General features: G+C 46.4%; 2 protein-coding genes across 3 annotated transcripts; both read right to left on the bottom strand.

Moving 5' to 3' along the window:
* Nucleotides 1–353: 353 nt before the first annotated feature.
* On the bottom strand, nucleotides 354–3,181 carry Fam170b (family with sequence similarity 170, member B). Its single transcript, NM_001164485.1, has 2 exons — nucleotides 2,959–3,181; nucleotides 354–1,824 (listed from the first exon to the last, which is right to left on the bottom strand). The coding sequence occupies exons 1-2, from the start codon at nucleotides 3,065–3,067 to the stop codon at nucleotides 797–799; spliced, it is 1,137 nt and encodes a 378-aa protein (NP_001157957.1). The 5' UTR covers nucleotides 3,068–3,181; the 3' UTR covers nucleotides 354–796.
* Nucleotides 3,182–19,173: 15,992 nt separating this feature from the next.
* Nucleotides 19,174–51,249, bottom strand: Tmem273 (transmembrane protein 273). Of its 2 annotated transcripts, XR_383209.4 has the most exons (6): nucleotides 51,047–51,249; nucleotides 31,966–32,019; nucleotides 30,232–30,363; nucleotides 28,764–28,794; nucleotides 20,179–20,296; nucleotides 19,174–20,038 (listed from the first exon to the last, which is right to left on the bottom strand). XR_383209.4 is itself a non-coding variant. In NM_001163616.1 (5 exons), the coding sequence occupies exons 1-5, from the start codon at nucleotides 51,090–51,092 to the stop codon at nucleotides 20,272–20,274; spliced, it is 288 nt and encodes a 95-aa protein (NP_001157088.1). In that variant the 5' UTR covers nucleotides 51,093–51,180; the 3' UTR covers nucleotides 19,175–20,271. The 2 variants fall into 2 exon arrangements, 1 of the variants encoding a protein (NP_001157088.1); NM_001163616.1 differs by having other exon boundaries at nucleotides 19,175–20,296; nucleotides 51,047–51,180.
* Nucleotides 51,250–60,948: the final 9,699 nt, after the last annotated feature.

Below are 60,948 nucleotides of genomic sequence, written 5' to 3'. Positions count from 1 at the left end.
TCCCAAGATGTCTCATTATGCTTACACAAGAAGTCCAGCTTCTGGAAGAGTGTGAAGTGACTGGACTCCAGAAATACTCAGCTTACATGGGCTCCACCAGCCACATTCCTAAGCCAGTGGCCCTGGCTGATGTTTTTGTTTGCTCCCCTTGGCCCCCTGTACTGGTTAGGAAGAAGGTGTAGTCCGAATTGATGATAACATTTGAAATGTGTTTGAACTGAGAGGTAAGAAGGACTTCCCCAGCACCATCTTCTGTCAAGCCGCTCTCCACATCTGTCCGTTAGTCACCTACACAGCCACCCACTTACATACCCAACCTGGTAGCGTGGTTCACCCAAGACACTGGGTACCACTTTGGCTTATTCAAGTTTAATCCCAACAACATAGAATTAGGGCATATGACAGATTCCTAACAATGAAAAAAATAGGGCTGAAGCTTCATTTGCAGTTGGCTTGCCTGTGAGTCACATGTACTTGGATAGCAAGTGTGGACTACTGCTGATCCTTCCGCAAAAAATAGAAATCCCTGTGGCCACATGCTTGCTTGTTTCCCATCTTGCATCCACCATCAAGAACTCTTGAAGCCCTCTTCTTTGGATTCCGGTTTTGAAATGGACTCCGCCTTGGGGAAAGGTTCCCATTCCTCCCACCTTTGCTGCTCCACAGCCACATGGATGGCTCTTCTCCCCATCACCCTGGTCCTCTCCCCCTGCTCTGGTGGCTCTGGTTCGGCTGGCTGGAAAAGGAGCAGCAATTCAAAATGCTGGAGGGAGGGTGGGCAGCTCACCTCCGATCTCTACTTTCCCTGTTGCTGCAGTGGCTGTTGTTTCTGCTGCTGTCGCGGTGGCTGCTGCTGCCTCTGCTGCTGCCTTTGCTGCTGCTTCTGTGGCTGTGGCTGCGGCTGCGGCTGCAACGGCTGCAACGGCTGCTGCTTCAGTGGCTGCGGCTGCAATGGCTGCTGCTGCTGCTGCTGCTGCTGCTGCTTCAGTGGCTGCGGCTGCTGCTGCTGCTGTTGATGTTGCTGCTGCTCCTGCTGCCGCTGCTTCTGCTGTTGCTGCTGCTGCTGCTTCTGTTGCTCCTGCGGCTGCTGCTGCGGCTGCTGCTGCCAGGGAAGCACCTTGGTTAGGAGCCTGGTACATTCACTACTGTCCGAAAGGCTCTGCTCCTCTTCTACAGGCTGTTGGTCCTGCTTTTGATCCCGGGTCCGCTTCCTTTCCAGCATCTCCTCGAAGAATATTTGGCAGCTGAAGCCATCTTGGATGCCATGCTGGGCGTGGTCCAGCAGAGCCTCCAGCGTAGGGAAGACTCTGCAGCAGGCCACACAGCGCAAGCCATGGTTGGTGGTGACCAGCCAGTCTGGTGGTGCTCGTAGCTCCTGCATGCAGCAGTCCACAGGGTCCTCAGTCTGCGGGCAGTAGTGCTTGCAGTCTTCCAGCTCCCAGCGCAGGTCTGTGTTGGAGGCCATCTCAAAGGAGGAGCCTTTCCGCCGCTGACGCTTGATGAACTCAGCCTCCCGGATAAGGGGCTTCCTGGTGACTGGCTCAAAGCCATCATCAGTCTCCCAAGCCACTGCCACGCCGCGCACAGTCTGCACGTGGGTATACAGGGCGCACACGCTCTCAGGTGGAGTCTCCTGCTGCTCCTCAGATTTGCTGGAGTCCCAGGACTGGTACTGAGAGTAGGACTGATACTCGGAGGACGACTGGGATGATGGAGAGCTGCTCCAACCCAGCACCCCCTGTGCCCGGGCTGCCAAGTAGATGTCATCGTCAGGGAGGAAGGCAGGCCCTGGCCGCGGAGATGACTCATTCCTCCTCATGGCCCCTGAGAAGTGGAAGGACAGTTTCATCAGTGTGCTCAGAAAGGCTCCATGCGTAACTTCCCTGAGAAATCAGAAACAAAATCATACAGATTTTGGCGGCTTAGGGAAGGTGCTTGTTACTCACCAGTGATGACCATAAAACGATCTCACAGGGAGATAAGGATAAAAGAACGTGTCAAGGTTATCAAATGAGGTGTGAAAAGCCAGCACCTGGTAAACTGGAAAGTAAATTAAGATACGACCACAGAATGTAATTGTATTCTTGAATTAAAATAAACAAGCCAGGAAATGTGTGCAAAACAGACACAAGAAGTAATGTACCTGCTACCTGAAAGAAGCCATCCCATGATCTCACTTAGAAGACATTCTAGAGAAAGCAAATTGGTAGGGACAGAATAGTCACTAAGAGCTGGAGGGGTGAGCAGGACATAGAGGAGCCTTAGGGAACTCTTGGGGGTCGTGATAATTGTCTGCTTTGGCTGTGGTTGTCACACGAACAGTGTCACAGTTCCTTCCACTATACGCATCACATGCTGTGCAGACATCAGTTCAATAAAACCCACGTGGAAACCAAGAATGGAACAGGGATGTGGAGTAGTGAAGCCCCGGCTTCGCTGCCTCTGTCTGTGACTTATCTCTGTCTCGGGTGGCCTCTCATCCAATTGTGTCCCTGTCACCATGTAAGAGTGTACTATGCCGTCATTCCTTTAAGATTCACAACAAGCCTTAGAGATTTCGCTCTCCTGATTTTCATCCCACCCAGGAGACGGTGGCAGAGGATCTGCACACCAGACGGAGCCACTTGGCTCCAGAGGCAGATCTCCTCCTAAAGCGCTGCCTGCAGATACACCCTGGGATTCAATGAGTTGGCTTTCTAGATTAGCATGTACCCATGGACTATAAAGGAATGTTTATGTTGCTACAGGTCTTACACGATTAACATTATTTTTTTCTTCAAACACACATCAAAATCAATACATAAAGGTTTCATTATTGTCCACATAGCCCCTGAAATAGCCCCATAGATGCACAACAACATAAGAAGTACCAGCTTCCCCTAAAGACCACTTTTCTCATCTGCTTTGTGTGATCAACACACCCCTTTGATAACAACATCCCCTTCCCCATCTACTGACCACCTGGCCAGCACACTCCTGTGCTCTCCTCTGCGGCGTCTGGGCTGGCCATGCCCACGGCGGTCCCAGGTGTCTGTTCTCCCCTATGCTCAATGAGATGGTGTTTCATGACTTCAAACCGGCACCCAGAATCTCGTTGAGAGCTGGGGTTGGCTGTGCTGAAGCCCTCCAGCCAGCCCCAACCTGAGTGGCCACATGGTCTCTAGGAGCCTGGCTTTATTCTGTGATGTCATCAGTGACACGGGTCTGTTCTGTGACCCTTGGCAAGACTAAACGTCCCTGCCAGGTTACCAGGAAAGTATGAGGTTATTTCCCTCTGTGACCTTTTCTCCCCAGTTTCTTCTCAGGAACACAAACACAAACCCCAGACGCATGCTTTCAAGTATGTGTGCAGGCATAAAGACTTAAATGCAGGGATTGGAGAGATGGCTCAGAGGTTAATAGCCCTGACTATTCTCGCAGAGTTCACAGATTCGATTCCCATCACCCATATGGCACCACCTGAAATTCCAGTTTCAGGGAATTGGATGACTTCTTCTGGCCTCTGCAGGCACTGCCCTCATAAAGAGCAGAGATAAATGCAGGCAAAACAGCTATAAACATAAAATGAAAAAATTTCAGGCAAACACACAGGCACTTACACAAGTGTGAATGTTCACATACACAATCACTTAGATACACATGTTAAAACATACATAGACACATAGACATAGTACATTAGTATATGTTCACAGCATTCACACTGGCTGACACACAAGCATATGAAGTACATAACACTCAGCCGTACACACACATACACATACACGCACACGATCTCATATCATATGAACTGAGCCATGGATAGGCTCACAAATAAACAGCCAGCACCGAACATCAACACAGCCTAACTTCACACCATAGAAAGAGTTTTGTCAGAATGCTTGTCTCTGAGGTGCCCACCCAGCCTGCTTAGGCTCCCCAGAACTCTCTGCCACTCCCACAGAAAGGAAGCAGACTTCCCTTTCGGCATGCTTTGCCCAGCTTCTGTAGTATCACCTCCTCTTGGCTGTCCACACAGTGGACGCCTCCTCTCCCTAGGCTCAGGGGTCTTGACCTTGTTCTTCCTGTTTGTTCTGGGTCCCAGGTTCTTTGTTTTCCCTTAACCGCATCAGCCATACATATTCACACACAATTATCTTCCCTGTTTGTTTTTGGAGGCAGTATTTCCTCGTGTAGCTGAGGTCAACCTTGCACCAGCCCACGCTGGTCTCAAAGTACCCAACCTCCCAACTTTGTGTCCTGAGTGGTGGGATGGATACCACACCAGACAGATCCAGTCTCTCTTCAAATGCAATCTCTAAAAGAATAGTCGAGATGTCCTTCATCTTTCTCATTACATGGCCCATACTTAAGCATTATTCAACATGTTAACAAATGCTATAGAAGTCCTTGCCAAATCAGTGAATTAACAGTGACTACATTTGGCTGACAAGGCCATAACCTTCCTCCTGTGGCTGCCTGCTCTCTATACCCCAAAGCCCTGTAGCTCCCAGACATTGCTAGACCCTCTCACATAAGGACTTTGAGAACCACCTCCTTCTCAACTTATAAACTCAGCCTAGCACCAGTCTGGCTATCCTCCTCTTTCTCCTGTAGCACTTCCTATCATTTGCATACATTTTCATAGGTTTTTTTCACACACTTCCTGCATCAAGCTGACTGTTGCTCTGTCTCACCAGCTTTAGTCCCTTGAATTCTATATTCTCAACAGTTCTAAAAAGTGATGGATTTATCAGAACCCCAATGTTCCCAAAACAACCCTAACATCATCCAGGCAAACATCTATCTGGCAATACTCCACCCAGAAGGTAAAACCACTACACAAAGACCTTTACCAGGGAGTTCTACTGAGCCTTGGGAAGTCATACCTGCAGCAATAGAGAACCATTGTTCACAGCTGGAAGAAGAAACTGTGTGACCTTTCTTTCCAGATACATACAAAGGCATACCTTGTAAATAAAATAAAATAAAATAAAATAAAATAAAATAAAATAAAATAAAAAACCAAGGATACCAGCACAAAATGTGGATAGAGAAAATGACAATAGTCTTGGGGAAAAGAATACTCAGCCAGTAAATGACCTTGAACAGTTGTATTCAGTAGTATAAAAAGATGAACGCTGATCCCACCTCACGTGAGACAACTAGAATATTTTCTTATAGCTCTAGGTTATATTTTAACAATAAATGTGGCAATAAAATAACTTCTATGCAATTTTAGGGTGGCTTTACTAAATGGTATCCTTCCATGCAAGCACTAAGAGTCTTTTCACTTTAAATTTGTATTATGTTTTCTTTGTTTATTGCAAGTGGGGAGCATGGAAAGGGGCACACGTGTGGCATGATGTGTGTGGAAGTCGGAGGATAACTTAGAGAAACCAGCTCTCTCCTTCTACCTGGTGGGGCCTGGGGATTAGATGCAGCTTGTCAGACTTGGTACCAGTTGCCTTTATCCACCGAGCCGAAGGACCCTTTATCCACCGAGCCATCTGGATGGCTCCTTTCCGGGTCTTTGTTGTGTCAGTGTGTTATCAAATCTCACTTACCATTCACAGTGCGAGGTGGTACTACCTAGAGTCTCCACCCTGGAGAGAGATTGGTCAAATCTTGAATTGAAGACTATCCTGGCATACACTGTGAGATCCAGTCTCAAAAACAAAACAACAAAACATGAAAAAGAAAACAAACAAACAAACAAAAAACCCAAAGTTTTCATTTGTACTTGCATTTCTCTGTCTTAGTGAAATGAAACAAAGAAGTAAAGGAAATTAATATGCATTTCCCTCCAGAATTAGATAGCTGAGAGATGTCTGAGAAGCCATTCCTTGTAGCCATCATAAGGGAACTGCACCTGAAAAGCTCACTTGTTTGCTGCATCACAGTCTCCACTTATAAATGAGGCAAAAGTGAGAAAGACTGATGATAGCAAGTGCTGGTGAAGACTAGCGAATGACTTCCACACAGCCCTCTTAACAGAGAAACTTATGTAGCCATCCAGCACTCCATGGATGTCAGTGGGCATGCTCCATACTGCACATGTCACCATCATCTCTGTCCTGGGAAGGAAACACGCCAGCATTATATAAAATGGCACACACGGAGAAACACTGATTGCAGCTGTGACTAGTGGTAGAAAAAACAGGAAACAGTCAGATAGTCACCAAAAGAAAGAAATGGTCAAAGAAAATGCAATGCAACCAAACTATATAACACCATTCAATAGTGAGCACTGCATGCACTAACAATCAAATGTGGTGATGACCTCACCAGTATAGAAACTATTTGTGTGCCCCTCTCCATAAAAGTCCCAAATAGATCCTGCATCAAACATCTATAAAGGCCCAAAGAGAATTTGAGAACAGCATACCCAGGCATGAGCAGCCCTCCTCAGAAACGAATAATTAAGTTGAATCATGGGAGACTGACTTTCCCTCAGATGGTGCACTAGCTGACTTTTCTGTTGCTATGATAAAACAGCATGACCAAAAGCATGAGAAGAAAGAACAGGTTCTGGTGTATCATTCCAGAGTGTCAGAGTCCATAGAAGCTGGAGATGTGACAACAGGTATAGCTGGCTGATCACATTTTCATGCACACTGGGAAACAAAGATGGAGAACAGCAAATAGACCAATGCTGTAAGTGTCTCAGGCCTACTCTCTTCCTCCAATGAGGCTCCACCTCTTTGTTGGATAGGTTTCTATCAACTTGGTGAGGAAAAAAGAAAACCACAAGTGAGAAAATTCCTCCATAAGATGGGCCTGTAAGCAAGTCTGTGGGGTGTTGTCTTGATTGATGACAGACTAGAGATGTGGCAGGGACCATCCCACAGAGGGCAGTATTATCCCTGGACATGGTCCTGAGTTGTATAACAAAGCAGGATAATTAAACCATGAGGAGTGTCTTGGTTAGGGTTTTACTGCTTTGAACAGACACCATGACCAATGCAAGTCTTATACAGGGAAACATTTATTTGGGGATGGCTTACAGGTTCAGAGGTTCAGTCCATTGTCATCAAGCAGAAGCGTAGCAGCATCTAGGCAGCCATGGTGCAGGAAGAGCTGAGAGTTTTACATCTTCATCTAAAGGCTGCTAGTGGAAGTCTGACTTCCAGGAAGCTAAGAGGAGTTTCTTAAGCCCATGCCCACAGTGACACATCTACTCCAACAAGGCCACACCTCCAAATAGTACCACTCTCTGGGCCAAACATATACAAACCATGACAAGGAGCAAGCTAATAGGCAGTGTTTCTCCATGGTCCCTACTTCAATTCCTACCTCTAGGTCCAGGCCCTGAGTTCTTGCCCTAATGTGCCTTTATGATGGACTGTGATGTGGAAGTGTAAGCAAAATGAACGCTCCTCCCCAAGCTACTTATGGTCATGGTGTTTATCAGAGCACTAGAAACCCTAAAACAGCACCCAAAGGTTCCATCATCTCCCCAGAAGAGCCCTACCAACTGGGGCCAAGTGTTGGAATACATGAGACTACAGGAAATGTTTTCATTCCAAGTACCACAGAAGTCACATCAGTTTCATGTCCCCTCCCATGCTCTTCTTGCATAGTGTGACAGGGTCCTGCATCCTGGGCCAGGGCAGATTCTGTAATTGTCTCAAAGTCCAGTGTGGAGGACAGGTGCTTCCCAGCTGCCAGTGCTAGGCTAGCAAAGGTGACTGGATTCTCTCCACCCTCACCAGTCTCCGTTCCAGTTATCCGCCATGATTCAAGAGCATTCAGACCACATGGGAAGGCCAGATAGACATACCCCAGGCACCAGCCTCTGTGGATCTCTGTCATCCACTAGCTTCAAGAGTCAAGGTGTCTTCAGAAGACCTTGGTGCCCAGCTGTGGAGTGGTCCAGGTAGTGCTCTGCCTGAATTCTCCACCCTCAGAGAGAGGGCATATTTGTTGTGCCGCACATTAGAGGACAATCTGTCTGTTGCCCAGCTACACAGATTCAGTGGATGTTCATCTTTCCTGTAGTGTTTGATAATGTCTGAATGAGATGGTTCACAGTGGGCATCCCTAGCCCTATTAGGCAATTTCAGAATCAAGTGATCACATGGTTTTCCAGGACAGGCTGAAAGAACTTCTGCCACCCCAGCTGTGTGAGTTTTTTGTTTACCAACGTCAGCGCCATTAACCTCAGCTAGCAAACCACCAACTGGATGACATGATAGATGTCTGCCTTTGCCTTCAGCTGCCCAATTTCTAGTCAAAAGAATGGTTTTCAGACTTCCTAGTCAGATTCTCTCTCTTCCCAGAGTCTCCATAGGACCTTTGACCTTTGAGATCCTCCCTGGTCCCAGCACTGTTCACACTCCTTATTCACAGGGAGGTTGAGGCACAATGGGAAGGACTACAGAGGGGTTTCTATCCCCTGCGCATGAAAGGCAAGACTGCTCTGCTAGGTGGTCAGAATGTGGAGCGGGAGGTTGCTTCCTGTGTTGTTTAAACCCTACAACTAGCATGTGATTGCCCTTTGCCCTCACAGGGCCTCTGGACTGTTTCTGTCCTTGGGAAGGGCCTTCCACTTACTCCATGCAGAAACTGAGCAGAGAACACCCAAAAGGGCTTTGCTCAGCCCTCTGCAGCCCATCCCTCTCCCCCACCCCCTCAGCTCCACCGTTTTCCAGCTGGTTCTTTGGTGTTGCCAGGAACCTCCTTGCTTCTCTGAGGCAGCCAGCAGGGGTGGTGTGCAAAACCCCAAAAGGCCCAGCACAGCATTTTCTTGGAGCTCTGGCCGTCTCTTGGCCAACACGCTCTGCACACATCACATATGAGCCATAAGCCTTGTCCAGAAAGCCTGCAGTATTTTCCAAGCCTCCTTTCTTCCAAACTTTGCCCCTCCCTGCCTCCATTCTTTTCCACAGAGAAGGAAACAGGAAACAAAGCAGCCACAGCCGTGCAGGAAGCAGAGACGCCACACTTGCCTTGCCTTGGCTTCTAATTCCAGTGAGGCTTGTGCTATGAAATAGGCTACGGGAGTGTCAGATCACCCATCCCACACAGCCAGAGGCAGAAATAGCCTAGCCTAGCCTGGCATGGCCAGCCTGTGCTCAGGCTGTGTTTGGGGGACTTCTGTGGCCAAACCACAGTGTAGAGGTGTAGTGGTGATGAAGGGTCCTTTCTTCCCACTGGAAGGAAAAACACCTCCCCAACAGTGACATCTTCTGGGTCCCCTCCTCAAAAAGCAAGCAGAGCTAACACCTGAGGGAGCTGATCTCGTCAGGCCCCATTCCACCCTGCTTCATTTCTGGGGTTTGGGATTTTATGCTGGGAGATGGAATAGAGTTCTGGGACCCCCCCTCTCTCATCCATGAAGCATCTGCATCATCTCTCTGAAGATGGTGTGAGAATAGGTTGGTCTTCACACAGGTCTTTGAAAGCACTATTGAAGCCGAGGATTTGGCTCATGATTCTGATGGCTGGAGGTGCTAGGGCACTTATACCTTTGGGTCATTTTCCTGCAAAGCCACCCATTTGCCATGGGTGTGAGCCAAGGGCACAGCACCGTGCATGAGAGGTCGTGGAAGGAAGTTAACCAAGCCAGCCTTCGGGGCTGTCAAGTCCAAGTACGGGATCATTCCGGTTAATTTAGCAGTTGCAGCCTGGGAGTTGGGGGCCTGGCTGAGAGGGAAGACACAGTTCTATCCTAGAGCTTCCTGTGTGACTCTCTAAGAACACAGAGGGTGTGGTCAGCCTCCCGGTGCCAGCTCCTGGAGTCCAGCTGTTAGAGGGAGACTTTTCTGCACACAGCAGCCTCATTAAATGACCAGGAGGGAGGCAGGCTTTTGGCTGGACTTCTTGTGCCTGAGGCCTCAGCCCCTCCCTTATCCTAGACATAGAAAGCCTAGGCTGTTTGTTCAGGGGCTCAAAGGTGAAGGTCAAAATCTAAAGACAAACTGTTCAAGGAGCAGCCTGTTACAAAACCCGAAGGACAAGACCTAACCTCTGTGCCTTCTTCTTGCGCTTGCTTTGCTGAGGCCCAACTCTTGCTGCTGCATTGCTGAGTGACTGAGTTTTTCCATGTGGGTCTACTAAGTCATTTATTTTTAAAAAAATGACGAGAAGCAATAGATAACAACTCCAAGAGCAATATTTCTGCTGGACCCTCAACTTGTCTGATCACCCTGGCACATTCTTTGTTCACATAACACAAGAATGTGGCCGTTTTTAATCCCTTCACTGTAAGACACTGCTTCCCCAGCTTTGCCTCTGTTTATACCTGACCCATCTACTGAGGCTGCTGAGATCTCACATCTCAACAGCAACAGGGATGAGCAGCAGCGACCAGATCAGCTCCTCCCACCAACCTACCTGAGTCACTTGCACCAACTGGTACCATTAAACCCTTGCTGAGGCGGTGGAAATTCAGCTTAGTTCACATGGGAAAAGATAGCACTCAGTCCTTTCGTGTTGCTACAACAAAATGCCTGAAGCAGGACGCTTTATAAGCAAAAGAGGCTTATTTGACTCACGAGTCTGATACCTGGAATCTGAGCCTCACAGTGCTACCATTTGGTAAGGATGTTATAAGCGCATCTTAACATGGTAAAGAGGCAGGAGGAGAAACAGCTGCCCATGGGCCTCACTTTTTAAGAACTTACTCCTTTTTGTTATGCTTTGAGAACTCCATACATGCATATGGTGTTTTGATATGGTGTATTTTGGTGAAACCCACCTCATATTCTGCAATTCTCCTACTATGCCTCCCACCATATTTCCCCCTAACTACTTCATGTGCTTGCTTCCTGCCTTGCTTGCTTGCTTTCCCAACCTAGTCCACTTAATGCTGCCAGTGTATGCATGGGTGTGGGACCATCTACTGGAGCATGGGGTGTCTCTCTGTGGCTGTGTCCCTGAAGAAAACCAACTCTCCCTCTCCCAGCAAGCAGGGATTGCTGCTAGTCCCTGAGCTGGGGATGGCACTCCATTTGCATCCCCCACCTCAGCAATGCTGGGATTTTGGCTGACTTGGTCTTGGCAGGTCAGGGAACAATTTAGCTTCAGGCTGGGGACCCTGATGGTGACCGAACTCTCATCAGTAGCTGCATTTCCTTTTGGTTGTTTCTGTTTTCTGCTTGGTGTAGATGCCTCAGCCTAAACCATGGTTCTGTGTTGTAAATGTTTGTTTACATAAGAAAATAAACAATAAGTTACTTCTGCCTTATTTAAATGCTAATGAGATTGGAGGGAAGATACTCATTAGTAAGTACCGCTCATAAGTAAGACATGCAAAGCTTCTTTTGAGATCCTGGTCTACCTGAGGCTCTGCACCAGCCCCTCCTACAGGAACCTCCCAGCCCCGCTGGGATCAAGGACAGTGTCCCTGCTCACAGGTGCGGCTAATGGAGCTGGGCTGAGGAGACCTGCCCCAACTACAAAGGGTTAAAACCGAACAGGCAAAGTATAAGGCCTTATGGGAAAGCGATGGCATGCCTTTACCAGAAAACATAAACAAGGACAAATGAAGACAGTACATGCCGCTGGGGGCTGGGAAAAAGCCTGATGGAAGCCAGCTGGGCTGCAGGAAGAGCCACGCCCAGGGTGGGCGTGGCCAAGTAGGCTCTGGAGGCCGGAGCAGCCTCTCCAGCTGTGTAGACTGCAGAGCTCACCTCCTCAGAGGTTGGGTGTGATGAGCTCAGACCCTTGGGGGTTGGTTCATCTGGCTGCTGGACGGACAGCCCACCTAGACGTCTCCTCAGCCTCACCCCAACAAGGCAGCAAAGCTGCAGCACACGTCTATGCCCAGTGGGCCCTTGCTGAATCGGATGTGGGTGGCACCACTCCCTGAGTTTGGGTCCTGGACTGTGAAAGTGGAGATGGTGGGCTGAGTAGCAGGAGGCACAACCGTGCGTTCGGTTCTCTTTTCTCTGGCTGGGAGTTTGACTAGCTGCTTCAAGATCTTGCATTGACTTCCTGCAGTGATGGATTATAACCTGGGAGTGTGAGCTAAAAGAATCCTTTTCTTCCCTAGATTGCCCTTTCTAAAAGTGTTTTATCATAGCAACAGAAAGGAAAATAGGGCATGTGGCCTTGCACACATATGTAAGTCCCTGGGGACATGCACTTGCCTGCCCGCTCCCTGACCCTCAGTGTCTTGTTTTCCAAGCTCCTATAGCTGCTAAGTCGTGGAGCAGGCGTCATCACTAAAGGTCCCTGTGAGCACCGCAGCAAACTGTCTTGCTGCCAGGGGCTTTCCAGCACCTGCCTTTCCTCCCCCAGACACCTGCCCCCAAGGGCACTCTCCCACCCACTCCTGACCAATGGAGTCTCCAAAAGGGCTGTGCTGAAGCCGGACACTGGGCACTACTGTCAGCCCAGCCTGGGTGTTTAGATTTACACTGCTGTGACTTCACAATGGTGAAAAGCAACCCCTGGCCTGGGTCTCTGAAGCTGAGCAGCCAAGGGGAGTACACGCCTCTGAATCTCCACGGGTTACTAAGCTGGTGTGTGTCATGTTAGGTGCACTAAGCACACCTGTGACTTCACGGCATTTCCATTCACACTGTGTTTTATTGGATCATAGCCTCGCACAAGTGGAGAAATCTGTTTCCATCCTAAAATGCTAGAGCCATGTCCTGGCATTTATCTATAACTGTGCTAGACAGTGTTGTAAATTACTCTTAATGAGCTGATGTTTCCCGCTGGTAGATGAGTAACTCTGAATTTCTGGACAACAGCTGAAGTGCTCGCCTGTTTTCCCAGAAGCCTGGGCCCCACGTGCTCTTCCATGACCCCACTCGCTGCTGTCAGAGGCAATTCAGACACAGGTCCTCACACAGATCGAGAGGACTGCAGGGGTTCCTTTTAGCTCCAGAGGCCTCTGAAGATGTGACAGCCTTCTTAGGTGCCCCAAGTCTGCTATCTCCTGTGTCACCCTGAGATTGTTATGCCTTTCTTTCCCTTGCCCTCCCCACCCCCACCTCTCTTCCCTGCTTTCAGTTATTAACACACATTCATTTCAAATGGGATGTCTGAGGCTGCATGGTGCTCCTTTGCCTGGCATCCGTTTGTGTTTTGAAGGGACACTAAGAATTTAACATTGGGAAACTTCCTCTGTAGACATTATTTCCTCTCTAACATGTGCGGTCATGTCTCATACCTGCCCCCATCTGGGGAAGCGGTTAGCACCCCAGCTAGGACTTTACTACTTTCCATTTCACAAACTCAGTACAAACTCAGCTAGCTCTCCACCACTCAGGAGCATGAAGTGTTTACAGAGCTCTGCATAACTTGGATACTTTAAGGGTTGGGCTGGTGCAGATCTATGTCCACCAGGAAGATCAGAGCCTTCCCCCATTCAGTGCCCAGACTCTGAACCCAGAGATTCCTGAGTGGATATCAGCCGTCCTTGTGCTTGCTGATCTCAACAGGACGAAAGGCATCATCAAGTTAGCTGCTCTTGAGAAAAGAGAGCAAAGGATGAACTTCTGCTGTCCTTGGAGTCAAACCTGAGCCCTAAACTCAGAGGCGAGAGAGGAGGCTCCCTCTGTGTTAATGATGGTTGCCAAGGAACCCAGGCTCCCCATCACTAAGGAGAGGCACTGGTAAATCAATTAAAGATGGTGGATGGCTGAAAGCCAGACAACACCTGATGGCACGTGGGAAGGGTACCACGGGCATATTGTTCTGGAAAGAGGGGACAGGAGGGTGCAGACTCAGCCAAGAAGAGGAAAGCAATGGCTTCTTCATTTGACCTTCCATTCCCCTGTGGTAACTGTTTGGAACTTCTTTTTAAATCAAGTGCACTTGGGAGGCAGAGGCAGGAGGATTTCTGAGTTCGAGGCCAGCCTGGGCTAAACAGAGAAACCCTGTCTCAAAAAACAAAAACAAACAAACAAAAAAAATAATAAAAATAAAAAAATTCTTCCTGGGTCTTTTCACCAGTGTTCTGCGTACGGCACGATGTGTGCGTGACTCTAGTAGGCAATAATTCTTCGATGACATCAAACTCTGTAGAGTCACCCTGTCTGTCATCCTTGCCATGGGCCTGGCGAGATAAATCATTGGGAAATTGCCATGATTCTGGCCTTAGGCTTGTTGTTCTATTTCCATTTTGTTTCCATGCAGTTCCTGTTTTGAATAGGAAGCCACCCGTGCTTGTAAAATGTGTCAGGACTCAAAGGAACAGAAACACCAGGGTGGGTGCATAGAAAGAGAGGTGAGCTTGAACAAAATTTAGGGGTAAGCAAGTACTAAATCCACAGGGTGGCCTGGCCAACAGAAGAGCAGAGGAGCTAAAGTGAAGAGCATGGCCGTCTACTATGGAATTTCTTCTTGCTCAAGACAGGACATTCTTTTGCTGTATGCCAGCCATCAGCTTTCTAGATGAGGCCCCCACACACTAGGAGGGAATCTGCTCTATAAAAAGATCACAACTTAAAAGAAAAATGTACTCACTAACAAATCCACGGGATTATCCAAAGTAACTAAACCGTATATCTAGGTACTTTGATTTACACATGAAATTGCCTCTAACACTAAACCCCTCTAATTCAGCAGGACTTGAACTCATGTTCTCCTCTCAGCTGTAGGGCAGTCTCTGAGCTCTCTGCTCTGAGTCCTGGGTATTTCATATATATGCTGAGGCTGTGCATCAGCCAAGGACTGAAGGAGAATTTTAAAGCAGACTCACTCCATCCTTTAGTTGGCTTCCTTTCTGGATTTGTCCCCCAAATTCTAAGACCTGTGATGGCAGGACGTCAAGACCCACCTGTGTGTGCAGTGTAAGCTGGAGGACATAAGACCCTGGATACCGAGTGGCCCTTTGGTGCCTTTTAAAGGTGGTTTTACTGCTCTTTGTACAGACTATATTGTGAGCACTGGCAAAGGGATACATAAAGATGGGTAACTTGTTCATTCCAGTCATCCCCAGGGTTAGAATCCAAAGTATGATGGAGGTAAGAGAAGCATGTTATTCCATGCAGAGGAGGGCATCCTGGGGGATTCCATGGAACAAGTCCCCTTGGCAGGAACTTGCTGGCCGCAGTTGCAGAACAGGTGGCTGTAAACACCCATCAAGAAGCTCGAAGCTCTGGTCTCATTCCTTTCCTATTGTTGGACCTCCATGATAAACTCACAGCTTGCTGCCACCTCGTGATTTAAACACAATACTGTTGAGTGTAGCCTTTGCTACCCAACCCTTACTCTGGAGCTCTGGCTACCAGCCCCACCCAGAGAGTATTGCATCTGTGGATGAAAAATACAGACACACATGCCAGTTAATCGTAAAATGCCTTTGTTAACTCAATGCCTGGGCATTGCTAAACCTCTCCTGTCACCTTAGGCATAATCAGGTAGAGTAGCCTTTGGCCACTTAAAACCGAAAACCCACATGGCTGGTTGACTTGATCTCCTGTAGCTAACTCCTGGCTTCTTTCCAGCTCTCCTGATTCTGCTTGCATCCTCCCTCGCAACTCTAAGTGTCCCGTCCCATCCTCAGTCATTGGGCACTGTGTCTTTATTGATGGATCAAGAACCAATTGGGGAACAGGACCTTAGCATCAGAACCAATCCCTACACAATTCAGGAAAAGCAGAAGCCACCTGTAAAGAATTGCACTGTAGATGCTCCCCAGTGAGACTCATTTTATGGTGAAAAGTGAGGGCAGCTCTGATCCACCTTCCCAGATGACTCTAGAGCCTCCATTATCCATAGACAGAGCGACAAAAGCTGGTCTTTTCTTGGTGAGAGGACAACATTCCCTTATTCAGCTGAGGTTCTGAGCTCCTCTTGATCTCTGCTGTTCCCTAAAGTCCACATTGGCCTTCACTGCTAAGGAGAGCAACCCCTTGGCCATGCTGTGCTCATGTCTTACTTTATCATGGGTTCATATTATTTGGGGTGCTGGGAATTTAATCCAAGACTTCATGTGTGCTAACCAGGTTTTTTAGCATTGAGGTCTCCTCCCAGATCATGTGGCTTTATTTAAATAATAAAAGCTTTCGGTTTTATTGAATCTATCCAGTTCAAATATAAATGGGGGTTGTTAACTTTCTGGGAAATTTTATATATTTCAGAATAATAAAGATCAATGAAAAGTCAGATTTTGCATGATTCTACTCGATTTTGCTTCCAACTTAGCTTTAAAGAAGTTTATATCAGGGCCATGGGAAAGACAAAATATCTCAGCAAGTAAAGATACCTACTGCTAAGCTGGATGACCTGAGTCTCAATCCCCAGAACTCACCCACATGGTAGAAATTGCCCTTTGGTCTACACAGATGCACTATGGTATGTCTGCACACACATACACAACACATACACACATACAGAGAGAGGGGGGGAAAGAGAGAGGCTCACACAGAAGGAATGAATACGAATGCAATGCAATACGAATGTAATAAATTCTAGTTGAGGAATAAGACACAAAATTCTTTACTAGTCCTCAAAACTGTCTACATCATCAAACAAGTTCTGAGATGCATCTGCAGCCAAGAGGAGGGGACCCTGAAGAGATTCAATGACTAAACGCCATACAGGATCCTGAATGGATCCTGGGTCAGGATGAGAGCATCATGTGAAAGCCAAGGAAACACATTGTGTGGGGCTTTGGTTTGTGGCAATGTATGTAATCCGCTCATTCTTTGTGGCTTGTGCACCATACCATTGTAGGATACAATCAAATGGGAGGACATCCTGTGGGGATGCTAACAGCCTTCCCAATAGATGGGCAAATCTAAAGCCTTTAAAAGACTAACATTTCCTTTGTCTCACTTTCTTTGAATGTTGGAAGTCAGTAGACGCTGATCAAAATCAGTAGTAAGTAATAGCTCATGTTCACCCAGAGCGACCTGGGTTCTAGTAGGTTAATAGATTTATATGCACAATTTTATTTGATTAACCCAAAGATACGACAGAGGAGCGTAAATCTCAGCCCATTGTACAAATGAGGAAAGTGAGAAAAGCCAGTTAATTTGTCTTGCTTGCAAAGCAGCATTTGATGACAGAGCCCACATACCACACTATCCTGTACTCCACAGGTAAGGGACCACAAATAGAAAACACACACACACACACAGACACACATCTATACACACTCACACATCATTCTCTCTCACATACACACACACCACTTTCTCTCACATACCACTTACTCTTTCACACACACATACACACACATCTCACACACACTTATACACACTCACACACACTCCCTCACATATACACTCCCACACCACTTTCTCTCTCTCTCTCTCTCTCTCTCTCTCTCTCTCTCTCTCTCTCTCACACACACACACACACACATGCATGCACACATGCACAGTGTTGTCTGACACTCAGGACTATGAGCACTTGGACTTAAATACACTGACCAGCAAGGCTGGGCTTATATGGACTCAGGGACAATCTTGTTCTCTGCTTTCATGGCCTGGAGATGTGCCACTTAGATGTCATCTGATAGCAATATGCTTATGCAAAGGCCTACTTTTGAAGGTTGATTAATTAGTATGACAACTCTGAGTTGTGACAAATGACCCAGGAGGAAAAAAATCAGTTCTCAGGCTGTGCTCTGAGCAGCCCAAGCCCCCTCCCCATATCCCTTCCCCATTCAGGCTTGCTGTCACTGGCCACTTTTCTGTGTTCATGTCATGGCTCTGCTCAGCATCCTGTCTCTGCTGTCCCTCCTGTCTCCTTCATCTCCTCCAGTCTGCTGCTCCCCTCCCCCTATCTCACCAGATCTCCCAGGGAACTCTGAACACATTCCAGAATAAACATCCACACATGTGTTTGTAACCCTAATTCTCAGGCACAGCCTCCACAGCAACTCTGGCCACCCCTGCGGGGAATGTGAGGTTCAGTTTGTCTAAATGTAGCCAGCCCTTCCTGGCTCCCAAGCACCAGTTTTAAAACAGAGGACTCAGCTATAGACCCTTCCTAGCTATGTGGGTCGAGCCTAAGTCTGTGGGCTTGGCTGACCTTGGGAGTGGGCTAAGTCTCCTTCTTTTCTATTATGCCCCAACCTATCCATTCTCATATCATTGCTGCCTTAGCTCAGCCACAACTGCACTCCCCTCCTGCTTGAACTGGGACAAGGATATAGCGGGATCCTAGCTCATTTGGAAACCAGGCTGACACTTCCACCTCCACCTGCCTAATTTGTCTACATGTGTCTGGTTTCAGCCTTTGATGATGCAAAGGGAAACTACAGCATCACCTATAAACCTGACCACATTTCCTAGAATTGCCTGCATGTACTTTTAATACATGGTAGAAGGTGTGTGTTTGTGTGTGTGTGTGTGTGTGTGTGTGTGTGTGTTTATTTTCTCTAAGTAGACACATCCTTGGATAATTTTTAATTTACTGAGAATCCCGTCGCCTTCCCTCCTCTTCCTTCAGGTACTGAGGCCTACAGTTTCCACACCACAGCTAGACTGAGTCCCTTCTCCATGCCCTTTATGGTGTTCTCCACCCTGTGGGGAGCTACTGGAGGGGGACATATGTACTTGGGGATTCCATGGTCTCCTAAGCCAGGAAAGTGCAGTTTACTTCATGCCTGGTCTTTGCTACAATGTTCTCAAATGATAGGGTGAGACAGTCACCCCCCTACCCCCAAGACCCAGCCTCCAACACTGTCACTGTTCATTGAGGTTGCCCCCAGTATCTCCAAGAGCTACTGTCCTCTGGAGTTTCCGCTCTGGAAGCTGCTCTGAAGAAGTGGGGAGGGGTCCTCTAGAGCTCCATCTCTGGGAGGGAGCTGCTAGCAAGAAGGGCCTGGGAGTTTTCCATTAAAGCTAGAAGGACTTCCATTGAACTTGGTTTTGGGAGTAAGCCAGGAGGTCTCATGGCCAGTGGTTCCCCATCCATGACATCAGCCCCCACCCCCAGCACCTGAGGTGGGGACGCTGCTCAGCCAAGAACAGAACGCACTATGACAGTGTACCATAAGACCGCATCACCCAGTGACCTCATAGCCATCTTCATTTGCCTTAAGTAAAGCCTGCTGCACAGTGCTCATCCAACGTTGTAAGCGTGGGGGTGATGCCTTCCTCAGTTTCCTCTTCATTAAGTATCACAAGGCTCTGCTTATGTGGGGACGAGGAGGAAAACCGAACTCGTGTCTGGGAAACACGTCTCGAGGTGCAGTGGTAGGAAAGACCCCGCATTGTGCGTACAAAATGTAAAACAAGAACTGAGAATCCATAGCCATCCACCTTCGCTCACGAGAGATCCTGCCGTTCACAAACCAGATGTTTTAATTAAAACAGCGCTAAAAGAAACAAATCAATTACCAGCTCCAGTACACGATGATTTATTCTATCTCACACACGGACGATTGCTTATGAGTACCATGTAACTGCTCCAGGTGATCAGCTAACAGAAACTGCTAATGAGTAGCACCATTATCAAGGCGGACAAGGCACCCTGGGACTCCAGACGTTATTTTAATGCGGCACTTCGTTTTGAAAAATAGTTCCTCTTTCACCACAGCAGGATAAAGGTAACCTGTCTGAGGAAACCCAGACCACACAACCACCTGCCTTCATGCAGACTGGGAAAGCAGAGTTTGCCAAGACAGGAATGATTCAATTGCAAGGGAACATTCCCAGAGCCTGATAACGAGACTAGCAGGGTATAAGTTTCCCGAATCCTTCATGCAGACACGAGGCAACCATCAGCACCAAGTTGTGTGTGGCAATCAATGTGAGCCTGCATTCCTGTCGCTCTCTGTGAGGCACTGTGCCAGCATGCTCTGGATCTCCTCCTGCCCAGGGGTGTCAGTGTCCTTCTCCTCACTTACCCCTAGGCTGTCCTCTGTTCCCTCAGAAGGTCACTCTTCTGTGGATAAGCATTGCACACTGACTCATCAATTCGATGCTCCCCTGGATACTTGCACGGTTTGTCTTTAAAGTGGGGATCTCCCGACAGCTCAGACTGCAAGGCCATGAGTTCTACAAAACTAAGCCTGAATGCTAACAGCCCCACAGTGCTGAGGAGGAAGCTGTCTTGGCTTGGACTATGAGCCATGCTGGGGTGAGGTTTCATTGACGTGGACACAATGTTGTTGTAGAAGCCTGCCCAGCTCCTACATGGGCACCTAGGTTGAGAAATACAGATTCAGGGTTTCCTTTTGCCCTGCTGTCCATTCGAGCACTTCCCCTCGCAGATACTCTCCCAGAACAGGAGCGACCGCTTCCCTTGGGACACAGGGGCTGCCGATTGTAGTCCGTTTAGTACCTGCTCTTATATTGAGTTCAAGTAATGATCCATCATTGGCCTTGGATGTTCAGACTCAAAGTACCTAAAGCCTCTTCTGATGTAGCTCGCAGCTCACAGCTCAATCTCCCGGGCATCTCTAGAAAGGGACAGAAATGTGGAAGACTCACAGTTAGAGCAATCGCATTCTTACTGTTTGCTTTGTGTGTTGGTAGCACAGTGAGCACTTGAGAGGAGCTCACCAGCAGATGTCAGCACCAGAGGGCATCTCCTCGATTGACACAGAGAGATGCCTACAGCCAGTGCTGAAGCCAGATAACCAGCCACAAGGCTGTTTTTTTCTACTTGCCAAACCCAAGGCTTCACCCATTCTAATACAGTAGTGTCAGAGACTCATTCCTTGAGGTTAACCAGAATATTTGGGCAAAGTATCACTGTCCATATATAAAGAACATGTCCAGATCTGGGCAGATGCTAAGAGGAAGGAGGTAAGGAGGCTTATGGGAATGTAGTGGAAATGCGCCCTCAGCTGTAAACCACAAGTTGTTAGCGTCTATATCAGCTCAGACAGGAGGGAGGGCGCTAGCCATGATTAAAAAATAATAATAATAAAATAAAAACAAAAAAGGAGGAAAACGAAAGAAAAGATGAAGTCGCCAAACCAAACCCTAACAAAAACACCTGGTTAGGGCACAAAGCTCCTGGCTACAGGACATCTTCATGGAGATCACCAACATCTCTATGAAGGAGACAGGATTCACACCAACACTACTGTTTTCCATAAGCATCATCTATAGCGACAATCGAATGCCTCGTTTATGCTTGCACTGACTGCTCCCTAACTGCAAATGCTATTCATTGACTCTGTTCAGCAACGATCTCATGGTGTCTGATGTCTCTTGTGTAAGAGAAGCCATAGCAGGGAGACTGCAGAGCAGAGCATGCATGGCACAAGGCAAGTAAAGGTTCATAAAACAGATGCCATATCTTTGCCTAGCCTGTGCCTGGGAGCTCATGACACATGTGGTCCTTGAGCTTTCAGAGCTTAGCGGCAGAACAGACAATGATAGTGGGCAAGCCGGAAACAAGAATGGTGTGGTGGCACATGAAAGAGAGCAACAGGAATGCGCCACTTAGTCTCCTGTCAACTTGACAAGAGACTCAATAAACAGGGCTCATCCAAGGGTAGGGAACCTCAGGTAAGAAAATACATATATCCCATAGGCTCTGGTTTGTGGGGTGAGCCTGGAAGGCAAGCCAGTCAGAAGTCTTCCTCTGTGGCCTCTGCTTCAGGTCCCATCTCCAGGCTCCCGCTTCAAGTTACTGCCCTGACTTCCCTCTGTAGAAGGACTGGAAGTTGTAAGATGAAACAAACCCTTTTCTCCCCAAGCTAGTCATGATTATATATCATAGCAACAGAAAGCAAACTAGGTTGGGGGTGACCTGATCAAAGTACACTCTATGCACCCCCTGAATGTCAGGAAGAAACCCATTGTTTTGTAAAGCTAATATCCACTAATATAAATATCAAAAAAGATCTGGTGAAAGAGGTAGAGGCAGGTGAAGAAGAGAATGCTTCCAACACTGTCAAATGCTAGCGCGTCCCTCTGAAAAGGAGAATGGTCCAAAAGAACATGGAGTTTGCAGGGTCTGGTCTAGACAGGCAGAGGGTGAGCACACAGCTCACTACTTCTGTTGAGTTTAACCAGCCCATTCAGGGCTGTGGAGAGGACTTTTGGTGCCTGAGCATGCTCAGCAGTGAAGATACAGATGACTCAAGCAGGATAGCATCCTTGCTGTGGCGTCCCTGAGCTATGGAGGTGCCTCCTGGACAAGGTCATCCTCTCAGAGGAGTCAGAACTCTGTGAATGTGGATGCCAATAGCCTGCTGGGAGCCCGACACAACCTGCAGTGAGAGGAAAGCTGGGCAGAGGCGGGGACAACATAAGCTGTGTCGCTGAATATCAGCATTAGGCTGCTCAGCCATGGGCAGGAAGAGAGAGAACAAGAAAATTTGGACACCATACAATTAGAGTGACCGTTGAGCTAAAATTTTTTGCCATATTGTCTCCAGAAATCACAGGAAGACCAAAAAGAGAAGGATAAACAAATAGATAAATAAAGTGAATATGTGCTTTTGCATCTGGTGAGCCAGGAAAAGCCTCAAGGCGTTTGGATATGGGAATGGGTCCTGGATTTTGTCAGAAATGTCTCACTGATGAGGAAGTGGCACACTAAACACGTTGGGTAAAGTCCTTTTCTGACAGCCCACTCTAAAACAGGCTTCTTGTACAGTGGATACCGAATGCATTTCCCATCAAGGTCAGGCACGGGGCATGGAGTGCTCGTGTCTCCGATCACTTAACACTGGCAGTTTAAGATGCACCAGAGAAGAGCGAGCAAGTAGTGCTGTAAGAGTTGGGAAAGAAGGAGTGCACTTGGCAGACCAGAGGGTGTCGTGAAAATACAAAAAGACCAAAGAGAAATGGAGTCAAATGATGCAAGAATCCATGAGTGCCACCAGAGTAATACATACTCAAAGGCCAGGTCAGAGAAGCAATGGGAAAGACCTTAAACATGCAAGATGTTCAAAATACTTAAGATTGAACTTACCAAGAAAGATGAATACCTTAGAATAAAACCCACACACTTTCATGAAACACATGTGAACAGACACATTGAGTGTCTTTATAATAAAACCATGGTATATATTCACAAGGAATACAGCCATAAAGCACAAAGGAAGCTGATGACATGTGGAACATGGGTAGAGCCAGAGGGCATCGTGTTAAGTGAAGTGAGCTAGACACAGAAAACTTATGTTCTCGAACACAGGTGGACATTAAGAAAAAAGTTAACCCAAACATGGATTTCTGATTACGAGAGGGGGATAAATCCATACAACATTTGAATTGTGTCTGGTGGACGCATGAACGGAGACAGCATACAAACCCACTAATATACGTGATTAATGCATTCATTAATCAAAAATAAAATAGACTATAACCCCCCATGGATTTCTGACTAATGTCACAATGAAGTTAATCAACGTATAAAAATAATATATCTCCCAATGAAATACCAAGGCATTTATTTTCATGGCAAACTTCTGCAGATGACTGAAAAGTCTTGCCCAAGGCTGCAGAACTAACGTTAGCAAATGTTTCCCTGAGGAGGGAGTACAGTGTGGGAAAGCTGAAGGTGGGAGGAATCAGCCTGCCAGAATGCAAAGCATACCTGGAACCCACCACACCGGTCACACTGTGGCATCTGCTCATTGCTCACCACCAGTAGCTGAGTCCAGAAACAGCCAAGCAAGCGTGGGGACTGAGAGCAAACTAGGCTAGAAATGAGGGTGGGTCTAATACCGCCATGTGTCCCTCTGGTTTGCACTCCTTTAAGACTTGTTTCTTTATTTATTTCGAGAGGATGTGCATATGTGCACATACGCATGTACATGCTTGTGACTTGGAAGTCAGAAAGGTGCATCAGATCACCTTGGAGCTCAAACTACAGGTGCTTATGAACCACTGGACATGGGCGCTGGGAACTGAACCCAGGTCCTCTGGAGGGGCAGCAAGCCCTTAAGTGCTGGGCCAGCTCTCCAGCACCAACCAGTTGTTTCTGAGACAGGGACTCGCTGTCCAGTTCAAACTGGTCTCTAAAGTAGCAATCCTACAGCTCTGGAATTATAGGTATGACCTACTATACTTAACCAATGTTTGGATTTTTTTTTTTAATGAGGATACTATTTGTGTAACACACCAAGTTATATCTGTAGCTATTATCCCACACCAGAATGAATGCCAGTGAATCAGGTCAGGATTTTTAAAAAACCTTAAAATATCACACAATATGTCTGTTAAGGTATGCATGTATGTGTGTGTATATAAATATATACTTGTGTGTGTGTGTGTGTGTGTTTAAAATTCAATATGTCTTTGTGAAAGGGTCAAGGGCAGGGGTTCAATCAACCAGGACCCACTAAGATGATGACCTCAAGGCAGAAAGATCTCAACAGTATGGAGAGAAAGAATTCTCTGCATTTATGTTTAGGTAGTCCTTGGCCTTTGCTCCTGTTTTACATGTTCAAAAATAAAATTAAGGGTTTTAAATAAAATACTAAACTAGCCTAGTCCCTGAGACTTAAGAATTATTATCAAATTGGTAGTATTAACCACACAGAGAAAATTATTGTTTAAATTGAGCACATTACTCTGGCTATATAGACATGAAAAGGGAAACTCTACAGACAAAAGGTGCTGCAGAGACGCCTTCCTGCTTGCTGGGCAGGCTGTGTCAGAGCACTGCTGTGATTCACATCGTGTGCAGTGATTGGAATCGAGCAAAAAGGGGAAATACTGCCATGGGAGAGAGCCAGGGTCTCCCCTTCAGAGGAAGTCAGCAAGAAACGCAGATGGGGAAGCTTTGGGGACCTTAGCTGGTTGGCTTTGCTGTTTACCTACATACACTGAAAGAACCTAGAAAAAACAATATGCTGGTGACCATGAGTATGGCGCATGCTACGCAAATCTGGATTTCTAAATGTCATCCCCATAAAAACAGAAGGAAATCTAAGGAAAAGGTCAAGGGGTGACTCTGGATGAGAGCAGTACAAAGGGAACCTAAAATATTGTGTGTGTTTCTGTCTGTCTGTGTATGTGTCTATCTCTGTGTGTGTGTCTGTTTGTCTGTGTATCTGGGTCTGTGTATGTCTATGTGTGTGCATGAATGCATGCGTGGGTGCATGCATGTGTGTCTGTGTATGCCTATGTCTGTGTGTGTGTGTCTGAGTCTATGTGTTTCTTTACATATATGTGTGTGTTTGTGTGCCTGTGTCAATGTGTGTCTGTGTGCATGCATGCATGTGTGCATGTATGTGTATCTGTGTACATGTCTGTGTCTATGTGTGTCTGTGCATTCTCTGTGGGTATTTATGCATGTCTGTACATTTTGCATGTGTATGTGTGTCTGTATGTTTGTATGTGTATGTATATATGCATATATATGTGTGTGCATATGTCTGTGTGTTTGCAAGTGTGTACATGTGTTTAGTGTAAGAGGTGCCACAGGACAGCAGGTATTGTCACAGGGCCACTTGTCATCAAGAAATACCTTACACTGACTCAACTTGAGACACTTTGAGCAACAAAGAATGTTGATATTGATAGATTGAAATCTGGATAACAATAATCAGTCAAAAACTAAAAGGGAGAAAATAGAAAAGCAACCCCCCCCACACACACACAAAGAAAAGTATAACCAGTGTGAGATGCAGAAGAGGTATCAGAATTGGACGCAAAATATTTTTGTAACCACCAATGGCAACAGCTGACCCAGAGATGGATTAGAAATAGATGAGAAATCAATGGGTGGGGAATTGTTGAGGACCAAGCTAGAGTCACAAAGCATCGGTTTTCAGAGTATTTACTTTCAACAAAGAACACTGGGCTCTCTACTGTGCAAGGAGCAAGCGCTGGCTTCCCTGGCCAAGCTATCATAAGAAGAATCACCAACAGGAAGATTGGCAGGAGTTAGGTGTGCACCTCATGATGCAGGACGGTGCCTGGGCAACACAGGCAAGGTTGCCTCTCTCCTTGCTATTCTTGACCCCCTCCAAATAAAAGAATGAGAGAAAAAAGGAAAAGAAAATGGAACGTTGGACAATTTTCAGCTTGGGTAGTGTCTTAGTCAGGGCTTTCATTGCTGTGAACTCTTATAAAAGATACATTTAATTGGGGCTGAGATTCAGTCCATTATCATCATGGCAGGAAGCATGGCAGCACCCAGGCAGGCGTGGTGCTGGAAGAGCTGAGAGTTCTACCTCTTGTTTAGAAGGCAGCTAGGAGAAGACTCCCATGTGGTTAGGAGGAAGGTCTCATTGCCCACTCCCACAGTGACATACTTCCTTCAACAAGGCCACACCTACTCTAACAAGGCCACACCTAATAGTGCCACTCCCTGGGCCAAGCATATTCAAACCACCACAGGTAGTTTAAAATGAACAATTCTTGGGGGAGGAGGGGGGGTAAAAGGAAATAAAAGAAGTACAGGGAACGGGCATATTTTGTTTGCAACTTTTCAATTTTTCTGTGGATTTCAAGATTTTTTTTCTCAAACAGAAAGAGGACAAGAGAGAAGATGAGACATGATTCCAGACCTAGAGTGGCCATCACAGTCAGTTGGATCTTGCTATAGCACGCGGGTAAACCAGGGAAGGGCAAGTTCAAACAGGACCTCGAGATTCTGCCTCTCAATGTCTGCTCCCAACACATGGGCTTTCCCACTCTCGGACTCCCACAAAGCAGAATGAGAACAAGACAATCTACCACAATGCAGTCTGCTGACAGAGTGGTGTTTGGGATTTTGTTTTTATTAAATGGACTGCATTGACTAACTGATTGACCATGGTCAAAGGGAAGGCTGTGAAAGAACTGGATTCTCTCTCTCTCTCTCTCTCTCTCTCTCTCTCTCTCTCTCTCTCTCTCTCTCTCTCTCTCTCTCTCTCAGTCTTCTCAACTTTAATTGGGCAAAAGACCACAGTTTTGCTTTTAATGTAGCCAAAGGATCATCCCTGGATAACTTCCCATAGTCCTAAAGGAATGTTGTCCAAGCAAGCTCTCTAGCTAGTGCCAGCATTCCTACCCTGGCAAGCAGAAGAGCCACAGCTGCCACCAGGGCAATGCCAGATTTCCTTCCTGTTAGGGAGGATGCTGAGGGCAAGCCTGGGGACAGAGGGGCATGCTGGTAATAAAGCCTAGTGCAGACCAGTAGATGAGGCTGGGCTGTGTGTGGGCCTTGGCTCCTGTGGTCAGTGGCTTCCTGGGACTTTAAGTTGCTTGGGCTCCCCAACTTCATCTAGTGTTAGTCTGGGAAACTTGACCACCTCCTTCTGCTGTGGTAGCTCCCTCCCCTTCCTCCACTACCTTGGCTGTTGCTTTTAAGGGTTCATTGTTGGACAGCTCTTGCCTCCTCTAGCTCCAGTGCCTCAAAGAAGCCAGAACCTTCCCATTTTTAGGTTCTTTCTGCATCCTCTTGGCTGTGATTCAGAGTTTGTTCCAGGAGAGTCTGAGCACTGAAGGGGCATCCAGAGGGGATTCCATCTGCACAGGCCCTTTCCCTGGCCCCCTGAGGATGACCGTGACGAACCCACTGCCCCGCTCCCTCCCAGTTTCCTTGGTGCTGTACAGAGAGTTTCCAGACATGGTTCAGAATCATTCTCTTATTCAAAGTTCCTCGAACCCCAGGGAGCTGAATCGTTTTCTCTCTTCAGCAACATCCTTCTCTCACATGGCTCCCACAGTGGCCAAATGTCCACTGGAGTCCTCCCTTCCCAGGGCTACTGTGCTTGTTTAGGTCCCTCTTTGTTCTCTACCTGTATCCTGACACAATCTACTTCCCACTGAGTGTGCAGCCCTCAGCACCTCAAGGGTGCACAGAGTCACACAGGCCTTTCCTGTCTCACCATTCTCAGATGACTGCCACCTGTGACCCCTGTAGTTGGAGGGAGCTTGTCTTCCCTCTCTTGCCACCCAGTCCCTGTCTCCTGTCCTCATGTCCATTCATTTCATCCATTCATTCATTGCAAAGGCTCACACTCTATTCCATGCACTGAGCTACCTGCTAGAACTACAGAGATGACAAGAAAGACCTGTCTTTAAGGAGGTTACATTTTAGGGCAGGAAGTGAACAACAACAAAAATCTATAGAATTTAATGACATGTAATGCAACTGTAAAAAAGAGCTATAGAGAAAAATAAAGCCAGGGCTTGGGGAGATGGCTCGGCCAGAAAAGTTCTTACAGCAAGTATGAAGAGCTGAGCTGGATCCGCAGCACCCAGGCATGTGCGTGTAACACAGCTCTGGGAAGGGACCAACCCGGGGCCACCTGCACCTTGCTGCTAGCCAGCCTGACCAAACCAGCAAGCTCTGAGTTCAGTAAGAGACCTCTCCTCAAAAAATACGGTGGAGAAAGATTAAGGAAGACACTCAACATAAGCTTCAGGAATCCACATATGTGCACATCCATGGGTACAAGACTGGGACACACAACACATCCATGTGCACACACAGGAAGGACAAAGAAGGGCAGAGTGGATTGTTCCTATTTAAATAAAGTGGTCTATCTAAAATCAAGTGGCAGCACTGAGTAGGGCTGTAAAAGACACAAGGTGCAAGGCTTGCAACCATCTGAGCTGTGTTACAAAACGGTGAGTACAAAGATCCCAGGGCGGGCTGGTCAAAGACTTGGGCTTCATGCAATAAATAAAGCAAAGCTGCCAGATGCTAATAGGAGGATTTAATCTAAGACAAGCCCAGGTCATGGAGGAGGTGCGGACTTCAAGTGTTAAACATGCATGTTCTGAGCAGGGTGTTGGGGAGAAGTCTAACCCTGGGGGTGCAAAGACAAGCCTGAGGCTTTTGGCTACTGTGCCCTGAGGCCACTGCTCTCATGGCCCCACGACCACTGGTCCAAAGAAAGGGTGAGTAGCAGGCAAGACCCGTGTGGTGCATTTCAGACCTCTAGAGAATCAATGACCCAATAGCTGAGGTAGGCATGGTGGGTAGGGTGTGGGACCCCACTGACCGGTCTGCAACAACCTTACCTTGGGCTTTTCTTCTTCAGCAAGATGGTGTCTAAACAGAGAAAGCAGAGCATTAGCAGGGGAGACCTGTGACTCCTTTGCCCAGCTAGCGGATGCAAGGGTTCAAAGCCAGCAGGGTGGAGGAGCTCTGTGGTGTCACTCATTGAGAAGCAGTTCAAGGTACATCTTAGTGCTGTTGGAGCCTCTCTAAGAACAGTGACTGAAGTCCTTGGCTGGCACACATGTGTGACTGAGTTCCCTATACCACCAATAACCCCTCTGCTTACAACCTGAGTTTCCCAAAGGGACTGAAGTCCTCAGAAGAAAGGAGGCTGTGGGAATAGGAAGATAGCTTCTTCCACTCTTACTGATAGGAAAACCAAATCAAAGACACTGCTTGTGACCAGTGATGTCCACTTCCAGAAGCTCCCTCATGGCCCACGCTATCCTTCCCCGTGTATCTTTACGTGTCATGGTCATGTTTTCTAGGAGAAAAGAGACTTTTTCCTCCTTGTCCTCAGAACTCCCCCACAGAAAATCTCACCATCATCATCTTCATTATCTCCGAGGCCGAGGTGTCTTCCAGGGAGAGGGGTGCAAGTCCATGTCGAATTTTGCTACCTGACTCAGGGAGAAGCTGCTCAGGTCCTGCAGGGAGGCCCTCCCTGAAACAGCACAGGCTGTGAACTGCCATGCTGCTGTTCGCTGAGGCACATGAGCTGAGCCACATCTGGATCATAGGCAACCACTGTCCCCTGCTCTGGGGATGACCTGCCCACCAACTAGCTGAGCTCAGGACTTCAGGGCCCCCTGGGATCGATGCTGTCTGATCACATCCGTAGGACAAGAGAACAGAGGTCTCACTTTGAAACTGACTTCAGATATTCCCATCTTTCTCCAGAGAGCTTCACCAGAGAGCTCAATTCTCAGGAATATCAAAAGTGACTGAATACAGATGTTCAGTGACAGAGAGATAGGCAGAGTGACACAGGGGGAAGATAGTTATAGCGACACCACATTGGTTCTCTGTGGAAGTTCTTGGACTGCTCCTGGGTTTGCTCTGTCTTTTGCCATCAGTGTCCCTCAATGTCTTCCATTAGGTGACTTCACAGGACACCATTTTCTATGGCTCAGGTCTTGAACAACCAAAGGATCATATGTTAAAGGCTTATTCCATAGCCCATTGTGCTCAGGACCTACTAGGAGATCTTAGGCCCTGGGGAATGTCCTTGTGGGGATTGTAGAGCCCCAGTTTCTTCTCTCTGAGAGGAAACAGCTTCCTCCTCCACACCCATGACTTATATCAACTCCAAACCAAAGTAATCAATAGAGCATGGACAAAAATTTCAACACCGTGAGCCCCAATCCCTTTCCTCTCTTTAAGTTGATTGCCTCCAGTATTTTGTCACAGGAACACAAAAGGGCAACAGACAGGACAACCCTTTCTCCTGCAGAGCAGTACAGGTTCTTTTTGTCATGGCTCCCTTACCCTGGGGTGTGTTCTTCAGGTCTGCAGAGTCATTATCAGACAAGTGTCTCCGGATCATGCAGATCTTCAAGGCAAGGAAACCTGCAGATATGGCTACTCCCACTGCCATACCAATGATGGCATATTTGAAATCTGAAGCACAGGGAAGAATTGAACTCAGGATTCAGCTGTCAGCCTCCAGGGACCTTCCAGAGTTCTTTATCATTCTGTATGGCAACCTGCCTGCTAGCCTGATTTTCCATTCTCTACTTTCAGCCCCTCTCTTAACCTCAGAGCCCCGCCCTGATCTCTCTGGCCGTCAGAATGGGGAATTTAAGTTCCTCAGGACTGGCCACCCAAGCTCTGGTGATAGGCAGCTTACTCCTCTGGCTCCCCACCCTCCTACCTCGTTTACCTAGTAAGCTCATCTATCAAGGATTTGAAAGTTGTTGCTATGTGGTGAACCTAAAAGTCAGTGAGGAAGGACCTGCCCTATCTTCAAGAAACTTTGAGTCTCCTGAGAAAGGCAGGTAAAGAGCTCACAGAAATGTCACATGACAAGTGGCCTGGACTGGTGTGGGAGCCCTGGAGTCCAGGGCTATCTTAGAGGGGGTGATGTATGGATTACTCCTTGCTAGTAAAGCAAGCCTCAATATGAGGAGGAGCAGCCACTATGGGAAGAGGGCAGATGAATATAGATGAGTGTGGGTCGGTGGTTAGCCTTGCTGCTGGGGTGTGGGAACATTGCTGATCTGTCACAGGGAAGCAAAATGCAGGGGAGCTAGTCTTCATTTCTTCCTCGCTGCTGGGATGCTGGGCTCATTGAATCCAACATGCTACTTGGAGGAGGCGAAATGCAGCCTAAAATGGGGTCCCAGTGTGTGTTTCTCCAGGTGAGAATTGGAGGCTGGGACAGAGGCTGTGGTTCTAAAACTCCTGGGCGCCCAGATGCTCCTGGGAACTTCTAGGAGTTGAGAATGGGCCCTCAGGCCAGTGATGAGCCTGGGGCTGAGGGTGGGGAGGGTTCATCTTAGCTTAGAGTGAGTGCCAGGAGTGTGGAGGGACCTTCTGCAGGAGTCTTAGGACTGACTCAGTAGGATGAAGGCCTCCCCTGTGACACTCCTTGATGAAGAAGACAGTCTTTGCTGGCCCAACCTGTTTTATTCATGGCAGATGGGCATGCATGCCGCTCAGGGTAGACCAGAGGTTAAATACTTTTTTGCAGGAAGGGATGCCTAGGAAAGGATGCTATTGGATAAACACTCAGGGACCCTAGCTATTTCATTAGCATGAAGAACTCTGGGCTTTGTGATGTGACCAGTTGTTGTGGTCCTCTTCGTTGGGTGTCCTAGTCATGTACACAGGACCAGAATCTTGTCGGGAGCTAGCACGAACTCCAGTCCTTCTCAGTTATGAGTTTTATTTGGGTTATGAATGGCCTTACCAGTTCTTCTGTCTGGTGTCATGGTCCATAGCCCCATAAATGAGGACCAGGGAGAATGGCAGAACTTGCTAACAAATGTCCATAAATACAGGATAAGGCATTGGGGGAGCTAGGGCTGCTGATTAGAGACAGGCAGCATACAGAGGTGGCCTTGATAGCTTGTATCCTCATAATAAAGCTATTTTGACCATTCAGTGGGCCTGTGGGCAAGCTGTGTGCTGGCTAGCAACAACACACACCAGCATGTACCGGAATTCTTTGCAAGATATCCCTCCAAATCCGTACGCAGAACAAGCAAGGAGGCCACCTACCTATCTCAGTCTCAGCAGGCTTGCCCGTTGCCAACACTTGAGCTCCTCCAATGCCTGCGAAGAAAGAATCCCAAGCCTTGTTAGAAACCACAGCCAAGGCTTCTCCATGGTAAGCGAACTTGCTTCACAAGCACAAGAGCCCAAGGTCCATCCCTAGCATCTGGATTCTAAAAGAGGGGAGAGAGGTATGGTCACACACATGCAGTGCTGTAGCAGGACAGAGACAGAGAGGATGGCTAGTGGGGCTTACTGGGCACCAGCACAGCTCCAGGTTCAGTAAGAAACCCTGTCTTAAGGAAAGAGGCAGAGTGATAGAGCAGTTCTCCTTTGGTGTTCACATAAATATGCACCGGCACATACACGGATGGACACACACATACAAACACACACACACACACACACACAGAGAGAGAGAGAGAGAGAGAGAGAGAGAGAGAGAGAGAGAGAGAGAGAGAGAGAGAGAGAGAGAGACTCACATATACATCATATACACTATAAATAACAAAAAGAAGCTCAATGCCTGTTGGAACGGGCTGAACTCCATCTGGGGCATTATTATCCAAACCCTCTTCCCCTTGACCACTATCCTCAAAAGCTCAGTGGTTTCTGACTGTCACAGGGTCTCGGGCCTTGTTGAGATGCTAAATCTTTCCTCAAAGCCCAGCTGAGGTACAAGATCCTGTAGGGCTCAGCATCTTATTCCTGAGCAGTTTCTAAGACCCTGTGCTGATTCCAGCCTGCATCCAGTTCACTCTTACTACCCTGTGTAGTCTACCCAGACATCTGCCATTGGGCTACTCCCTTGGCCTAGCCCCTTCTACTCCCCTCTCTGCCTTTATCTGGTCTTGGTTCTATGCCATTTCTTCCCTGGCTCTCCACACATAGGTGAGCTGCCGCTTTTGGAACCTCAACAGCCCTGTAGTCCTTTAACTTGACTGACCAAGTCAATATTAACTCAACAATTATGTATTGTTGTGGACACCAGGTGCCATGCTAGTATCTTCTCAGCTAGCTATCGGCCACTGAGAGTGTCTTGGTGATCTCTCCAATGACTACACAGGAGTGTCCAGCATTTGATACAGTACCTGACAAATAGGAAGTCTCAACATGTCAGATGAATGAATGAATGAATGATGGAGGGTCTGAAGGAAGGCCACCATGCAGGGATGCCTCATGATTCAGGCCAGGCCTTCAAACCTGGAGACAGAGACCCCACTAACTAGTACCCTATTGGCTCCACAGACAGACTACACAGACTGTTGCCTTGGAGAATGTTGGCAATCCTCAGTCACTTCTTCTGAGACAGATGTTGCATACCGTCCAGATGGTCGTATATTTAATATAACATTCACTCTGCGGCATGGGCCCTGTGATCATCACCATTTGGTGAATGAGAAAATAGAGATATTGAGAACTTAATAATGTGTTCAAAGATTGAGCCAAGTAGAAGGTAGCAGTGCTGGGAACCCAGAAGCTATGTACCATACCTGTGGGAAATACAGCCCAAGACTCCCCACAGACACCTGAAACCACGAATTTCCAAACCCTATATACACCTTCTCTCTTACATATATACACCTAGACACACACTCAAAAATATTTGTAGCAATAACCAATAGTAAAGTAGAATGATTATGATAATATGCTATTAAAGGTTATTTAGAATGTATGAAGTATTTATTTCAGGAATTTCTTTTTTTTTTCTATTTCATGGTTTTTTATTATATATTATCCTAATTACATTTCTTTTTTTGTATTAAACTTTCGTATTAGATATTTTCTTTATTTACATTTCAAATGTTATCCCGAAAGTTCCCTATACACTCCCCCCACCCTGCCCCTCTACCCACCCACTCCCACTTCTTGGCCCTGGCATTCCCCTGTACTGCGGCATATAAAGTTTGCAAGACCAAGGGGCCTCTCTTCCCAGTAATGGCCGACTAGGCCATCCTCTACTACATATGGAGCTAGAGACACGAGCTCTGGGGGTACTGGTTAGTTCATATTGTTGTTTCACCTATACGGTTGCAGACCCCTTCAGCTCCTTGGGTGCTTTCTCTAGCTCCTCCATTGGGGGCCCTGTGATCCATCCAATAGCTGACTGTGAGCATCCACTTCTGTATTTGCCAGGCACTGGCAGAGCCTCATACGAGACAGCTATACCAGGGTCCCTTCAGCAAAATCTTGCTGGCATATGCAATAGTGTCTGGGTTTGGTGACCGATTATGGGATGGATCCCCGGGTGGAAATCAGTCTGAAATCCAATTTTCCTCAGAAAAATCCAGCAATACCTCTCCTGGGCATATACCCAGAAGATGTTCCAACTGGTAATAAGAACACATGTTCTACTATGTTCATAGCAGCCTTATTTATAATAGCCAGAAGCTGGAAAGAACCCAGATGCCCCTCAACAGAGGATTGGATACAGAAAATGTGGTACATTTACACAATGGAGTACTACTCAGCTATTAAAAACAATGAATTTATGAAATTCTTGGACAAATGGATGTATCTGGAGGATATCATCCTTAGTGAGGTAACCCAATCACAAAAGAAGTCATTAGATGTGCACTCACTGATAAGAGGATATTAGCCCAGAAACTTAGACCACCCAAGATACAATTTGCAAAACACAAGAAAATCAAGAAGAGGGAAGACCAACGTGTGGATACTTTGTTCCTCCTTAGAATAGGGAACAAAATACCCATGAAAAGAGTTACAGAGACAAAGTTTGGAGCTAAGACAAAAGGAAGAACTTTCCTTATTAAACTTTTCAGATCATGATAGACTGCAGTTGGTTGAAACTCCAGAGAATAAAAATAGCAACAGTGGGGACATAAATCCACACCACTCAGGCCAATGACCAACTGGATCTCAGCCTCCTCTCATGCACCTCAATGGGTCTCTCATGGGAGGGAACAGGTGGCCCGGCCCTTCCCACTGAGCTCCCAGGAGGCCCCCTGAGCCCTGAGCTCCTAGGGGTAAAAGGGACAGAGGCTCTGCCTGCCCAATCAGCAAAGAGCTTTTCCATTCCCCTATGACCACTGATGACCCTCAGTGACACTCAGCACGCTGTGTTCAGCTAGCGCTACACAAAGGACTGAGACAGGCTGACTCCATGACAGGCTTCAGATTGGCAGTTCAGGAGACAAAGCCTAAATCTCTTTCCAAGAACTGGGCAAGCCTAGGAAACTCCAGGCCTCAGAAGATGCACTGCTTCTGACCACTGGGGAAGCAGGAAGAGAGGATGGAAGGAAGCTCTAACATCAGAGCCCCAAAGCCCTGCCCAGGCCTCCCCAGATCCTGTCCTAGTCAACAATACTACCCAGGTTCCTGTTTTCCCTGAGCACTGGGGTCCTTCTGCTGAGTCCCAAGGCTGGGAGCTCTGCTTTGTGGTCAGCTCAGCCCTTTGCAGGTCCCTTAGACACCACCCTTTCTGTTCTGTGCTCAGATCCCCTCTAAGCCTTGAGACATTTCACTAATCTCTGAATCTTCCAGTTGAGAGGATTTCCTCCCTTCCCACTGAGAGAATTATCATAGAGACAAACCTAAGGCAGCGGATGGAACTGTGCACTACAGCAATAATTCCTGCTAGCCAGCCCTCTGGCCACTCGGCGGCAGCCTTTCCCCTCCTCAGGGAGAGAAATCCTCTCTATCTGCCCTAGCTCCTTTGCTCTCACTATCTCACTGGGAGGTCTAACTCTGCTCTCTAATGAGCCCCTGGGTAAGGATCCATCCAGCAGGTGACCTGCCTCCTGCTAGGGTCACGAGCTGGGGGAGTCCCTCTTGGACTGTAGAGCCTCAGCAAAGGCCCCAGCGCTCCAAAGTAGCTAGAGGATGGATGGCCCTTGCAGGTCTTGTCTGCCTACAGTCATGAACTGCAGGATGCCTTGCTCAGCCCCGGGGTGTGTGAGACCCCAGGAGGAAGTTTGAGCAAACCCAGCAGGAGCTTCCACCCACTGCTTTGCAGGCATTCTTGCAATGCTGGGGCGTGGCAAAGTATTGGAACACAGGCTCTTAAGACCCTGTACAGTCTGGACTTGGATGGATATTGTCATGGCTGCTGTCCCTGAGGCAGATGTCACTTGCTACCTCTAACCCCATGATCCTGGCTAAGTGCAAGCATACAGATACGTGCACACGCACACACACACGCACACGCACACACACACACACGCGCACGCACACACATGCACACACATGCACGCGTGCACACACACACACACATGCAGGCATGCATACACACACAGTGTGTGTGTGTGTGTGTGTGTGTGTGTGTGTGTGTGTGTATGCATGCCTGCATGCACAGATGTGCATTGCACCTCATCACTGTCCCTGATGAGCTGGGTGTGGAGGTTGAGCATAACCTCAGCTGTGGCCTTCTCGATTGACCTGCTGAGACCTTGACTCTTCCAGGGGAAGGGGCCCACATAGCCTTCAAGTGTGAATAGGTAGCATCCTGCACGCAGGCACTCTCTTTCAGAGGAACTTACATCAAGACACTCAACCGTCTCTCCACACCCCATTTGGGCCCTGATGCTTTGCCCTTTCTAAAACAGCTGCAGATAGATCTGATGAGGGCATGAACACAGCAGCCGCTCTCTGTGCCTCTCCAGCCTGTGGCCTGCTCTGCAGGTGACTTCCAGTTCTGTAAGAGTTCATGGTTCTTGAGCTAGAGGTGTGGGAAACTTGAGGTAGAGTATTTACTTAGCATGTTCCTTGCCAGAATTGAAAAGGGGGAGGAGACAAGAGTAAAGGCCCTATCAAGTAGCTTAGTCTCCCCTCCAGCGGAAGAGGGCAGGGCTGCCATAGGAGAGCCAAGAAGAGTGAGCCCTAGGCACAGTTTGGACTTGCCCATCTCTGTTGGAATCTGACCCGCTAAAAGCCCATCCCTGGCATCCAGGCCTCTTTGTGCTGTCCACCTGTTGGGTCCACTCTCACTGGGGGTTAACATTCCCTGCCACCTTATTTGGGCAGAATCAGGGTGTGTGATTCCCAGTTGTGGGCTAGTCGGCATGTGTCATTCTATAAGTATCTGAACTAAAAATAGGGGTGGCCGCCCTAAATTTTGTCAACCGATGCCTGCCCGCATTTATCTTGGTACTTAAACATTGAGGGGTGGGCGGTAGGTCCTAACTTTAGATCTCATGAATTCCGACATTCCCAGCTAAAGGAAACAGGCTTCAAATGTCAGGAGCAGCATCCACTATGTCACTAAAGAATACACACACAAACCAAGGACCTGCAGCAGGGTAGCCCGAAGTAACCAGAGGAGACCATGAACTGCCAAAGAGTGACCAAGGGGACTGGAGTAAACATTTGCCACTTGGTCCATTGTAGCATCTTGATGTTCCTGTGGGGACCACTTCAGGTGATTCTTGTTGGGGGGGGGGCTGCCTCTGGGATGGTCTTGAGGACCATACTGATCGCTAGCTTAGGGGAGAGTCCCGACACAACATCACAGAAAGTCAGGCTATCGAGGGAGGTGGGAATGGAGAACACAGGATGAAATGAGGAACTATTTAGGGTAGCTGCAGACAAACCTAGTGAGAACATGTAAACAGAGCAAGCCATGACATCCCGTCCTGAGGTTCCTCATCACCTCTAAGAATTAGTGCAAAAGCCAACTCCAGAGTCCTCTGAAAGACTCCTATTGTCTCTGTTGGCGCAGGATAACTTCTGAACCCTCCCTAGATCTCCTACCCTTGTATCTTGCTCTATGGCACAGAGGCACCAATAATACAAGAATAGCTCTTTTCCCCAGGGCCAGGATGATACCTGAGAGCCTTTGCAACTCGGATTCCTATCCTGACTGATGATGGAGCGCCACAGTAGAATACAGAGTCTTGAGATGGCTGAGGAATCAATCCAAAGCTACTCAGAGCGAACCCAGAAGTAGCTCAAAGCCTTGAAACGATAAAAATCAAGTTTGTAAAAAGCCAAGTAGGGTTCAACCATAGAGACAAGTGAGCGATAGCATCACTCATGTGATTCTGAGCCTGAGAAAGGCTACTGAGAACACCTCCATCTTCTGCAGTCAACTGTGAGTCCTCAGGAGCCTGGGCTGTACTGGTACACAGCTGAAACTATGCAGCAGTTGAAAGAGTCACAGAAAGGACCCTGGGCACGAAAAATCAAGGGGACAGTGCAGCTGGGCTTCATACCACTGTTCCATCCTAAGCCCGGCTCTTTTCCTGGGAAAATGGGGACCTAAGACTCTGATATGTAAGAAGCGCTCACTAGAGACACAGCTTCCTCTCTCGTTGACCTTGAAGTCAGGGCTGCTCTGTTTTTAAGATCTGCCTGTTTGGGTGGCATGAGTGTGGCAGCCCCTTCCCTTCTTGGGTGTTCATGAGTAGGTGGGCATCTAAGAAAACCAGGCAGCAGCCCTGTCTTTCTAGCTACCCCCCCACATGAGGCTGTTTGAACTGACCCTGATAATGACACATGTCTGTCATTATGTGGTATGCCTCAGCCTTTGTACCAGTAGAACACTGAGAACAGACTATCTGGCCTTGGGTTTTGTGGTCTTTTTATTCCTGCTGCTTGTGTGGCTTTCACTGAGGTCTAGAACCTTCTGTGACTTGCAGAAACCGCAGGTGCCCGATCATAAGCCCCCAAACCACGGAAACCATTTTCTTAGGTTACCCTCTTTCTCTCTCATCACAGCCTGACCTTAGCAGCCACATGTTTAGTAAACAGGATATCCCCTATGTCCTCTCATGGCCCTTTGTGCCACAGTCTTTCTCTGAGAGAACCTAGTTGGAGATAGAGCTGAACGGATCAGAGCAAGAAAAAAAAAAAACAGATGAGAAGAGAAAAGGCAGTGGAGTGGACTCTAGACAGCAAGGCACAATGGCTGCCCGTTGGTGTCCAGGGAGAATTACCCATGGAAAAAGAGTCCTTAAGGATGCACAGCCATCTCCTAATCCATACACCTAGCCAAGTCCTTGGACTTGATACCCAGAGAGATGGGTGCTGAGTAGGTATTGCCACATACTGGAACTTTCTTTTCATACATTCAGTCCACAGTGAATTGGCCAGCAAAGATGACTAAGGGGATACTTAACCCTGCCTGGGGTGTTTGGAAACTTCTACAAGTTTACAATTTAGTTAGAGACAGGATGACTAATGAGAGCCAGAGTAGAGGGATGGGAGGGGTGAGGAGGATGGAGCAGAAGGCAGGTACAAGGTCCAAGAGGGCCTGAAAAGGGGCTGAGAATTCAAGAACTAAAGAGGTAGATCAACAGGGTCATGCTGGCAGAGCACTGACACAGAGACTATCGTGAGTGTCCTCAAACAGGTATGGGGACAGTCACATAGGTCGAGGTGCCCAAAGTAGTCCTTGGGGCTGGAGGACATGGTCTTCTCCATGTTCTGTCCAGCTAGGACACAGCTGCCCTGGACAGGAGTGAGAAGCAGGAAGCCATAGAAGACCATCGAACTGATGAGGAGGCCAGGGAGGCCATGAAACACGAGCAAGTGCCTCCACTTTCCACAAATAGCACCTTAATTAAGAGGGAATGATAAGAGTGGGTGACCTGACAGCATCAAAACTCGGGCCCATGTTGTGTTTCCGAGCAATCTTTGCTAATTAATTCTTAAAGATTCACACACTGGGATCCAAACACTCAGCTTCCAGAAGTCAAGGCAATCAATACCTTCTCAGACTAATGGAGGGGCTGGAGGTGGGAGCTGCCTTGGGTCTGAAGGGGCGCCCCAAGCACGAGACTGTACTGGCTGGGGGTGGGGATCTGGGTTCCTTCTTACCAGGAAATAAAGACAAGTATCAAGCCACATCTGACAAGGAAGTGACTGCAGGCCTTGGGGATATAGATACTGAAGGATGAGGATACCTAGTGGATGCTAGCAAGGTAAGCAATGCCCTTCAAGAAATTCTGGCCCTCACCAAGCCCACTCTCACTAGGGAAAGTTTGTTACCTGTCCAAGCCCATTAGTGAGTGCCTGAAAGTGTTCCTATGATCTAGGTAGTGGAGGGTAAGCTACATGAATAGAAGGGCACACAGAGAACACTGAACCAGGACTTGCCATCCTGTCACCATCACTGTATCCGTGACTTGGAGCTGAGTCTGGTGGTGCACTGAGCTCAGTGTCACTGGCTGAATGTGGCGGTGTGTATCCCCTGGATGTGTGTGCCCGGAGTGAGAGACAGGCAACAGCTGTCTTTGCACTTGTAAACATCTGCTTTCCTGGTGGGAGAAGTGAGGGGGCTCTCAAGGGAGTGCTCAGACCTGGAAGGGCAGTCTTCCCAGCAAGGGTAAAGGTGATCAGTCTCTAAAAGGAAAAACGTCTGCAGCCCCCTGTCTGGGAGCTTCAGCTCAGATCAGGCCTGCTGTCTAGAGTGAAAAAGCTCAACTCAGAGCTGCCTTTGTGGGGCTATCTTGGAAGTGAACAGAGAGGCAGGCTCAGTGCAGAATAACTAATTAATGATGGTAAAGTTTCAGGAAAGAGGGAAGCGCTGTATAACCGCTAAGTGGTGGGGTTATTATTATTCATGCAATATTCATACTGTGCTCTTCAGCCTTGGGAAGCTTTGCTTAGTGCCCTGAGGGACCTGCTGAGGAAAGCACATGCCCAGACAACAGAACTGTGGGATGACAGCTGGCCTGGCCCACGCGGAGGGGCCATGACATTGCAGAGAAAGCAGCAGCAAGCAGGGCGAGGGCGCTAGCTAGCCACCTGCCTCTGTTTACCAAAAGAGGCTGCTGAGTGAGCCCTTCTACGTACTGGGCATTTTCCTCTGGCTATCTTTTAATAGGCAGCTCCTGACGTTTGCAGAGCCCAGGGTGTGTCACATATTTAAATATTTAAGCTATAAGTCAAGCTGAGCCTGCCTCACCCTACCCCTTGACCCAGAAACCCACTGTCCCCTTCTGAAGAGAGAAGATTCACCCTAATAAATACTTCCAGAGTGGCCAAAGAAGGAAGAAGCCAGGTTTGGTCCTAGTTGCTTGAAGCCCCCAGACTCTCAGGACTGGAGATGGGGTCTACCGCTGGCAGATCTCTCATAGTCTCTTACCCAAGTTTTGGCTTTCCCCTAGACTTCTGGCTGGTGCCAAATCATGTTCCATCTCCATAGTTTGAAGAGAAGGAGCCTCTCCTCTGGATATCTGGTTTCCTGGTACCTGAAAAAGCAATCTCTCCCTCCTTCTTCTTTCTCTCCCTCTCTCCAGGGTCTTAACACATGCCTTCGCTTTCATCTGGGGCCTCACAAGCTCACAATGCCCTTCCCTACAACTGAGTGTTCACCTAAATATTGAACTGTCCTGGCAAGATCAAGAAGAGAAAGTGCCTTTGCATTGTTCTTGTGTGTGTGTGTGTGTGTGTGTGTGTGTGTGTGTGTATGTGTGTGTGTGTGCATGTGTGTACATGTGTGTGTACTTGTGTGTGCACATATGTATGTTTGTCCACAGGAGCTGGCAGCATGGAACAGAGCCCTCCCTGGGTGACCATAATCCCAAGACGAGACACAAACTGTTCATGTTCACATGCCTGCCTGCCTGCCTATGAGTGATCTTTGAACCTGGGTCAGCCTGGCTCTGTGAATGTCTCACACCAGCACGGGGGAGTAGATCATCACTAAGAGTTGATCTGTCTTCAGGGGTCCTGGCTCAGTGATCAGGGTTTGTCAATGTTGCAGAAGTCCCTGTTGTCCAATGTCCCAGGGCAGCTCAGAACTCTTCACTGAGTCTCTCCCGAGCCCTTCTTAGGTCTGTTTAGCTGCCCCTGGCTGCTGCCACACAATACTGTGCCTGTACTGCCCAACATTATCTTCCAATGGGGCTAGAACTAGACTGACCATCAGCTGTAACAGAAGTTACTACTCAGCCACACACTCACCTTTGGTCCACACACTGTTTCCCATGGGAAAGCATAAATGAGGAGCTCACCTGGACCTTCAGAGGCCATCCTTGGCCCTACTGGCTCTGGCCAGTTCTACCCAGTCTTGGCGTGGACACAGTTGGACTCTAGACAGACCCATAGGCGTGAGCAAACCCAGTTTTCCTTGCTGAGAACCACTGGCGAGTATCTAATGGACTCAAATTTAAAATAAAATGGTCAGTTGAAGCAGTTCTGACAGATAAATGAGAGTCTGGATGTGAGATTAGAAGAAGCACAGATAGTTTAATTTGAGAGCTGGTGAGAAAGCTGATTGATCTGTTCAGCTTGCTTATGCCACTCAGTCATTTCACACCCTGTGGGGACATTTCTTCTCCTCCAGGATCCTCTAGGATTGAGGGTGGCTATCTGACAGGTATTTGGTAGCATCAACTCCCTGCAGGAAAGCTTTACTCCAGATCACCCATCCTCCAAGGACACTATTCTGAAGCTGGGGAAATGACATTTGCTTACTGGTCCTCACACTAGAAATAGCTAAATTCTCTATATACCATACTTTAAAACCAATGTTAGTAAAACCTGAAAGGTAGAGAGAAGGCAGGTTGGCTAGGAACTCTAAGATGCTGGGAATAACTAGAAAGTGAATTCCAGAGAAGGCTAAAAGAAGATGGAAGATTCACCCTGAAGCGGGAGGCACTTCTGTGCATTGGGAGCCCAGATAGTAGGAGGAGGAGGAGAAAGAGGAGGAATAGGAGGAGGAAAAGGAGGAGGAGGAGGAAAAGGAGGAGGAAAAGGAGGAGGAGGAGGAGGAGGAGGAGAATGGCTCATGTCATATGGGAGGAGAGAGAGAGAGAGAGAGAGAGAGAGAGAGAGAGAGAGAGATCCGCTGCTTGGTCAGCTTGGTCCCACCACCATGAACTCTGCCATGTCTTACCTTCCATGACAGACACTATCTTAGCAAATCACAAGCCAAAATAAGCCCTTTCTCTCATAGGTTGCTTTGTGTGGGCATTAGGTCACAGCATAAGAAAAGTAAAAATGCACATGGTGGTCCAGGAATACCAAGAAGGACATGTGCAGGAGGAAAAGAAAAGCTTTAGTCCATAATCTAAGATGTCGTGTCAAGAAGCTTAAAGACTAATAGCTAAATATACCTAAAACAAGCAGAAGAAAGGAAGAAATACGGCTGTAAACAGAAATCAAGTGAACTGTGAGCAGAAAACAACATTGAAAGTCAATGAGAGGAGGAATTGTTCCTTTGAAAAATTCGTTCCAATTGAAAAATCCTGACAAGGTTGACAAAGAAAACTTAAAAACAGCAGTTACTAACGTGAGGGATAAATCACAATTGTCACCCTTGAGCCTGAGGCACCATAGATGATGTTGGGGTCATAATTGACCAAAACAATAATTAATAATAACAACAATGAGAAAATGGTATGAAGTGCTCTACACATAAAAATTTGCGAGTTTAAAAGAACAAATTTCTCAAAATTCACAAAGCACCCAAATTCACTCACCATGAACTATGAATTCTAAATAACTTTAAAATTAATTAAGGAAATTGAAGTTATTTGGTAAACCTCCCTAAAAGGAACATGTAGCTTCATACTCTTTCGTGGGATAAATCTAGCAAGAATTTAAAGGATTACTAGCAATTCTATGTCATTTTTCCTCAAAATGAAACAAACAGTAATACTTCCACCCATATCTTGAAGTCAACATCACCCTAATATTAAATCCAGACAAAGGCAACAAAAGCCCTGACAATTATCAAGGATTTAGCCAAATTTACAAATTAAACACCATGGATAGGTGGAGTTTTCCAGGACATAGGCAGCCAGTGCCATCTGCCATACAAACAGGTTACAGAAATGTGTCACATGACCATGTAAGCAATACAGGAAACATATATGACCACATTCTATGATACTATACTCCTCTATGACAAAAATCTCACTTAAAACCAGAGATGGAGGGAAACTTCTTTGCTGTCACAGAGACTGTCTGCAAACTTACATCAGCTGACATTACTCTTAATTAGTGGTTCTCAACCTGTGGGCAACAACCCCTTTGGAGTCATATACCAGATATCCTGCATATCAGATATTAACATTACAACTCATAACAGTAACAAAATTACAGTTACAAAGTAGCAATGGAATAATTTTATGGTTGGGGATCGCCACATCATGAAGAACTGTGTTAAAGATTCACAGCATGAGAGCACTGGTCTTAATGATAAGAAACAAGGTATCCATACCACTTGGATCAGGAACAATACTGGGGGAATCTGCTGTTTCTACTTCGTTTCAATTCAGTAATAGAACTCCTTGCCAAGCCAGCAAGACAAAAATAAGGAATAAATGCAACATTGCTCAAGATGGGGGCAAGGATCTTGACCTCATTTGCATAGAATGTGATGGTCTGAGAAGAAAACTGTAAGTTATCAAACGGTAACTCCTAGTATAAGTGAGTTCAGATCCACAGATAGAAAACAGAGGGCTTCTTAGCAAGCAGTTATGCAGAGGAGGAAAGACTTGAAGGATAATACAATCTGTAGTCACTCAAAGCCACTGACATGTGAGTCTAATACTCACACATTCATGTCCCCAGATGCCACAGCTCTGAAGAGAGAAATCAAGTAGAGTATTAGTCAGTGAATGCACACTGAGGTCCTAGAAGATACATTCATAATAAAGACGTCCTAGCTCTCCCAATTGCTTATCAAAAGTCCCAGTAAGTTTGTCCATGAATATCCAAAGGCTTTTTTTTTTCCAGATTTACTAGAATTGGTTTTAGGTGGGTGTGCTATACAAACTAGGGACATTCTGTAGCCCAGGACTCAAGGCTGCCCCTGTGCAGAGAGACAGACATTTATGTTTCAACAGAGAGAAGAACCAAGATTGCTCCCATGGCACAGCCATCTTTTGACAAGGCAACAGATTCAGGTCAATGAGGGAAGAATAATTTTTCAACCAACTATGCTGAAGCAATCAAAGACCTGTAGGTCAAAAAACAATTTAAAAAAAACAAAATACATTTACAAACACAATATAATACACCTAGACATAAATTCTTAACACACGCACACAAAGCTCAAAATGTATCGTAACTGGCTGGGGTGGTGGCATAGTGTATAAAGTGCTTGTCTGCAATCATGGGGGCCTGAATTCAGACTCCCCAGCATGCACATCAAACGCTGGGCAAAATTATACATACCTGTGATCCTAGAGCTGGGGAGGTAGAGGCAGGAGGATGCCTGGAGCCCCCTGGCTGACTAGGCAAGCTGAACTAGTGACTTCCAGGTTCCGTAAGAGACCCTGTGCCAAAAACCAAGGTGGGAAGTAATACAGGAACCTCCCAATGTTCACAGTGGCCTCTACACATTCATGCACGTAACTTGCACACCTGCACATGCATGCATATGCACACATACAAACATATACATACAAACACTCACGTTCACAAAACAGAACACAGACTTAGATACAGAGCATGAAACTGCACAAGATTTTTGAGAAAAATCATAAAGGCTTAAGGCTTGGTGAAAACTTCTCATGCCTCATATCAGAAGAAAAGTCTGTCAAAAAAAAAAAAAAAGTAAGCCCAGTACATTAAACTTCACTGACATTAAATACGTTCAGGCTGGAAAGATGCTCCAGTGGTTAAGATCCTTTGCTGCTCTTCCAGACGACTCCAGTTTGGTTCTGGGAACATGTCTTGTGGCTTACAACCTTCTGTAACTTAAGCCCCAAGGGATCTGAAGCCACCTTCTGGCCTCTGCAGGCACAAGCACACATGTGACATACACACATGTAGATACCCACAGAGACATATATATATACACACATATACATATATCCATATACACACATATATATACAAAACAAAATTAAAAATAAAGCCCTATACGGTGCTGCTTTTGATCCCAGTGTTAGGAAGGCAGAGGCCAGTGTATCTCTATATGAATTTGAGGCTATCCTGGTCTATGGAGCGAGTTCCAGGTTAGCCTAGATCTGTCTCAGTGTTTTTATTTAATTTAATTTAAAACTAAAAAGAACTTTAAAATATTAAATGTTTTAATAAAATATATTTTATTAAAAATAAAAATTAAAATGTTGTTCAGCCACAGATCTGACTAGACAGCACTCACACTTTTGGATGATACAAAGAACTCCTGAGTGACACCAGTAAAACCCAGCAACCAATCACAAAGCAAAAAACTGAAGCCAGGGAGTAACCCCGAAGCTACTCCTGCTGCCTACTCTATGAGAAGCCGGCCCTTCTCACCCGCCCACTGGCTAAGAGGAGCTGGTGGATGGTGTCCTTGTGATCTGGTGGGCAGCAAAGGAGAATGAACACACCCATTGCTTCTCACACACATCTCCTCACCGCATAATCTAAAGCATTATCTTGGCAAGAAACTGGAACAGGGGAAAAGCTGTCAGGAAAGATTCATACAAAGATCTCAGGGACTAAGAGCCAAGGAAGAAAGTGATGACTTTGACTTTGGAAGATAAAAACGAATTTAATTCTCTTTACCCTGGCCTCTGCCATCTTTTCATTATAAATTAAGGCAGAGAAAAAAAAAGCCTCTCTCTTTCAATAACTCTGGCTCCTTCAGTGAAGGATGTTTTAGGGCCTGGAACGTAATTAAAGTGATATTGTATTCCTTTTATTCTCATGATTGTAATACTACATAGAATTCGGCAGATGCTTTCCAACGCTGTTAAAACAAAGAGGGATCACTGACATGTCTGCTGGAATTCAAGTCGCTGGAAGTGTTTCTTAAGCAGAGCGGTCAGAAGAGATGGATCTCTAATAAAATGCTGAGGAATTGCACTAGGTATGACCAAAGGTTATTCTTAGATCAATATTGTAGCGCAACTTAAAAATATCGTTCATCTGATATTTACGCAGGTTTCAGTGACCACAGTCTGGGACCTTGTTTTGAGTTTTATCATAGTGTCAACAGTGCTTCAGTGTTTCGCACCTCTATGCATGAAGCCGAAGATGACAGTGTCAGCCATGTCACTTTGGGGTAGAAAAATGGGTCACTTGAGTGTAATTGTTAGGGAGTATCAGGTAACCCCAAAATGAGGATTGTTGTGACATGGTGGGGCTAGCCAGGGAGATATGTACTTTAAAAACATCTCTGGACTGAGTAACCTAGGCCATGCATGTCCCAGCCTACAGAAGGCTAAAATGGGACAGTTACCTCAGGCAGCAACTGGCCCTACATCAAGGTGCTAACAACCACTGTGGGAAATACTGGACTGTGATTCACAGATGATAGGAAATTATTTTATTAGTGTTATCATTCCGAAGGCTGGTGACTGCACTGTACTCACAGAAGAGAATGCATTTAGTCTTCATTTCCGATTGACTCATTATGTGTGCATGTACAACATAATGATTCAATGGACATGTACAACGAGCAATGGTAAACAGGGAGAACTGGCAGCTTCAGTCCCTCAAACACTTCTCATGTCCCTGTCCTGAAAACGCAGCACTCTCCTAGCTATTCTAAGATACTCCACACTTTGCTGCAGAGTGCAGTCACCCTGCTGTACCACCACCACCGCTTTCCCCCATAGACATGAACAGAGCCTAGTCTCCAGCTCCTCACTAACTCCACTGCCCACTGCCCTGCTCTTCCTGATGACTCTTTCAGAGCCTTTCAGGTGAGATCTCATGTGATGTGAGGTCTCTTTGTGCCCAGCAGTCTTCATGTCATGTGATGTCCCTCCTGATCCATCCACACCGCTGAGCCTGTCTCTAGTCTTGGGAAATACACACCGATGCATTTAGCGGCTAGAGGACCCTTGATGTTATACAGTCTGGCTACAAATGGCTTACACGGTTTCTTAGTCAGGGTTTCTATTCCTGCACAAACATCATGACCAAGAAGCAAGTTGGGGAGGAAAGGGTTTATTCAGCTTACACTTTCCACATTGCTGTTAATCACCAAAGGATGTCAGGACTGGAACTCAAGCAGGTCAGGAAGCAGGAGCTGATGCAGAGGCCATGGAGGGATGTTTCTTACTGGCTTGCTTCCCTGGCTTGCTCAGCTTGCTTTCTTATAGAACCCAAGACTACCAGCCCAGAGATGGCACCACCCACCAGGGGCCCTCCCCCACTGGATTTGAGAAAAATGCCTTACATCTGGATCTCATGGAGGCATTTCCTCAAGGGAGTCTCCTTTCCCTGTGATAACTCCAGCTGTGTCAAGTTGACACACAAAACTAGCCAGTACACACGGTAAGACACACAGAAAGAAAGACAGATAAAGCAAAGGGGTGAACTGTTCTCAAACTCAACCCTTGAGAGTGTATGCAAACTCCTTATTGTTGGCTCTTTTCTGTAAGTTTGGAATGGAAATTTGAATGAAGCAGTCTGAGTGAACACCACTCAGAGTGTTTTCATGGTGACACCTTTTTCATTCTCAGCTCTGAATGCACAGTTTTAAAATATTGAAATGCCCCATTTCAAATCTGCGCAATGCCGCCTACCTGACCTCTGACCTCCAAGAAGCCCTTTCTGTGTTGTATGCTCCCCTCTCCTCGTCTGTCCAAATGGGCATGGTTACAAGAACACTCCCACTTGGGGCTGGTTTGGAGAGGTGGATGAGGCCCCCGGGGTGGTTCTGAGGTGTTAGCTCTCGGGAAGTGGGTTCACCATGCTTTTGAGGAAAAGCTTCATCGAGAGAGGAAGGGGCACTCAGAGTCAGGAAGATTCTAACAGCAACAAGCAGTGTGTACAACCTTCCTGAGAAGTGACAACGATACATAAGCTATTGTATCAAATCATTATGAAGATGACCAAATGCAGTCAGATCCAGAACCATGGCCCAGAACAGGCAGCTTTTATGTCTGCTAGATGGGGCCTGAATGGAGGCAGCATTGCCAAAAGGTTCTAAATGAAAGACTAAAGCAAACGTTAGGAGTGTTTGTATTACACACAGAAAAATAAAACTAGACCCTTTCATTAAGATGCACACACAGATACAGTCTATTTTTGAATGATGCAATCCATTTAAAGGTGAGTTTTAAAATGTATCTTAGATGATGTTCTAGTTCACTTTTCTGCTGCTGTGATGAGCATCATGACCCACATCAATCAACTTTTTATCAAGTTGCTTATTGGCCAGCTTCTACCTCATGCTGGTCAGCTTTCTGACCCAACCCAGACCACCTGCTCAAGGGTACCACCACCCACAGTTAGCTGAGACCCAACACACACACACCACACACACACACACACACACACCAATCAACAACCAAGACAATTCCCCATAGACACGGCCACTGACCAATCTGATCTGAGCAATCCCTTAATTGAAATTCCTCCTGTGCTGAGTAACATCCTGTTAAACGTTTTTGGGAAGCTTTTACCCTCATTATTTCTTTAGAGTAAATTCTTTGACAAGGAATTTCTGGGTCAAAAGTTGTGAACAGCTTCCTTTCCCCTCCCAATAGCCTCTGTGAAGTGGAATCAGTGAGTGTGCCTAATGCCTGGTCCTGAGCGTACACCAGGAGTCAGACACGCTGCTAAGAAACCTCTCAACCACCATACCATGGGAAGGAAGTAGGACAGATCATTAGCCTCAACTGATAGACGAGGAAACTGGCACAGAGAAGATGACTGCCTTATTTCTCTGTGCTTGCAAAAAACAGAACAAAAAGTAACATGCTGGAAGTCTAGAGCTGCCTCGCGGTCCTCTCTATGCCCTACCTTTATGTGAAAGCATTTAAGAGCAGAATGACTGGGCCCCAGAGCTTAAAAGGGCACCCAGAGATTGCAGTACCAGGATGTCTTTCCATGACACTGTGGGGACTGACTTTAGCCAGTACTTTGCACCTCAGAAGCACCAAAATATGCCACACGCTATTACTTCTCTTTGGGTTTGTCAGACGGAGCATCTTAAAAGGCTTACTGTCTGCAATTTTTCAGTGAATTGTCTGTTTATATCATTTTACTTTATTCTTCGTTTTTAAATTCGACCCCTACCCCAGATTCCCCACGATGGAGCGGCCTGTATTTCTGTCGGCCCAAAGCAGAAAGAAAGTGAGGTTAGAGACTCTGTTGGCTTCTGGCCCTTTGCCTGGCAACGATACTGAGTTTGGTTGTCCTGCGCACCCTTATTCACTGCTTGCTGGTCCCTGCGACCTCCTCATTGTCGCTGTCAGGAACCAACATCCACGAGTGGATGAGAGGGGTCTGTCGCAACATGCCAATACCAAAGACCCAGGTATTTATTGTGCTGCCCCTTCGCGGTGCGGGTGCTCGCTCGTGGATACCTGCTACGGTAATCTTGTCTGTGTACCGGATTCAGGCCACACCTGCAGACTCAAGAAACCATTAGGAGGCAGACTGCTTGCTTTTCGGTTTTGTTCAGTTTTCTGGAAAAGGCATCTTAAAGCATATGAGTGCTGCCTTCCGAAGAAGCACAGTTGACGCCAAGGGCACTTTGCGAAGTAGCCCTCCTCCCCGCAGCCGCTGCTCTCAGTGTCTCTGCGTACTTCTAGCAATCTTGTAGCTCCTCTCACTTTACCACGTTTCTTCCTCTCTATGCCTGACTTTTTATTTCTTCCCAGTCCTTGCCCACCTTACTCCCGCTTCTCTCCTTCCTTCCACCTTTCAATGCTTGGCCAAAAACAAGTGCTTTAAAACAAACAAACAAAAATGCTTCTGGGTCTACTCTATTGGCCATTCCTCTGCCCGCTCTACTCCGCACACAGTCATCACCAGGAATGGGGCAGCCCCACCAGCCTGTCTCTTCTAGGCAATTATCTTGACTTGGATCGATTAAGCTTAACTCAGTTCTCTCACAAGCCTATGAAGGGAACACTATCTTCCACTTCGTTAGGTCAGAAGCTGAAACTCAGGGTGCTCAGGGTGCCAGAAGCATGTTCCGGTTTGGGAGGAATGAAGCCACAGTTGAAGCAGACTGTCCTTTAGCCAAGCCTGGAGCTCTTCCTCTGCACCCCCCTCAGCCCTCTCCTCCCTCAGCCCAGCATGCTTGTAAGCAGCATCTAAACTGAAATGGGGATATTGCCCACTATCCCACCCAAGTCAGCAAGGCCATCTAGCCCGAGGGATGTGTCACAATTCAGAAGGAAGCCCATGGGTGTCTCATCTACAGTTTAAACTCACTGGGCTCCCAGGCTGGCAAAGGGTAACACCCACTCCATTTCTACTATCTGCCTTCACTTACCTAAGAGGAAGAGGAGGACTCTCAGTAATGGGACCCCAGAGCTCATAGTGGTGTCTGTCCTGACTCCTTGAGATGAAGCAAGTGAGCTGTCTGACCCCAGGCTCCAGGGATGGGAGCTAAGCCCCCACGTGACTGACAAGGAAGGAAGCTACAGCCACAGCCAAAGACTGTGGGTTCTTCTTGGCCCTTTGCAGGCAGGGGTGAAGGAAGTTCCTGTTATTTGGGCTCTGCCTAGTGGCGAGTGGGAGAGAGTTCATGTGTGCCCAGGAGGGTGTACCACTGGATGCTAAAGCTCGCAAGTCCTCCTCTGGCTCTCTCCCCAGATCTCCAACACTGAAGCATCACTTTGGTTTCTTGCCCAAAGACCCCTGCTGGTAGGTCTTAAAGGAGAATGCTGCCTGCTCTGGTCTGTACAGAAAGCCAGATTTTAGAGTAGCCTCTAATGCCTGGGGCTGGAACCACCTCCTCTCCCTCAACACAACTCTGTGATAAGTCATTGGTTCTTTGGAATCTGGGGAGGCCTGTTACCCTCTTCTCAGAAACCTTTCTGATGCTATTAATATCAACCAGCCCCTAAGGCATGTGAGACCTTTGTCTCTGGGCTGCAGCCTTGATGCCTGTTTTTTGTTTGTTTTTTGTCTTGTTTTGTTTTTCCCAGAGAGAGCTTATTGTGTAGACCAGGTTAGACTTAAATTCTTGATCTCTTGCTGAGGCCTTTTTCATGCAGTGATTGCAGATGTGTGCAAACAGACCCAGCTATGTAAGTGTCAGACATCCACACTCAAGTAGACAAGGTTTATAAAATAAGTCAGGAGCACTGAGACATGGATGGATATTGAAATGGTTCTTAGAAGGTTCTTCATGCTAAAGAAGTATGTCTGCTTCTTACCACACAGCAAACAACAGGATATGTTCACAGATTAAAGGGCAGGCACACACTTTCTAATGGTATTCATTCAGCTGTTTGCAAGGGTGGCGGTATGAGGGGCCAATCCCTAGCCCTATAAGGGGTTGGTCTCATGCTGCTGTGTATTCAAATACTAAATACTGGCCCCCAAGATCTGGTTGCCACCCAACGTGGAGATCCTCACATACACCAGATGATGCTATGTATCCTTGCCCTCCAAGCTAATTGGCCAATAAAATACTGTGACTGGGCAGTAGATAGAGGTAGGCGGGTTTTCAGTTACCTGGCTAGGAGTTTCAGATAAAGACAGAGAGAAGAAGAAAGGACACAGAAGGGGGAGGAAGCAGCCACAAGAGGAGAAAGACCATGAACACGTAGCCAGGAGAAACAGCAAATAACAAGGGACATATGACTGGGATGTAAATTAAATAGCTCCAAAACCTGCCCAATCTTGGCTTACAGCATGTAAATAAAATACCTGGATTGTGTGTGCTTTATATGGCTAGGAAGAGTTTATAACTCTTTTCACATGACCCCTGCTCATAGCAGTCACCACGTGATAACATCTCTGCGGTTTATGTGCCGCTCACTTCTGCACTGGTGGGAGGGAGGTGCTAGGCTTCCCTTCAAGGTCAGAGAATGCAAAAGTCATTTTTTTCCACTCAAGTTCCCAGAACTCTCGTTGGGTTGCCTCTCCCGGCTCATCGAGCTGATGTGAGGCTCCAAGTACGGTAGATAAGCAATGTTACTTTTTAAATGTTCGATCCACATAGTGACAAGTCCGGAGCCTCTAACTGAGCTGGCAGAGGGTGAGCCACCCACTGGGCTCTCATGTTAAACCTCTAAGTGTCAGCCAACGATGGTAGCCCTTCCTCCTGGGCCTAGTGCTCTCTGAGGACGTGACACTTACGTGACCCTCACAGCTTCCTGTCTTGACTATTAATACTGACTGGAGTCTGACAGAGGAAGAAACCAAACCACAGTCTACACAGAGGTGGGTATGAAAGCTGAGCTTGGACCACTCAGTCAGCAGTGTATGCCACCCTCCTGTCAACCTTTGACAAGCATCAGAGACCCACCTGTCTGAACAGAGGTGGCCAGATGACTGGGGTGGCCAGATGTTCATTAGACCGTTTCTCATGGTTACCTCTGCTCCTTCTAGGTGTGAGAAGCAAGGAACTCATGCATCCTGAGCAATGCAATCTGCAGCATTTTAGTGACTTAAAAATGTTCTATCCCTCTACCTCACACATACTAATATATTTATATAGTCTTAATACATATTTCAATGTGGTTCTACATGGAGGTTAGAAAGTTTCAGGCCATCTTGGGCTCTATGGTGAGACTCTGCCTCAAAGCAAGCACACACACACACACACACACACACACACACACACACACACACACACACACAAAAGCTGAGCATGAAGCTCAGCAGTAGAGCATTTGCCTGATGTACCCAAGGCCCTAGGTTAGATCCTAGCCCCTCAACAATTTAAATACTCACACATGTTTCTCTTAACACATATTAATCTAAAAGGAGTCCTTCTTATTAATGATGTGTAGGAGGAATTCTTCACCTGCTCTGAGAGTGCTATAAGGAACTGTACGAGTTTGAGAGACACTTGGTGATGAAACGTATTTATTACCCATGCGGATGACCCAAGTTTGGTTCCCAGCACCCACACGATGGCTTACAGCCACCTGTAACTCCAGTTTCAGGAGACCTGGCACCCAGATGGATTAAGTGGCCCTATGCTGATATAAATATCCATTTTCTGATGCTGGCAATCAATTTTCAAGTGTTTCCACATGGCAAGTTAATACAGTCATCAGCCTACTCCCTGCTCTATAGCTTCTGGGGACCTCCTCTCAGAGAATGGCCTGTCCATACTTCCCAGGAAGGGTAGAAGCTTCAGAACTTCTGCTTTTGACCTGACATCACTTCCTGAGCTGGGAAATCGAAGCCTTCTGGCTGCTAGACTGGAGAATAAAGTAGAGCTCAGAGCCCAAAGATCTCTGCTAGGCTAGAGGCTACAAAGATCGCCTGACACCTCCAGAGACCTCTCTGGTGTGGCATGATGCCCCAGCATGTGCAGGTGTCCTACCCTATGTGCCTGTCATGAATAACCCGTGGCTACGGATGTCACAGGTACCATGATGGCTCCCACAGCACTAGCTGGAGAGTGGGAGGGCCCAAGTCACAACTTTACCTGGTGCCCTATACAGCTTGAGCTTAGCATTAGGACTACTTAATGGAGGAATCAGATGCTGGACTAGTTAGCACAGTGTCTGGTCCAACAGATAGAAATAGAATAGAACATACCTGGTACTAGAGAGGTCACCTTACATCCAGTCAACAGTGAGGGCCCTGCTTCAGCAACAGTGATGGTCTGCCCTCCAACCAAGCCTCTGTTTCACCTCCAACTCCGTCATTCCATGGAGTCTCCAGTCCTCCTCATGTGCCTCCAGCCCTGCCCCATATACCTTCAGTATAAGATGGGAGGGATGGTCAAGCCGCCAGCATCGTGAGATAGTCGCAAAAAGTAAAGACAGGGAAGATTTGACACAGAGGTGGGCTATTAGATTAACACAGGACACACAGCTATTAGAAGCATCCAAGTCACATTCACCTCTAACTGCCCCAAATGGCCATATATAGGCTGCAAGGGAAATCTTTAAATGTCAAAGGATGTGTAGCATACAGGTCATCTTTCTTAGCACAGTACAACTGAGTAGAGACAGGGACAGAAATAGACAGCTAAAGTTCAGCAGAGTTGGAAATCTAAAGACTTTTTTTGTGACACAGAGGTCAAAGATGAAATCACAGTGAGAATTAAAAGCACCTGGAGTTGAATGGTCATAAAAACGTTACACAGCAGATTTCATAGAGCATCAGAGTTAACAGAAGGAAATGTGTAGATGCAAACTAAAAAGAAAGGTAAGAGATTGCATGGCAACACGCACTTGAAATTCCAACACTCAGGGAACAAGGGTGGGAGGGTCCTAAGGACCAAAGTAGGCCAAGGCTATGTGGCAGAACGCTATCGAGAGAGAGAGAGAGAGAGAGAGAGAGAGAGAGAGAGAGAGAGAGAGAGAGAGAGAGAGCAAAAAGAAGGTCAGAAAAAGAGAAGGCTGTGTAGCTACAAGGTGATAAAACCAACATGATACTCTTTCCCTGTCACCTCCTCAAAACAAGGAAGAATAAATAAAAACATGAAAGCATAAATAATGGGCCAGAGATGAAAGACTCAGCAGGAAGGCCAACAAAGCTCTGAAATCTCTTCTTCTAATAAAACTAATAATACTATGAACTTCTCAAAGAATGCATTCTCAAAGAATGCATTCTCAAAGAATGCATTAAAAGAGACAACAGATTTTAAAAGCATAAAATATCAAGAGTAACCAAGAATATGAATACAGAACAAGCTAATCATGCCATAATGACAACATTAATAATTTTAGACCAATGGATTTAAAAGCTTGGGGGAAGTAAATACATATAACTTCCTGAAAAGGGAAAATGATAATTTCCTGAAGCACACAAGAGGAAGAGAAAGCAGGCAGAGTCCACCATCTTTTAACAAATGAAATCAAGTAGCTCAAAGCCCCGTTATTACATGGAAGGGGCAAGCAGGTGACTCTAGAGAGTTTTAAGAAAAGTTTTAAAATTCTTAGGAGTAGAAAACTCCTCAGGTAACAAAATAGCATGTAGTAAGAATTTGGTTTCTTTAAAAATATAGAAATATTTTAAAACTATGTTTTTGTCTTAATCCCAGGTGTGGGATATGGGGCTGTTTCAGATTGTCCACAGCAGCTGACTGTGAGTTACCTCGTGCTCTAGGAGGGCGCGTGATTTTGCCAGCCACAGACAGTTTCTGCAATTGTGTGATGTTTGGAATTCTGGGGATTTTTCAGAGGTTATATAAATGCTAGGGCCCTGAAAGTTGGAGAGCTGCTGGCACATGGGCCAGTTGGACACTGTTGGTTGTGGTTTATCACATAGTTGTGTGCATGAAGAGATGAAAAAAAGAAAGTAGATAACCTGATAACAAAGATCAAAAGATCAAGGAACTCAATTCCCCTAATCAGCAGGAAGTAGTCAACGATAATGTCACCCTTTACCTCTCTGCCCTTTCTCCTCTTCTACCTAGTGTTAGGGACTTGAAGGGGTGAAAGAAAGAAGAACCTACAAAGTAGCCAAAAGTCTAGCTACAATAGCATAAAATACTTTATAAAGAATATTCTCTGACTTATTTTAAAAGGCCAGCCTAACATCAGCAAAACCAAAGGAAAGAGTAGGAAAGAAAACATGGCTGAGTGACTCGTGAGTTCAGGACCAAGAGAGGACAAGTTCCTTTGGTCACTGAGCCACACAGTGCAGTCTCATGAAAATGGACAATACCATTACTTCTGCCCAACATAGCTCAGTGTCCCAATTACTGCAGTTTTTTTCTTCACTGAAAAATAAATATATAATGTTTTGGAAAACAGAAAAACTGAATTTTCATTTGATATTGCTTGTTGAATAGAACAATGAACACATTAGAAATAATAAATTGGCTATGCACAAGGTTAGTATTGGAAAACCTAGTTGAGTTTCTACTCACCAGTAAAAAATATGCATACTTTTTAAATTTTAAAGTATAAAACCACTATTCCAAAATGTATATGTATTTCAAAACACCATGTAGTACCTAATATATATATATATTTGCCAATTAAATAAAAAACTAAAAATGACTTTATTATCACCAACAAGTGTGTGTGTGTGTGTGTGTGTGTGTGTGTACAGAGAGAGAGAGAAAGAAAGAGAGAATAGAATAGATTCATGCGATAGTCTATATATTTATTATGATCCAACAATGGTTATCCTAGATTCATGTCAAGAAAGTTTTAGTGTGCAGCATTAAGAGAGACTTAAAAAAATAAATAAATAAAATGTATGCCCTCATTAGAAGGAGAGGGACTTCAAAAATATATATATAAAGATGCTGACTGTGCAATCTATTGGGTGTCAGTGAAGCCAAACACTCACTCACTGGGTTAGGAACTGGAGACACAAAACCCAGGAGCACAGTGAGGTGCTATTTTGCAAATTCCTTAATCACCAACTATAGAAATCCCTAGGTAAGCCGGGTGTGGTGGCACACGCCTTTAATCCCAGCACTTGGGAGGCAGAGGCAGGCGGATTTCTGAGTTCGAGGCCAGCCTGGTCTACAGAGTGAGTTCCAGGACAGCCAGGGTTACACAGAGAAACCCTGTCTCAAAAAAAAAAAAAAAAAAAAGAGGAAACAAAAATCCCTAGGTAATGCTCAAGTCAAGTAAGTAGGTAAGACAATATGCTACACGTCTTTGCAAACAATTTTCTAATTCTCTGCATAAAGCTGACTGTCAGTATGTCCCTGGCACAGATGCCATCCCTGATATACTTCAAAGGACTCTTATCTGGGCATGTAGAGCTGTGGGAAAGGGCACGGACAAAGCGACTGTAAGGAAATGAAGACCTCACTCAAAAGACTAACAAAGACCTAACCGCGGAAGCATGGCGTGGAATGGTGTTGGGAAACAAACCGAAAAGTCGAGATTAGGATCACTTTTTCATGAAGCACAGACGAGAGTGAGCTAGACACTGCAGAGTCCAGAAACACTTCTTTGATTCACTGAACTATGTATGTTTGGGATGGGGGAGGGAGGGGATATTACCATAGGAATTGGCAGACTCAGAACAGGAGAGAGGCTGAGAGAGGAGACAGAGAAGGTAAACAGGAACCGCCTGCTGGAGAGATGCTCAGCCCTTTAACAATTTGCCGTTTCCTGACCGGCCCTGGTCCATGATCATTGGCTCAGTGTAACTTAGCACCACACTTCATCTCCAAATGTTTGACCAAAGCCTGGCTTTGGTTAAGAAGTTATTTGATGTAGCATATACATGGCAAGTTTGTGTTTATTAAAGGCCACACAATTAAAATTAAATAATTAAAATAAAATCAGAACAAATATTACCAAGATTGTGTGACAGAAATGTAAACGGTTTCGTCCATTCCAGCAAGAAACACCGGCTGCTTTGAAAGTGTCCCAAAGAGGCTGAGGCAGGACCTCAGGGATGGAACATGTGCTTACTAAGCATGCAGGAGATCCTGAGTTGCTTCCTCAGAATCCCAGAAAAAGAAGTTTCTACGAGATTTGCTTCATGAATCCCCATTGAAGAAAAAAATGGTTTAAAGCGGAAACTGAGCTGCTAGTTGTGAAGGTGTGTTGTATAACAGTTTCCTAGAGATTGAAACAATCCATCCTACAGGGAAAACTCTTCAAACAGGAAGATAAGCATTTCAAGACAGCTTTAGGAAGTCCCTGAAACTGACCAGACTCACTAGGTCAGAGGAAGCAATAAAAGCTGAGAGTCCCTCTCAGACTAATGAGGCTGAGCTGCAAGGAAGGCTCTAAGGCCAGACCAGCTTGCTGCCTGGGAGAAACAGAAACCAGCTGAGCTGCCTGGAAGAGGTTTAGAGCAGAGTCACTCAGAAAGGACGTTGTCCAACCTCTTGAGGGCTTGTAGGCTGTGCAGCATGCTCCAGGCTTCCCGACTTTTGTAGCTGTCTGTGTTACCCATGCTGTCTGGGGTGGGCTTTGGTGATGTACCTGTCCAAGCCACTTTTGCTCCTATAAGCAACCCCTCACCCGTACTCCTGTGAGTAACCTTATTAAAACCAAAACCCACCAGTTCACCAAATTGGACTTTGGTGGTATCCCTTCTTTGGTCTGTCATGGGATCCCTGTCTGGGGTAAATAGATGTGTGTGCCATATCTCCTCAGGAAAAGTTTTTATCACACAGCAATCACCAATAAGACGGTTTCCTTCTGCCCTCCATGCTGGGAGAGACCTGTTTCCCGGGGAAGAAGGAAAGTGAAAATTACAAGTGGAGGCAGCCAGTGGCAGCAGCCTGCTTGCCCTATACCCTTTGCATCAAAAGAGCCCGTGACCTTGGATTGTGCTTAGCAGTAGTAATAAGGTGAAATAAGGATGTGGGTGCACTTAGAAGCAGCCTCAAGGGAATCTTACATATAAATGTGCTCCCAATTTACTGTAAGTACATATATATGTGTTGTGGTTTTATTATTGCTTCCTGATTATAAAAATTATATTTATGCCTTTACATATTCATGGCTTAATTTCTTTCCCTATCCCTCATGGCTATGCACACTTCTGTTGCTGACCCAAGAATAATATTGGGATTCTAAATTTTCTCAAATACAGCCAGGTCATGATTAAAAAGTATACAGTCCATTGAGGTATTAATGCAAGATTCATTATTAAAGTCATCAATCCTGAAATAATGAAAGCTCCAAGATCCAAAAGCTACTTTCACCCTCAATTTTTTTTTTTGCCAGTGACCAGTGAGAGCTAATGAGTGGGTCATCCACTGCTGCTTTGGAGAAGCTGTAGACCTGAACGCAGTCAGTGGCAGGAAGGGCTCCATCCAAGGAGACATGGGATGGACTCAAGGGCAAGACCTTTCATGAGCTAGAGAGAGAGAGAGAGGTGTATATAGAATATATGCATATACATATACATGTATATATGTATAAATATATGTATATATGTATACACACATATATATAAATGTATATGCATATCTAGATAGTACAAAAATAAATAGAAAATTATAATATATAATATGTATTCTATTACACATATATGTAATATATAATAATATATACAGAAATGCAGAGAGAGAGAGGAAGGGAGGAAGGAAGGAAGGAAGGAAGGAAGGAAGGAAGGAAGGAAGGAAAGAAGGAAGGAAGGAAGGGAAAGAGAGGGAAGGAGGGAGGGAGGGAGGAAGGAAGGGAGGAAGGAAGGGAGAGAGATACTGTTTCAACCAAAATACTGGTTTTTTTCCCATCTGTAAGAAGAGAAGACAAATTGTACTCATAGAGGTGATGTGAGACAATCAATCCCCAGCAAACCTCCTAAGCAGTGATTAGCACACTGTAAATCAAGGCATGAACCATCCATGCTGTTATTGGTGTTTCTTGCAATGTTGACTTAAAGAAGTGAACTCAATTTTCATATATAAAATGAATGTTACAAATCCATACTAGGAGATGTAATAGGTGGCTTCAATAAATGCAGGTGTAACACAGCTTCTGAAGAGTGTAGTCTCCTCGGTGAGCCGCACGGGGCTTCTAGCCGAGAAGAGGGAAGGTCTGAAGATCTTACCATCTAAAGGCACCCATCTCTGAAGTACTGCTTCCCATAAATACAAACGGCTGTCAGTATGTCTAGTATGGTTACTGGAACAATGGTTTGGGTGTGGTTTGCCCCCACAAACATCATGTTGAAATTCAGCTCCCAGTGTAGTGGTATTAGGAAGTATAGCCATTTGGAGGGATTAACATCTTTCTTGTAAGAGTGGGTTAGTCCTCACAGAATGGCTTGGTCCTGTGAGAGTGGACTGTTCGAGAGGATCACCACTGCCCCCTCACATGGGATTCCTCTGTGAGCCCTGCACCACTCTCAGAGGCAGTGTGAAGTTCTCATTGATGCGACCAACCTTGGAACTTGGCCTCAGTGTCTCCAGAACCATGAATTGTGAGATATGTTACTCGTAAATCACAAGTCTATTTATAAGTAAATTATAAGTATGGAATTGTAAATCACAAAAATCAGTGCCCCCTCCCTATAAGGCACAAATAGAGCTTTCTTTGTACTGAAATTTCACACAGGAAAATGACAAGACTTGGGAAAAGCAGAGTACCAGGCACAAAAAAATGAGAAGCCAGATGATGAAAGGCAAACTAGAGTTTAAAAATCGGGAAAAGCTATGCGCGATCATGAGCACACACAGAACAGTGAAAGCTGTGCGCTATCATGAAGCAGAGCCCATCCCACTCCACAGCGGAGACTCCACACATGGTATTGCAACCCACTCACAAACTCAAGGCTGAGGAGGTAATAAAACCTGTGGGGAGGGACTTAATTCGGTTGTTTAGT

Source organism: Mus musculus, chromosome 14 (genome assembly GCF_000001635.26).
Source record: "Mus musculus strain C57BL/6J chromosome 14, GRCm38.p6 C57BL/6J".
NCBI classification, from domain to species: Eukaryota; Metazoa; Chordata; class Mammalia; order Rodentia; family Muridae; genus Mus; species Mus musculus.
Note: the sequence above shows the minus strand (reverse complement) of the source record. Positions and strands in the feature narration are given on the sequence as shown.

What these genes read in the sequence shown, in the direction of transcription:
- Fam170b (NM_001164485.1), bottom strand. Translation starts at nt 3,067, where the DNA reads ATGAAACACCATCTCATTGAGCATAGGGGAGAACAGACACCTGGGACC. An exon ending in AGGAGTGTGCTGGCCAGGTG is followed by an intron (nt 1,825 to 2,958) that starts GTCAGTAGATGG and finishes TCCACTTCTCAG; the next exon opens with GGGCCATGAGGAGGAATGAG.
- Tmem273 (NM_001163616.1), bottom strand. Translation starts at nt 51,092, where the DNA reads ATGAGCTCTGGGGTCCCATTACTGAGAGTCCTCCTCTTCCTCTTAG. An exon ending in AGTCCTCCTCTTCCTCTTAG is followed by an intron (nt 32,020 to 51,046) that starts GTAAGTGAAGGC and finishes CTTTCTTCGCAG; the next exon opens with GCATTGGAGGAGCTCAAGTG. An exon ending in GCCTGCTGAGACTGAGATAG is followed by an intron (nt 30,364 to 31,965) that starts GTAGGTGGCCTC and finishes CCTGTGCTTCAG; the next exon opens with ATTTCAAATATGCCATCATT.